The sequence below is a fragment of the Falco peregrinus genome, chromosome 3, assembly GCF_023634155.1.
Source record: "Falco peregrinus isolate bFalPer1 chromosome 3, bFalPer1.pri, whole genome shotgun sequence".
Classification (NCBI taxonomy): domain Eukaryota; kingdom Metazoa; phylum Chordata; class Aves; order Falconiformes; family Falconidae; genus Falco; species Falco peregrinus.
In genome coordinates this window covers 8058810-8130898 of record NC_073723.1, presented here as the reverse complement: position 1 = coordinate 8130898, position 72089 = coordinate 8058810, and the positions used below count along the sequence as shown (strand labels likewise).

Below are 72089 nucleotides of genomic sequence, written 5' to 3'. Positions count from 1 at the left end.
TTCTTAAAGGGGTATTATTGATGAAGCTGTACTGTGGCAGTTGGACTATGAATATTAGTATTACCGGACCGGTCATAACTGTTGAGATTTTGTTACGTTACTAATGCTGTAATTAGGCTAACCACAGTTTGGGTTTGGTTTTGCCCTGTATATATGGTGGTTTGCCCTTTTGCTTTAGGGTTAACTAAAAAGTTAAGTATTCTGGTTTATATTCTAATGAAATCTGACTTTCAAATGTACTCATTATAAGAAAATGAGTGACGTGGATCTTTCCAGCCTTTTGAGTCCCATCACTACAATCATGCAAAGATACGATGAGACTTTTCCATTGTTCCACATCAGTATGGGTCCTCTTGAAATATGGTATCCTTTAGAGGAAGGAAAAAATTAAAAATTTACCTAATATTAGAATATTTCAGGGAGATTTTACAGTTTAGTATTTTTTTCCATTCTTCTTTCAAGGAAATACAATACATTAGGGTGTCCTGAAAACCTGTGAATATGCCCTGAAACATTCTGCTGAAGGAGGGGGACTACTTTCAGTATTCTCAAACAAGGAACGGCAGTTATACCTTCTTCTCCCACAATATAAAGTTCCTTTTCCTTTGTTCTGCAGTACTATGAGAAGTGACATTTTAAATCTGTGTGGGACTGCATCTTGTTTCTTTTTGTCTTTGCATCTATGACATTTTATATAGTATATTAACATTTAGGGTACAAGAAAGGTTGCTTTTTCTGGCACGCTTTTTTGTCTTTCTACTTTTTCTTTTTATAAATACTGGCTTAATACGAAAATAGGAAAAGGATTTAGTTAACAGATAGAAAGTGCAATTTTTTCATCAATTTCATGATCAGCTTATTTTTTATCAATTTATATAGTCAGTGTTTACACAACACATTTTATGTGTATATACACAGAGTGAACCTACCTACTGTGGTTAAGCAAGGGAACAAAGAGCTCACCAAAACGTGGCATTAAATATTCCATGCAGAGATAATGATTTTTGTATTAGAATGTAGTAGGGGGAAAGGCAAATGGTTTTCAAATTTCTTTTTAAAAAACGGATAAAACCTTTTGGGGAATTGCTTGAATATTATTTCTTTTTCTAACAATTATGGCCTCAACCTTTTGAAGCAGTCTGATGATCCTCGAAGGAATTTTTCTCAGATTAGGATTTCCAGTAGAGCGTATCTACTTAATACTCTTCAAAAATAAGCTTTGGTAGGCAATCTGATACTGTGAAAAATTCATTTAGAGGACTTGCCTATAGTTAAGCCTAAGTTTTTGATGGAAAAATCCATTTATAAGATGTGTAGGAACTAAAAAAATAAATAAATGTCTTGAGGAACCTGGAATCTGCCTGAATATTGGAGCAGGGAGGATTTGTATGTGTCTATACCATCATATTTCAGTTTATCGTTTCTTTTTCATTATTGTGACTTTTTTTCTCAAATAGCATATTGTTCAGATATTGTTGGGGGTTTTTTTGTGTTTTGAGAAATGTTTCCCTGTATGCATTCTTGAACTCATTAATCTGAACCTTTAGGTGAGTTCATGGCAGTGTAGCCTTTGGGAGAACAGTTTAAAGTGTGTTAGAATCCTCAGTATTTATAATAACTTGATGTGAGTGTCCTTCATTACTCCACAAATCCTTGTCAGAGTAGTTCTAGAAGTGTTCCTCAGTTCTGATCAAAACAGTGACTAAGCTTAAGTTCAGGAGTGAAAACAATGTATTTCCTATTACAGCAGCTAAAGAAAAAATATCTCATAATCATAACTGTTTTCTAATTGGACACCTTCATGGGTGGTTTCAACTGGGATAGAGTTAATTTTCTTCTTAGTAGGTGCTGCAGTGCTGTGCTTTGGATTTGGTGTGATAATAATGTTGATAACATACGTGTTGCTGGTTAACGTTTATACTCAGTCAAGGACATTTCAGTTTCTCAGGCCCTGACAGCAAGAAGGCTGGAGGGGCATGAGAAACTGGGAGGGGACACAGTTGGGACAGGTGACCCAAACTGGTCAAAATAAACTGGGAGGAGTTAGCTGCTGCCTCCTGATCACTGCTCAGGGACTGGCTGGGCATTGGTCAGTGGGTGGTGAGCAATTGTACTGTGCATCACTTTTTTCCCCTTCCTTTGGATTTTATTTCTCTCGCCTTCTCTCTCCTTTTCACCATCATCATCATCATCATCATCAACATCATCATAATAGATCTTATCTCAACACTTGAGTTTTACCATTTTCCTGACTTTCTTCCCCATCCTTCTGGGGCATGGTGGGGGATGAGTGTGAGAGCAGCTATACGGTACTTAGTTGCTGTCTGGGGTTAAACCACAACAGAAGGTTTCTTAGTGACTGTATGAAGGTCATGACTAATTTCAAGCTTGGAGAAGTGACTTTATAGATATTCTTCTGTGGAAAGTGAGGTGAATTGCTTTCTTTAGAAAGGGATACTTCAAAAACTTGAACAAGAGTCACCTGATCTAGGTTTCCTAGGTAAAGGTGACTTTCCAGTGGTACTGAAAATGTGAGGAGAGACAGTGGAGTAACGTACAGCCTCTTTACTGTTAGACTAACCCCCTAAAAATTGGCCCAAACCCAAATTTTAGGAAGAGGGCACAAAACCGAGTTTTCCATTGCAGTTTGTCTGCATAAGAAGGATCTTGTAGTCAAGCCTACTTTGCATGAATGTTTCTGTTCATGTTGCCATTAGTTTTCATGGCACAGTTGTTCCCATTCAACAATTTTTGTAAGTGATCTAAATTTGTCTACAATGATTCAACAATGAAGTTCTTCCAGGTGGAACAGGCAATAGTTGTCGTAAACTTTCAGACTTAGCTTTTTATGACCCATAATGTCAAATTCATATTTTCTTGCTACTGCCTTAATGATCTAGAATTTCAAGAAGAAATGGGAACCATTCAGATCCTGTATAGATAAATGGTATTCTGCTGACCTCTAATGGAAAAGACAAATCTGAAACTACCTCGTAGCCAGCTGCATGTTCATAGCATGAACAAGAACACATAGCAATAGCACTGTGATAATACTGTCATCCTGTTAAAAGCATCTATGTGAGAGGATGTAAAGAAAATTATTGAAAAATAATATGTCAAGAACCGACTTGTTTTGCAAACTCCAACCTGTTTTGCATTGAAAAAACTGTGCCTGCTGTTAAAACTTGGATATTTTAAGCAGAAATGGAGAGTGATGCTTGTGAATCTGGATGTTGTGCTAGAAAGCCCTGCACCTTGTGAGTTATCGCAATGTGGAGTTAAACACAAAAGAATATAAAAAGAATAAGCAAGAGGTTCTATATAAGGGTTCTTCAACATTTGGTGTAGAGAAATAATATTCACCTTTGACTTGTCTTTAATTCATAGGTCTAGAAAATAGTACCAAAGGTAATAACATGCATGGAGTACTAGTTTTCACTTTTTAGATTATTTTTTTTTTTTTCTAGCTCAAAAGTCAATAACGTATGATAGAGAGAAACCTTATGGTAAGTCAGCTCCATGTGTATGATATTTTAGAAACACAGAATAGCTGAGGCATCAGAAGGCACTTCTGGAGATTCTCTAGTTGTGCAGGTTGACCCTGGCTGGCAGCTAAGCCCCTCCTCAGTTCATTCACTCCCAACAAGACGGGTGAGAGAATCAAAAGGGCAAAAAAGAGAAAGCTTGTGGGTTGAGATAAAGACAGTTTAACAGGTGAAGAAAAAAAGGGAAAATAAAAAGTGATGCAAAGGTAATCACCAACTCCCACTAGCAGACTGATGCACAGCCAGTCTCTAAAGAAGTAATGGCTACCTTGGAAAAACAACCCCTACCCCTAGTTTTATTACTGAGTGTGATGTTATGATGTTATAACGTGTGGAATATCTTTTTCTTCAATTTAAATCTGCTGTCATGGGTGTGTCCCCTCCCAGCCTTTTACTTACCTCCAGCCTACTCACTGTGGGAGGGGAGAGGGCAGAGTAAGAAACAGAAGTCATCTCAATACTGTGCAAGTACTGTTCAGCGACAGCTAAAATATTGCAGTGTTATCAACACTGTTTTGATCACAGCTCTAAACCCAGCACTGTAGGGGTTGCTATTAAGAAAATAACTCCATCCCAACCAGTACACTAGCTGAACCCCCCTGCTCAGAGCAAGGGAGCCCAGATCTAGACACAGCCCTGCAAATGTGTCTTACCAGGGTTGAGCAGAGGTGAAGAATCACCTCCCTTGACCTTATGGCAGCAACACTCTTGCTTCAGTCCAGGATGCTGTTGGTTGCCTTTGCTGCTTGGATGCATTATTGGCTCATGGTCAGCTTGTTTTCCAGGACCCCAGGTCCTCTTCTGCAAAGCTGCTAATCGGTATATCAGCTTTTCTTTTTAATTGAGTACAGCTTACCTGCTTTATACCAATTGTTTTCGGACTGATAACCTAATATAACTCCATAAGCCTGAATTTCTTGTTAAACTTCCAGTAGCTTTTTAATTTATTGGGCAGTTCCAATAATACTTCTAGTCTTTTGCCAAACATCACATGTACTGGTTGACTACGCACATAGCTCTGAATGAGCCAGAGTGTGAGTATCTTGTCCAGTGTAAAGGAACCCTTCCTTAAAGGTGTTTCTGTGAGGAGCGCTGTCTATTATGCTGCAAAGGAAGGCAGGCACTAGTGACACAGAGGGAGATGCCAAGTTTGGGAAGATTATGTGCTGGGAGACACAGTACATGAGTCAGTTTGAAAACATGCTTCAGGAGTTAACTCTGCTCGTAGAACAATTTGCTAAGCTTGTCGTGTATATAAACATTCATTTAATTGAAACAGTGCTCTGCTTTCACTGTAAAGAGTGGAAATGCTTAATTTACTCCAGAAGATGGTGCTCTCTGCATTTGTTTTAGAATTTATTGTGACAGAAACAATTTATGTCCAATTCAGCCTTTGCTGAGTTGCAAATTATTGAGGATATCATTGTAATACCTATTAATGCAGCCCTGCTCCCGAGGATTTCACATTTACAAATAATTTGCATAATATTTTCACATGAGAGATTAGAAGATGCACAATTCTTTAGCAATCTTACATTAATATGACCTGATATGTTAAAGCAATTCCAGTTATTATTTTACCACTAGAACATACATATTAGATAAAAAAAAAAAAGGCAAATCAACGTTTTATTCAATGCAGTAACTGCAAACCTATCTTTTTAACAAGAATATCTGTAAATTCTATTGTTGTGATGATTCTGCGTGGAAAACATGGGGTCTTTGCTATAAATATTTATGTATGGTTATAGAAAGATGCACAAAATATGCATATGACTATTGCTTCTGATGTAATGTATGAAATACAATGTTAAAATCAGTGTGAGAAATTATGTATTGCAGTTCTGAAGTACAACCTCAAATCTGTTACAAACTTCGTATTGTAGTGTTATGCTTCTGCATTTGTAATTGATTTGCTATTCCTGTACAGTTAATTAAAAGCAGCAGAATTTTCCAGCTTTTTGTCTTTCTTTTCCTCCTGTTTTCAGGGAAGATGCTAATAAAGCTTGTAAACTTTCTGAGATAAGCATACATTTTATGTGCATATTACAGTCTGTGAAATGTTGCAGCTAATTCACTTTTGTGCAGGGTCTCAGAACAGATTACAAGTTGAGTTGGAAAGATGCATCAAATTGCTGCGTACTTGTAGTAGGTAACCACAACTGTTCCTGATCAACCTCTCAGGTACAGGTATCACATGTTTCCTATTTCACACTATTTTGACCATTTTAATACAGCTAATGAAGTTGTTTCATGTCTGAGATTTGGATGAGAAAGCAGAAAGATGTGGGAAGAGTAGTCAGAAAACCTGAGGAAGAAACACAGAAAATAGAAAGAGGAATGTGTGTATTATAGACTAGAATTAGAGAATGGCTGAAATTGGAAGGTAACCCCTCAGTCATCTAGTTCATCCAACTAGTCAGAGCAAGTTTGATTCTAATATTGGATCTGGCTTTGTAGTTCAGTCATATGGCTCAGGCTTCATGCAGATTTCCCTGGGCAACCTGTTCAGGTGTTTGACATACGTGAATTCATTTTTTCCAAATATCTAACTGGAATATCCCTTGTTGCAGTTTGCACCTACTGTCCTCCTTTTATTGTGTACCACCAAGAAAATGCTACTCCCAACTTCTCTGCAACCATACGTTGAGTAGTTGAAGACAGCAGTAAGGTCCTCCTTTAACCTTTCTTTAGACTGAACAAATCCAGCTCTCTCAATCAGTACTTGCATGTGTCATATTTCAGCCCTCTAATCACTTTGGTGACTACTGTCTAATAGGAACAACTGAACTGTGAACCTCCCAAGATTCTCATTTGATGTTCCACATCTCTTGTATTACTCTCGTGTTATTGTTCTGCAATAAACAGTTTATTTTTACTTTTAATATGTGTGAAATATTGCTCTGCCCCATGTGTGAAAATCCTCTCCCTGACTGTGTTGACCATAGCACTGTTTACTTGAGCTCTTGAGTGTTAAGATAAAAATCCAACCTAATATTGCTTGCTAGAAGTCTCTCTAGGAGTTGGGTTGCATGAAATTATAATATGCTTTATCACTACCAAAAGACATTTTTAGTTACTGCTTTAAAATTAAAGAAGACAGCATGCACATTAAAAAAAAAGTCTCCCTAATTAACATATGAAAATGAAATTTATAATTTTCCTTGTATAAATTTGTGTTTATAGATATATATATAGAATCATCTATATTGATTTGTTTAGTAAGAATATTTTGAAGTTATCCTGGGTAGTCCAGGCTAACAGCTATAATCTGATACAACACTATTTTGTTGAAGTGGGTATAAATAAATAGTCAAACACTAAACACTTAGGTTCTGGTCTTACAGGTAGGATATGCTTATCACTGTTGAATAATGGTAACAGTGCCTTTCATAAAGGCTTAGTACATACAAGAAATTAATTTTTGTCCCTATTTTAGGATTATTTCTTTTGAGGTTGTGACCATAAATTAGAAATTCAAAATTTAGAAATTCTGAACATTTTTGCACCAGAATGTGTGCTATGCAATTTCCAGTGACTCAGAGTGCCGTCTGGGTGGAGAAACAGCAGTGAACTTAAAAGTTTTGTTCTCCAAGTCACCTGTTAGTGATTATGCTGGAGCTTCATAAACTGTCTCCAAAATAGTTCTCTTTAAAAACAAGGTAAAGCATGATATAAGTTCAGCCACAGGCTCTAATGGAAACTCGCAGTGCCCTGCTTCTTAACTACCTGTAGGTGTATTGTCTTTAAAAGCTTTCCAAGTTTTCAACAGATTAAAAACATCTCTTTCCAACCTGCCTTTTTTTTTTTTTTTCTTATTATCTTTTTTTTGTTTTCCCCCAGTTTTTTTGTGTTTCCCAAAGTTCAGATGTATTACATCAGACTCATGGTCAAGGTTAACCTGACCTCTCATCGCTCTGAAGATTTTGGGCAGACTAACATGTCATAGTGTATATAATAAAAGGCCAGATAAAGACAATCTTCAGAAAAGAGTTTCATTATTCTTTTACACTATAGGAGTTTGAAGAATTAGGAATGGAGTGAGCAGGTTGTAGGAGTTATGCATGGCATTTGAGAAGCTGGAGAAAAACAATGCTGAGAACTCTAGTTCATAGTAGAAACTCAGAAGATTTCAGATGGGTTGAATGAATTGTTTGAACAAATTGTTGGAATGAATTTGGAACCACTTTGCCTTTAGACCTCTTTCACATCTGCTAATTCTCATTGTGTTGTGGCAGTGCTCTCGTTGTTACTTTAGGAAGTCACCTTCTTTGTGGAAAAAGTGATTTCCAAAGCAGTCTACAGTATGCCATTCCATGTTCCAGCAACCTAAAAAACCTCAGAGATCTGTGTTAAATCAGAATGATCAAACGTCACAGAGTTAAATGTTGAGCCATCTTCCAGGTTAAACTAATTGTTCTGATTTTTCTTCCCCACACTAATTTAATTGATAATTATTAAGTATTTTCTGGTTTGCACTTGAATCTTCTTCCTTTTTACCTAGAATAATTTTTGTAAAATATATTTTTCTCCACCAGGGTGACCTTATTTGAAAAATTAATCTTTTGGTTAGTTCTAATGAAATATTTTATTAAGCTTAAGTGTGGAAGAGCTTTGCAAATCTTAGACTTATCAGTAATAATTCAGAATTTATAACATATCAGAAGGAAAGGTGTCAGAACATCCCTTCTGTTTATTTTGACAGTAACTAGGAAAATGTATTTTATTTTACACAGGAAAAATTTTTCCCAGTTTGGAATTAAAAATTGTATCTGTGACTCTTAATTATTCTAACTAAAAAAAAAATATCTTGATAAACAAATGAATCATAAATATAAATAGTTATTACAGCACTAAACATTTCCTTAGTGTGATTAGCAATAAACCTAGGAACTGGCATAATCTATCTACAGGCATAATCTATCTAGTATATCTTTTTATTTAATGAAAGGAAGCCTGATAATATAATAAGAATTGAATAAGCTCTCTAATTGCTAAGAATAAATTTCTGTAATGGATGTAGAAAGCTGATTTTGGATACTAAAAATAAATTAATGAAATGTTTATATGTTATTGAGTGTAACAATGACTCACTTATCTGAGTAATTAAAATGAATAGTCTGCATTTTGGAGAATTAGAAAAAAAAGCCACATTGTACTAGATATAACAAAGATAATTCATGAATCTCATCTGGTCTCCCACAGTAACCTAAACACCTCAGATTTTTCCAGATAAGTACAGTTTAACTGTGAAAAAGCAGAGACAAATGTTAATAAAATATTATAATCTGAAAAGTACATTTGGGAACTACTGAGTTCTGACTTTGGAAACTTCAGTACTGTGAATGTTCAAAAAATCTTTCTGTGGATTGCTTAGATAAATAAATACCTCAGAAACTCCACCTGGTGTTAGCAAAATTACCTAGGAAAATCTATTTTCTTATATAAAATAACAATGAGATTAAATTAGGTATTGTTTAAATCATTTTTTAATGCCTTTTTTGCTATTCAGTTTACCTGTATCTGTAGATAGACAGAATAGAAGGTCAAATCAGTCAGAGGAACTATTGAATGCATCTTCATTTTACTCAACACTTTAGTGAATAGAGAAGTATTTTGGAAAAGCACTAGAAACTGATTCAATATGCTGCATTTTAAATCTGATTAAAAAGCTTTTAAATAGCTACCAGATACTGTGAAAGAGTACCACAGAAATTTCTCATAATGGTTTGATGAACAAATATTGACATTTAATTTTCTTCTCTTGTAGCTCTACTATCCAAGTCTTGGACACCCAGTAATATTCTTACTAAGTTTGCTCATTTTTACTTCAGAGATTAATCAGCTGGTCTAAGCATTATGCAAATGGAGCCAGGTAATAGCTTCCAAAATAGCATGTTTACAAAGAGCTGCCAGTCTATTACGTTACCATTAAGGTTATATAACTGATTGCCCTAACAATACCATCTAGCATTTGGTAACTTAGATTTTTTCTGAACTTAAATTTTTAGTGAAATAAGTCGTTCTACAAACTGTAAAACTGGAAACCAAATCTTTCTGGAAGTTGTTGCTGTGCTTTTTCTGGTGGTATGAAAATATTCTTATTTTGTCTTTGTATAAATCTGCAGACACAAAAAAAGAATGTAAAACTCTCTCCAACCTCACATCCTATTTCCTAGTTATTTTTTTGAAAATTAGTTAGTTTTTACATGAACCAGTCCAAAACTTTTACTGAAACTAAGCTATATCATCAGCTTAGGGATGAGATGATAGATTGCTGCAGGTAATTTGAACAAGTCTGCTCTGAGGGTGATCCATTAAAGCTTCTCTCTGGGACTGGGCTTCTCATCTGACATTCCTATGACCTTCTCATTCCTTCTTGGGGAATCCTGTTTCTTAAGTTTCCACCATTAAAATGGAGATAATTGTAGATTAAAAAACTTTGGAATAGACCTTTACATATCCAATTGTCTGGCCTCTGGACTTTCTGTATCTTTCTTGAAAGATGATTCTTGAGACATCTTGTTGTCTAATACAATATTTTACTTATGCTAATATGATATAGTTCAATATCTTGTTTTATGTTCATTTTGAGTGATTCATTACAAGCTTTTTTTTTTGCAAAAAAATATCAACTTCACGCTGTTGCTAAGTAATGATTATTCTTTGCTCATCTCTACATATAGTTACATCTTATTTTAAACAGTATTTCGTCTTTCAAATGGTGCTGCATTTTGATTCTTTCTTCTAAATCCATTAAGTTCTTCCATCTGCAAATGCAAATATTTTCTGCACCTCTCTCCTTTTCATTAATACATTGAATAGCAGTAATTACAAGACCTATGCTGGCAGAAACTTACTGGATACAACCTTCCAAGTTAACAAAGAATATTGTTCAGTGTTTTGAGTGTTTTCATAATTAATTCTGTGCCCACTTTTTAAGTATTTTCACCTAAAAAACATCACCCTAAAATCCTTGAGAGATTCTCATAAGACAAGATCAAAATCTTTCTCATATTTGAAATGCATTGCACCTATTTCTTCCCAGACTATCAAGTATTATTATTGCAGTAGCTTCATAGGAATTTAATTTGTTAAGCTGTCTGGTTTATAGTTTCTTGTGTCCTTTTCTCCTTCTCCTCCTTCAAAGGTAGAGTAAATATTTGTCTTCTTCCAGGCTTACTCTTTGTTGGTTCTAAAGCTCAGCTGTTAATGGCTCTGAGACATTTTTATAGGTTTGCAAAGTGATTTTTAGCAATTTACATGACTTCCAGCCAATTTGAGAAAAATTACCTTATCAAAGTAGTCTATACACCATTCTTTTAATATGCTAGTTTATATTCTTACTTCTTTATTCCTGCCTCTTGTTCTGTATGTCTGTGATTTAGATTCAGTCACAGATTGGGTCTGATGTAATAGAGGGTGTTTTTAAATATATTTTCTGTAAACAATGAATGAGGCATATTACAGAGTCAAGCCTATGGTCACAGTTTCCCAAAATTGAAGACTTGATTTTACAAGATTTTTAAGTAAACCCCCTTCTATTGCAAGACTTTTGGTCCTGCCCTTTTGCTCCAGCTTTTGCACAGATCTTTCCAGATTTTTACTCTCCCATTCTGAGCTATAGTTAAAAATTTCAGTCTGAGCCCTTTTCTTTCTTTCTCTGAGACAGCTGCTTATGCCACACCATGGAATTCTCTCTCCTGCAATTTATGTATTTCTTAAGTGGAAATAAATTTGACTCTGTCTTTCCCTTGGAATCTAGTTTTCTCCTGCTAATTCTTTGAAATACAGAAGGCTGAAGAAGTCTAGACAATACTGGAGAACTCATTTTTTACTTACAAATACTGCTGAACAAGTCTCTCTTTGGATGAACACCTTTCAGCTGACTGTTTTTTTCTGGTAGATGAGTGCAAATCCAATTCTTCCATCTCCAGAAGCCAAATGTATGTTTCTAAGGCCTTTTGATTCTGTTTGTTGACTAATTTTCTTCCCAGGAGCTTCCGCATGGGGGAAAAAAGAGAGGGTGGAATCAGCAATTTACTGACAAATCACTATCCGTCCTTAATTTGGGCAAGGTAAAACTTCAGCTGGTCATCAGGAAAAAAAGTCTTTCAGCTGTGTTGATAATGATATTTTTTATGTAATTAGCCTTTTCCATAACCAAAAGAAAAGAGACATACTAAGTGCTTCAAAAATTTTCAGATAATTTCTCATCAGTTTTCTGTTACCATTGAATATTTACTTTTTTTTTTTCACTGGCTTTCTTCTTGCTGCTGAGGAATTTTAAAATATTTTGTTACCCTATGGATCTTTTGAGGAGCACAAAAGATTAATAGTATGACCTTATCTTATAGTGTTATGTGAAAATAGATGTATTGTAAATGAAGAATTCTCATGGTACAGTAAAAAAACTATACAAGTATTGAGAAGTTATTTTATTCTTTTCATGTTCAGTGAAATGCTTCAAATAAGACTTGAAGATGGATGTTGAATGTGGAAGATAGAAAGAAGCTCTATGTGCGCTGAACAAGGCAGGAACCTTGAAAAAACCTCAAACACAAACTGTCAACCAGTCAGGTAATAAAGACTATAGAAAAATGTGTATGCAGTAAGAATAAATTAAGGAAGCACACTAGGAGGATTTCTGAAATTTTGAGTGCTTGGCTTTGAAGCTTTCCAATGTGTTTTACAAGTTAGCATACTGACATGTTGTGGACTTTTCATTTATATTTGAAACAATTCTGATGCTGTAAATGCCTGGCTGGCTCCTGATTTCAGCATAATTTTTTCCATTATTATAGCTTTTGATTTCAATACAGATGAGTTACAAGCCAATTACCTTGACAAAGAAGTAAAATAAAGTGCTATGCCTCATGAAAAAGGAAAATAGGAGACTGCTGGGATGTTAAAATGGTAACTTGCACTAGAAAGATATTTTATTTTTCTGAAGAGATATTAAAACAAGATAATTTGCTCTAAAAATTTTAATTTCTGCAAATCCCTTCTTTATAGCTGTTCTTTGAATACTCTGATATCTTCTGGAAGAAGCAAGATTGTAATTTTTCTTAACTCTGATCGTATTATTTTATCTTGTGTAGTAAAATATGTCCTATCTTATTACACTTTCATAGGTGGCAATGTACTTTCCAGTGCTTATCATATCAACCAATTCTCAAATATAATTAGGAGTATTACAAGTTTGTTTCTGCCTAAAAAGTCTTAGTTTTGAAAGAAGTATAAAGAAATAAAAATAAGGAAACCCTCCAAATGTTATGGTTTAATTTTAAGCTTAAAAGAAGTTTAAAAATTGGTACAGGTCTAGTCCAATATTTTTCTTGTAGTATGTTAATACACCAAATGAGCAAGTAGAACTGGTTAAGTCATCAAGGGGCCATTTCTCCTGAGTCTTTAAACATAAACGTACAATATTTGGCTCAAAGAAAGATTGAAAGAAATAATGCTGCTCAGCTTATAGATTTCCTATCTTTCTTTTATTTCTTGGTGCACTAAAAGTCTTGAATTGATATGAGTGCAGAATGGTTTGTTGCCTTTTAAATAAAACATCTTTTTCGTCATCTCTTATTGTCAGCTTTCTGACATGAAAACTGTGTTATTTTATTTATTATATATGTATTATATTATATATCATATAATATATTATATATATTATATATTTTATATTTATATATATATTTTATATATATATAAAATTAAGGGTGTTTTGCAAGTTCAGATGGAGAAAAGCAAAGTAACCAGCTTAACAAAGGTGAATATAAATGTCAGAAATAAAAGACAGTTTTCCCGGTCGTCACTTTTACATATTGTCCAATGTATCAGTGGTTTCCTCTTAAATGCAGATAACTTCTCTGAACACTTATATTGCTCTGAGGTGGGAGCTGGATTGATACAAAGGCACACAGGGTTCTGCTGCAAGTGTTCTGCAGTTACGTGGAGACCTACCAGGTTTTGGAGTGGGATCCAGGTTTTCTTGATGCTTAGCTTTTGTATCATCATTGCTGTACCATATTTTATTATATATTTCACAAAAAAACCCTGCAAAGTACAGACAGCACATATTGTTCATGTTCACAGATATGCCTGTAAAAGCACTGGATTCAACGACAAATTTATGTGTAAGGATGGTGTCCAAACATCTACGAAGGAAATCAAGATAAATAATGCATTAATGAGGTAAGCAGCAAGGCTGTAGTAATGCTTCCCTGAATTACATTTCTTTTCTACTGGTTAAACTGGTGCAGTGGAAAGAGAATGCATTCTGTACATTCTTTTTTTTTTTTGGTGGAGAGTAAGTAATCTCTTTTCTGTAGATAAAAGGACTATATTTACTCAGTGGATGGAATGACATTTTAATTTGTGGCATCATTGTATGTGCTTGTTACTCTCATTTCATTGTGCTTTCTATTCTTTGCTTTGCACCGCTCATGCTATATATTTTTGACTTAAAAAAGCAGGCTTTCTGTGCTAGCAGCACAGGGGAAGTATAAACACAGCCTCAGCAGTTAGGCTTAGAACAACAAGGAAGGATTCAGTAACGAGGTTTTGCTAAAATTATTATAAACCAGAGGTTGGATCATCACTAACATAATGTTTCAGTCTTTTGAGTGACAAACAGTCCAGGGCAAACTGGCAGCATTAATTGACAAGTAAAGTAGGTAAGATTTACCAATTCATCACTGGGAGTTACTGCCTTGTTACTTTATTCAAAACTCAAAGAAATTATTTCAATTTGAAAAGGAATGTTGTTTCCCTTGTCTGAAGCATTGTGCCTTCAGTGTTGAGTATTTTAAATAATATTGGTCAGTTTTCAATTAACATGAAATAGTATTTTTTTTAAAATCTTCCTTCAATAACAGCAAACAATGACAAACTTACTGAAATAAGGCAAGTACGCTTCTATTAGTAATTTTTTAGGTGGCTCCAAATCACTAACTCGTTTATTTTCTGTCATGTTTTTAAACACCAGTCAAAACATAACAATGATAGTTTGAGGTAATTGGCAGCAGAAAACTAGTCTCTCTGCCATTTAATAACTACAATTGTTAAAGATGAATGTTCAGTGATACCTGAAGCTAAAAAAATTTGGGATGGGATTTAGTTCAAAATACAGAGGCACAAAGATGGATGTCTGAGTTCAGTGTAACTTGCAGCAGTATTCAGCTGTCGCTTGCTGGCTAAGGTTTTGGAGTGGGTGTAATCTCAATCTGTATAATTTGCTGTCTTCAATATTGCAGACACATAAAATTTTACTTGATTTTTAAAATTGTTTTCTAGAATTTATGGAGTAACTCAGGTTTACTTGGTACCTGTCTGTTTTTATTTGTGGTTTAAGGGTTATTTTTAATCAAGCCTGTAATGCTTACATCACGGCCATAGCAGGAAGCCTGATTCAGTCCAGGTCTTTCCTGGAATATTGGCCTTAAGGTACAGAAGTGAATGTGCTTTACAGTAAATTCACCTGTATACAGGTGAATAAAAAGCTTATAAATCTATGGCTCTCTGCCAGTGAAACCACTAATTTCACAAAGGTGTAAGCAGGATTTCCTGGGGGAAAGTGGACTCTATAAACCTTTCTTTAAATATAAGGAGACTTCATGGAAATTTAGGTTGAAACACTTTTCTGGCTTAGGTAAAGGTCCTGCATGTTTGCTGGAACTTGTACTATAAGAAAACCGTTGGAGCTGCTATTAAATTCAATTTCATTCCTGATCCTTGCTTGAGCCCTTTCTCACCCTAAGCACTGCTTCGGTCCTTGCAGGCCTGCTATTCATCCACTATTATCAGAAAATAAAGCAGGCTCTTTAACACATCATAGTCTTGTAACGTGTTTCTAACACACTATATTTGCTGTTGTATGAATCAAAGGGCAGGTGACAGCCAGCTTCAGTAGTTCTGTAGAACTGGGAAGGAGAACAAAGTTGTACAGGTGATTTTATAACCATTTCATCATTGCATTCAGTAGCTTTGTATTTTGAGCATTTGTGAAATTTTATTGTAAGTGTATTGGAAAGTTGTCAAGAAAAGCTTTCTGTAGTCTGACTCCTTTTAATAGTCTCTTCAATGTAATGTTGTGTATATCATCCATCTTGAAACAGGTAAACAACATATTGAGTTTTAATTTAGAGACAGCATATCTTCCCAAATCATAATTAACTAGTTATCTCAGAGCAGTAATGTGCACAATCATTTTTTTGATAGTCTTGACAATAAGACCCCAGCCTTGTTGATAACTTCATTATGTTGTGTAATCAGTAGCTTTTCCTTACAATCTGAGTTAAATATATTTAGGGGTGGGAGCTGGGATATTGTTGTTGGTGGTGGTTTTGAATGTTTGAAGTATACTTTATATTTCCTGAAATATTTTAAGTAAAGTATTATTTTGAATTATTTTGCGATCTGTGATAGGAACATAAATGTATGTGCAGTCTAAAAAGGCATCTCACAATTGAGAATGTAAGAACAGATCATTGGAGAAAAAGCCTCTTCTTCAACACTTAATAAGAAATAAATGCAAACTGAAGTTATGACACATAGTGTGGAAATAATTTTAGAGGCTTATAAAACAGTAAACCATTAAGTTTCTATTTACAAATCTATTCCTTTATCTGTGCAAAAAATGCTTATATTCTGTTTTCCTTTTTATACAAGTTTTATTAAATATCAAGTATTTAAATACTGATTATTAGCATTTGAGTAAAGATGAGGAAGTCAGTGCGTGTTTTAGTACCTGATTAAGAAACAAGAACAGCCAAAAGAAAAAGCAGATCAGTCTTTTGACTTTACAGACTAGTAGTGAAACAGCGTGTATTTTTTTGTATAAAAGACTTATTGAGGAATTAGGTTTACATTCCGTCTTTGGGTTTTGGTTTTTTTCTAAGGAGTGGTGACAGATTCTTTTGCCATTTGGGAAAAATTCTGCTACATTCAAGTTTCTGCAATATGAGAATTGTACAAGTTATATTAGAATGACAGAGAAGGTTGTAGAGGAGTATTGCTATAAAAAGGCTTAAAAGTAAATTAAATAGTCAAACTATGTCTTTTTTTAAAAATGGATTTAAAATCTATATGCGTGTAGGAAGAAGACAGGATTGTTATTGATCATGAGTAAATCAGCTATTACAAAAGGTTATGGGAGATTAGGGAAGCTGTACAGATAAAAATACAGATAGGCACTTCAGATAACCTCCATACCTAGTGGGTAAATATTACCTCACTGTGCGATGGAAAGGCAAAAATTTTTCAACAGTACAAAATACTTAACTAGAAAAGAGCCACCCTGAGACAGTAGCCATAATGAATTCTTAGGAAGAACGTAATTGAAAAGATACCCTTCAAAATGTAGGTGTCATGTCTAAACAAAAGAAACAGAAAAGACATAAACTTCAAAAAGAAGTATAATCAAGGGAAAAAAAGAAAACAACCTAAAGAGCTTGTTGTCAGAGGCATAAAAGCTAAAAATAAAGGTTTCTTCAAACACATCATAGAAATGTAAGTAGGATATGGTAAAAAAAAGACTCTTGAGACTACGACAGAAAAGATAAATTCTTTTTGCCATTGTTTACCACAAACAATCTCAAGATTATCAGAGTAGAGATAGTTCTAATGGCAAAAGATATCATATATGATTTTAAGAAGAAGACTTTATAACAAAATTATGAATATTATAAAATGATAAAAGTAGGTGTACTTACTAGAACTGATTGCTTTCTACACAGGATAAATAGAAACTTCTATGTGGCTTAGATAAATGGACGGTGAGGTGGATTGAGAGCTGGCTGAATGGCAGAGCTCAGAGGGCTGTGATCAGCCGTGCAGAGTGTAACTAGAGGCCTGTAGCTGTCGGTGTTCCCCAGGGGTCAGTACTGGGTCCAGTCTGGTTCAATTTACTCATCAGTGACCTGGATGAAGGGACAGAGTGTACCCTCAGCAGGTTTGCTGATGATACGAAACTGGCAGGAGTGGCGGCTGTGCTGCTATTCAGCAAGAGCTGGGCAGGCTGGAGAGTTGGGCAGAGAGGAACCTAATGAAGTTCAACCAAGGCAAGTGTAAGGTCCTGCACCTAGGGAGAAATAAGCCCATGCATCAGCACAGGCTGGGGGTTGACCTGTTGGAAGGCAGCTCTGCAGAGAAGGAACTGGGAGTTCTGGTGGACAGCAAGTTGCCCATGGACCAGCAGTGTGCCCCGGTGGCCAAGAAGGCCAATGGTATCCTGGGGGCATTAGGAGGAGTGTGGCCAGCAGGTCCAGGGAGGTTATCCTGCCCCTCTGCTCTGCCCTGGTGAGGCCACATCTGGAGTGCTGTGTCCAGTTCTGGGCTCCCCGGTTCAAGAGAGACAGGGAACTACTGGAGAGGGTCCAGCAGAGGGCTGCAAAGATGATGAGGGGACTGGAGCATCTCCCTTGTGAGGGAAGGCTAAGAAAGGCCTGTTTAGCCTGAAGAAGGCTGAGAGGGGATCTTATCCATGATTGCAAGTATCTTATGGGTGAGTGTCAAGAGGATGGGGCCAGACTCTTTTCAGTGGTGCCCAGAGACAGGACAAGGGGAACAGGCACAAATTGCAACACAGGAAGTTCCATGTGAATATGAGGAAAAGCTACTTTACTTTGAGGGTGACAGAGCCCTGGAAGAGGCTGCCCAGAGAGGTTGTGGAGTCTCCTTCTCTGGAGACATTCAAAACCCATCTGGATGCAACTGTGCAACCTGCTGTATGTGAACCTGCTTTAGCAAGGGGTTGGACTTAGATGATCTCCAGAGGCCTCTTCCAACCCTGACCATGCTGTGATTCTGTGGTTCTGTGAAACTTCAATAAAGAATACAGCTGTTTGACCCAATGTGTAATACCGTATTTGTTAAGAGTCAGCAAATTGCAATCACAAATCTGGCACTGTCATTGGAAATCAATTAGATACTGATAAGATTGTTTAATAGTAGGTATATGAATTTTTCAACTAGCTTTACTCAAGGAGCCTTACATGTGTCTCTTACCCTATGTCAACCTCTTTTTCTTAGGAGAGTATGTTGTCTCATGGATTAATAACATAATGAAAGATAAGTGAAAAAAATGGTAAGAATATATGGTCCCTTTCCACAAGAGATGTAGGGTACCTTTGTGTAGCAGAAGAAATTGTGAAGTTGAACATATTCATAAATGATCTGAAATTTAGAGCTGAAATAGAATATTATAGAAAGTGTCATGATACCAAGTGACTGGATATACGAAATAATAGGTGGAATTCAGATTTGTTAACTACATTTTAAAGTACATGGATAAAAAATTTCTAACATTGTGCACATTGATGGCTATCATTATTTAGGAAAGAAATCTGGAAACCACTGTTGACCATAGTCCAAAAACTTTGCTGTTTGCAGTGATGAAAAAGACGGAGTATTATGAATATTAAGGGAAAAGTTGGATAACAAACCAAAACCAGATTCTGACTGTATCATGCCAGAAAGTAAGTGCAATTGATAAGGGAAAGCTTAGACAAAACTTTTTTTAGACAATGGAGTTTATCAGAAGAATGGACAGCTTTCATATAAGAGTTTAAGGATTCTTTAGTATGGAAAAAGATGAATTAAGGGACAGTATACTGGGGATCAATAAAGTCATAAATGATGTAAACAGTGAACAGTCGTGTAGGTTTTATATCTGTCTTTTTTGATATTAAAAATTAATTTATTAAAAAGCATAAAGCTTGATACCTAAAGCCAATTGAGATCACCTAGAATAACAAGCCTCATTGTGTCATATGTACTCAGTAAAATTAATCTGCTCTCTGCATTTGGGTACCATTTGCTATGGCAATTTTGTTGTAAAGATGTAATAATGAGGTTTTGGTTATGTTATACTTTTATTTTTATTTATGCTGTACCTTCATATGATTGTATTTTTTTTAGACTTTGATTTAAGAGTATGATAAGACTTCTTATCTGCATTTTCCATGAGTCTTTTCTTTCTCTTTGTGTTTAATGTCTGATTCAGCTTCATTCTTTGACTTATGATACTATGCCTAGTTCTAGTGAAATCTGATATTTTAATCTCATTAACTCTGCCTCATTTATATGGGTTGATATAATCTGTTCTACATGTTCTGGTCATTCTATCATTCTTTGTTCATCACCTCACTGTCAGTCTTGTCTTCATGATTTTCTCCTTATCCTTCTAATCTCTCTTCTTCTTCCCTCCCTGACATTACTTTTCCTATTATTTTCCTGCATTTTCTCTCATTCATTTAATTCTTTAAGACATTAAATATTTAACAAGCTAGGACTGATTCTCATCAGTATATGTAAAGGGTTTATGATCTCTTTTTAAATGATTTAGCCTACTAGTAATGGTCTGGTTTTCAGTCTAAAGTTTGAAATCTTTCAATTTCTATATAAATAAGGACAATGTTAGTCAATGGAACAGTTTCATTGTGAAAAGGAAACAGTCAAGTCTTCGGTAACAAAATCCTTTTGATTGATTTGGCCTAAACCACTGCAGTGAAGTTCTTTTAAATTTTAATGTAGAAAATTTGGTAAGTACCTTGTTAATTAAACAAGCAAAAGCTTTGTTCTATAGAGTGTACAGGGAATATAATTGCTGCAAGTCACTTTAACAATCTTTAAGATATTCATATTATGTTATGTTATGTTATGTTACGTTATGTTACGTTATGTTACGTTATGTTACGTTATGTTACGTTATGTTACGTTATGTTACGTTATGTTACGTTATGTTATGTTACGTTATGTTACGTTATGTTACGTTATGTTACGTTATGTTACGTTATGTTACGTTATGTTACGTTACGTTACGTTACGTTATGTTATGTTATGTTATGTTATGTTATGTTATGGGGGTTTTTTTGTTGTTTTTGTTTTTTGGGGTTTTTTTTTTGCAATGAGCACAACTGTACAGCTTGAAAACTGAATTTATATACTCAGGAAACAGGATTTGTAGAAGTCATAAGAAATTTTATTTTAGACAGTTACCTTGACTTCAGCAGGCTCCTACAGATGAAAAAGAAGATAAAGTTTTATGCCTGTTTTTGCCTCAAGTGAGTCAACCTTTCTGAAAAAAATAGAGAAATCTGTAAGAAAATAAAAATTTGTTTTGTCTTTTGATAACAAAAGATGGAAAGCTAGAACTTGAAGACAAACTTATGATGAACCTTTCAGTAGGAGAAATACTCAGTTACTGTCATTAAAAGGGTCCCCTAAGAAAAGGTATGTGACTCAATGCTGAAAAGTCATTGTGATGAGCTTTAGTATATTTAAAATTATTTATCAAAGCTGTTGCTTCACAATAGAGTAGCCTAAGACTGCATAGCCTTGTGACTTATTCTTAGGGACAAATTTTGTTTTGACATACTTTTATTATTATTATTCTATTGAAAATAAGTTACCCTAATTGCTTACACAACCAATAGTAGAATTTTACTTTTTTCCTCAAAATGCAAAAGTACGTAATGAGATTTTTTTGGCATATGGTTTTGAAATGCATTTTAAAAAAATTATATATCTCTTTCTCAAGATCATCTAAGAAAAGATCATTGATAATATCTTAATTATATAATATCTTAATTACGGCACTGGTTCTTAGAGAAGTCCACAGTATTTTTTTCTTTTAAAGGAAAATCTTTCAAAACCAGTATTGAATGCTAATAACGCCTTGAAAATAACTTTCATCAATCTATCTATTCAAGAGAATTTAAAGTTGGTTTGGTTTTTTTTTCTGGTGTTGTTTTTAATACACTTGTTAGCTGGCTGAGATGGCAAGATTGTGTCCAGTATAGAGCAATAAAAACTTACAGAAAAATGAAATATCTTATTTTTAATGAAAGAATTAGCAAGTGGTTGGGAGTTTTATTTGCTCCAATGGTAACGGAATAGGCTTTCCTAAATGGGAAAAACCCAACCTTTTTTTAAGTGGTAACATGGGAATTGGTAATAGTTTTTGTGGATATGCACTGACCAAGCTGAGATGGTACACTGTACTTTCCTGTTTTTTTTTTTGTAAGGAGTGTTTTGGGATCCAAAAATAAGGAGCTGTGGTTTATTCACTAAGAAACATATCTGGAAGTTCAGCAGGGACTCATAGTTTTGGTTTTATCCCTGCCATATTTGTAAGTACGCAGAAAAATGTTGTAATACTGTAGATAGTATATGTTATGTTTTGCCAGTTATAGTGAACATCAGTATTATATATAACATTTAAAAAACCTTATTCTTATCCCATTCCTTTCACATCATATTAATAGACTACAATTTTGAGTAGATTTAACAATAAAACATATAATATCTTGCCAATGCAGAGCTCATTCCTTTTTATTAGGTGTATGCAGTATTGCATTTCTTATGAAAGCATGCTGATGAATTATAAAGCTTTTCTGTGCTTATACTTTCTCATGTGTGTATACGTTGTTTTTTGGTTTTCACATTACAGAGTTACAAGTTTGGTAAGTTTTGGGGCTAAGAATCAGCAGAGAGTACAGTTGGGGAAAAAATTAATTTCAGGAAGGCAATTAAAAGAAGAACCTGTGTGTGAGGATGGTTAGGTTTGGCTGCCAAAAGTTTAGAGAATCTCTAAGGTTAAGAATGAAAAGGAGCTAACAGTTACTGGAAAACAATATCGGACTTCCAAGTCTTCAGTGTTTTAGCCTATGATGATTCTTTCCAGCTACAGCTTGCTGCTTCTCCTATGAATGATAGCAGCTGGCTTGCAAGGAAGAGAAAGGGATTTTTTTGTCAGCCAGGTGCAGGCATTGTTTTTGTAGTGAATATTTGTCTTGCTCAGAGGTTAAATACCAACCGAAAGACTGTGTGACACACTGGTCCATATACTATACATGTTCCACTATGGAGATATTACCAGTCAGATAATACTGCTTCCACTACCATTACAATACAGCATCCATACCACTTAACTTCTTAAATAGTATTACTCAGCCATACTGCAGATATGTAAGCTGTCAGGTTGCCTATAGCCACATCACTATCAAGCTACAGCCAAGTAACTGTTTCCTTATTATGAATGGTATTTTATTGTACATGTCAAATCTTTCAAAGTCCATTTCAGAATTAAGAAAAAAATGCAGGAATATGGTTTAATTTTCAGGTATAAGATATATGATTCTTGGAAACAGAAAACAATATTACTAGCCTACATAAGTAAAAGTGAAGTAAATCTGCACATATCTAGGAGTGTACAATGCCAGTTCTGAAAGAGCAATTTAACTAAAATGAGACAAAACCTTTTTAAAATGATCTCCGGTCTTATTTTTAGTGATAAGACTATAGCAATTAAAATGAGGATATTCCTAAGGGTTTTAATTATATGCAGGATATTTTGTCCTAAAGGTTCAAATTGTCGAGAATCAGATAGAATAAATTGATGAGCAAATCTTGTGACTGTCTTGGAATGGAGAGGGGAAAAAGTACGCATAATGACTAAATGATGGCATACTACTACAGCTGAAATGCAGAAATTTAGTACTGCAAACTATGTCTGTTGTTGCATGGGTACAGTATAAGTTTTTGTGAATAGCCTAGGTCGTCCTTGTAGGGTCTTGTATCTTTTGGAATTACTGTTGTATGTCCTCTGATCTGCTGTTGTGTTAGTTTAAGCCAGAGGCATTTCAGGGATATATGCTGTAGCTTTCTTACTATTACTTTGAAAGGATTTCATGATTCTCTGAAATTATAGATGGCATTTGTACAGAATTCATTTGATAAAAGAAGGGTTGGTTTGAGAACCTTGTGGTAGTGGAAGTCCGTAAACAGTTCTGGCTGTAGGATGTCATTTGGAAGGATAAGTGGGAAGAGGGAGCTTTGATTGACTCGTGCCTTGGACCTCCTTGATCTCTCTCCATTTACCTGTGGGACAACCTGCCTTGGGTTTACAACTGCATTTTATGGAGGATTTAGGAAGATATTTGAGGAAGGTTTGTTCTCTTTTCTGCTTTTCTGGTAATGAAGCAGAACAATTTGACGATTTTTTTTTGATAAATAGCTGAAAATGTAAAAACTCTATAGGCTGGATTCTTACAGGACAGCCCAAAACCACTGAATGTAAGCACATCCAAGAATGACAGTGGCAATCTCTTCTTTATTCCTTCCTTACAATAGGAAGGTCTATTGTACATCTGCTTTTTTTTTTCTCTTTTCTGGGTTTTGTTAAGATGATGACAAGCAAGCTTAAATATTGTATTTTCCAATATAAAGTATTCTACTTAAAAGATCTAAAAAGTTATTTTGAGCAAAATCAGCATTTGTCCCATGTGCCGAAAGAGAAAGAAATGTTTTACCTATCTTCAACTGTTCATTCCACTTTCCATGATGTTTTTAAACTGATTGTCATGGCTTTGGGCAAAGTTTCTTTGTGGAAAGCTAGGCCTTTTTCATAAACCAGTTCTTCCTTGTTTTATCAATACTTATTTGCTGTGGTAGGGGTGAGGGATATCACATCCTTTGACCTAGGATGTGATATGGGGCATCATATGTTCTTTGAGGTGGTTTAGAAGCGATTAAATTCGTAGGCATTTGAAAATAACTTTTGGATGCTCTCTGCAAGATGTGTCACAGAGATGTTGAACCTAGTGAGATAATTCGGATTCCTCTGTAGTAGTTAGCAATGAACCACAGTGAAGTCTGTATCCTTCTGTTAGACGGTTACTCAGCATACCCTTGCTGAGTAGTGAGATTCTGAAGTAAAACTAATTATTCCAGCTAATTAGTGCTAGGAAGACCTAACACAAACCTGCATGAAAATTTTGTGAGTGTGTCTGGGGTTGTACTTGTTTATTTAATTCTCCCAGGGTGTTGTCTGCTATGTTTTTTTTTGAAAGGGTCGCAGCTGGAGGTGGGTAGGAGGAGGCAGGCTGCCTCTTTGCCTTGTCTCAACTGCTGTCTTGTGACTCAGCCTGAAAACTGAGGAGAAGACACAAGTGGGGGCTGCTGAGCTGTTTTCAGGGAAACCAAATGCTCCAGGGACAGGGAAGGTCAATGACTTGGTAAGTAGCAACACCACAGCGTAAATATAAACTAAGAGACTTGCAAAGAAGTACAGGGAGTAGAGCAATTTCATCATGGATGGAACTAAAAAGGAAGACATCTTGCCTGAGGTCACACCAAGTTCAACAATATAAATAATGCTATTTGACACATCAATGAAGAGAAACAGTTATACTTCTGACTTTGAGCTTCATTCGGAGGGACCTCAATATCAAAGTCCTGAATCAAACTTGTTTCCTGAAGTCCTGAGAGTAGCTCAAAACTGAGAGTTCTTTAGGTCCATCATGAATAAAACCCTCTGAATGACCCTTTGGGTGAATTGAAAGCGGATTAATTTGAAGCTTTCTCATCTATCAATAATCTGTCTAATCTGTCTAATCTCTCTAATCTGACATTAAACCTGATCTGCAAGTGGCAGATTTTTTTTGCATAAAGTAAAAGTTAAAGCAAGCATTTTTGATTCAGATACAAGTTTTCTCCTCAGTGAATGACACAGAATTTGAGGTTTAGTTTCAGTCTGTGTTAGGATAGTTGCAATAGCATAAATGAAATTTATTCTAGTTTAAGGAGGATTTTAGGTACTACATACTGGTCTGTACTCATCTGTTTTACGAGCAAGCAAAATTACATTTCAGAAAAATGTGTGCATAACTTAGAAAAGAAAAAAAAAAATCCTATAAGGATTTCCAAGTTGTGTATATACAAATGGATTTAGATGACCTCAAGTAGTGTATTTGAAATTGACTGATTTTTAGCAACTTAGTACAAAAAATGGAACCCTGAAAATCATGACTTCTTATGTGATAGAACTGAGTACATTCACAAAAGCCATGCAAGCAAGGAGGTAAGGGTTATTTTTCAGTTATAATATGCAAATACAACGTTGGATATAAAAGCTGTCAGCTAGTTAACTCTTTCAAAATGCTTTGCTAACAGCATAAATCTACAAAATAATAACAGGCAACTGTGCAATTTCTTTCTCAGATTATTGTGTAAAAAGATGCTTTCATGGTTCAGCATATGAATGTGTCCTCAGAAAGTGCTACAAGCAATGTAATTTGATCAAATATTCATAATTCTTTTTTTCTGAGCAGCTGCCTATTTTAAGAACCCATGTTAATACATTCCACTGATTAGTGGCATCTAGTAAAAGATGCCTTTCAGGGTAGGCTCTTTTTATTTTTTCTTCTAGCCATATATTTATTTCATAAAATGAAGAAAAGCAGAGGTAAAGATTATAGACACAAATTTACATGAGTGGATGAAAGAGTACCTTTAACCTGAAGCCCATCTGGGAAAATGAGCGGCTTGACATCTGGTTAGTAGGGCTGATCATATAGAGCAGGCAAGGTAATATTTGTTCAAATGGAAATTACATTTGTCCCTTTAAATTTTGATTAATCAATGTGATCATAAGAATGTACTCTTGATCTCCAAATTCCTTGCTGAATAACTGTTCATACATAATGATGCAAATATTCAATGGCAGTATGGATTTGTACAGAGATTTTGCAAGAGCCAAGGGCTTTCTGGGTAAGAATAAATATAAGAAGAAAAAGTAGCTCTCTGTAGTGAAGAGACAGTGATGGGAAAACTAAGGGGTTTTTTAACAACCCTGTAAGGTGTAGAATATATTAATAAATTGCAGATTATTCAAAGATTGATATGAAAGAATTGAAAAATATATTTCAAAGCAAAAACCCCCATTTATTCATTTATTTCCCTAGATCTCTGAATTTGTGTATATCCTGTGAAGATCTCTATTCTTAGAAGATATTACAGTGAGTTGTATTTGTGTAAAGTAAAATATAGCAGTCAATTTTTCTTTGCTGATGTATTTAATGGGAAATACATGTTCATGTCCAGTTTCTTGCCAATTGTTATTCTGTTTTCCTTCTATTTGTGCTATTAATTAATTAATAATTCAGGAAAAAAACACCCTTAATTCTTCCTAAATACTTACTTCCTCCAAATAAAGTAGCATACATATTTCACTGATAAATATCATTATTTCTTTATTTCTACATTTATTATAGTTCTTAAAGTATATCTTCTTTGACATAGTGCATACCTCGTCCATAAATTCCAGATAGTTTCTATATTTGATATGCATATGCCCCTACTACTTTCACATGAAAATATAAATATAAATATAAAAAAATGCAGCAGATGCTACCCTTTCCCTGCTATAGTTGTAGCAACAAAAGGGAATATTGTAACAGTGGTTTCAGTACTCAGCCTATGTGTGGTTGTTTGCTCCTGGATATTACATGATCCTTTCTCCCTTGCCTTCCTAATTTGTTGTTAACACTCCAGCAATTCTTTTGCTCATTCTCATCCTACATGCAATGAAAACCAATCCTTTTGTTAGTTATCAACTCAGCAAGAAAAATTAGTGATCTTTGGGCAGTTACAGCAGAACTGCCATGCATATTTCATTCAATAAAGACAGCCCAATTCCAAAATGTTGTGAAAACTCATACTCAAACCTCATGCCCATACTTCAGTTCTGCTAAGGCCAACACATTAATTATTTGTGTTCTCTAAATTATTTGTGTGACAGAAGGAAGCTATGTACTGTGGTCATAACAAGTGCTGCCTGATGCATCTTTAATATTACTGTCTCTCTTCAGAGTTCGCCATATCTTTCTGTTCATAGCTGGGCTTGTGTATACTCAGGTGAAAAGAAGCATGAAGATTTACAAGATGCATAAGCAAATCCAAGGCTTGAGCATTCAAGTATGCAAGATGCATGTAAACTTACAATAGGTTCAAATATTAGTACATCTGGAAGAAGCAGAGTGACTTCAGTGAGACTATTTTTACTCATTCTACCATTAGTGACAATTCCTTCTAATTGGAGCAGTCTGCAGATTTTGTTAAAAGCTTGTTACATTTTTCTGTGCTTTTAAGAAGTTCCAGAAAAATAGATTTGGCAACATTCTCAATATTACTTTCCCAAACACCAATTTGTTGTTGCAAACTTACTTCGGTTTGATTTACTAGTGTAATTCATTTATCGGTTTTGTGTTCATGACATTTATAATTCACAGTTGTTGGCATTTACAGCAAGTTGGCAGATCTCATCACAATATTACATCAAAGTCAATTTGAATTAATTCATTAATTAAAAAGTCTATTGTAATTTGATTTCTTTTCAACAATTGCTGGTAACAGTGTCTGCTGCCAGCTAATCTTGGTTATTTAAAACAATGACAAAAAGAAAACATTATGGCTAGCTGAGTAGAATTGCATTGCTTAGGGCTTACAGTTAAAAATATGAGCATTTGCAATTAGCTTTGATATGATGTTCAGATCGCATTTCCTTGATAAGGAAAAAAAAAGGCATCAGGTAGGCTGTTACTCAATATGCAGGTGATAGCAATAGTTCTTTAGGTATTCAGGTTCTGCATTAGGATTTATATAATGTGATCTTTGATTATATATGTACAAATCAGGCATGCTGAAGGCTCAAGACTGTCATGTCCGGAACAAATCTCAAGAAAGCTAGAAAAAAATGCAGTTTTGATTTAGCAGAATAAAATATTCAAATCATAAAACCTATATGTCTTTGAATATTTTTAATGTTTAAAATTCTGATGAGTGTTACATTTTCCTTTGCCAATTAGCAGTTTCTTTGTTTCAGAAAAGCCTGTTCTTTTTCTTTCCTTCCCTTTAGGATGTAGTTTTCTCCAATCAGAGAGTTAGGATGTTTATTTATTCAAGAACAAAAATATATTCTCCAGACATACACAGAATTACAAGTTCTCTGGAATAATATACATGCAGGGCTGAATTCTGCTCATAATAAATTAGTGTAATTTAGGAATGACTTAATAAGAATAAATGATATTCAAATAGTAAGCAGCAGAATTTTTAGTAGCATTACCCTCTCCTCCACTGCCTATGAACCCCAAAACAAAGTAAAAGACATGAATAATTTTATTGGGAGAAGTTTCTGTTTATCGAAAAACATATTTTACACTGTAAAAACATTAACTTTTAGGTGTTTGTATAATTACATGGTGCCTGCCAGTACTGTCTTAGGTGCAGACACCATTACCCACAATTTACTTTTTGTAAAGTCCTGGAAAACAAATTCTTTTGTCTGAATTTGCTTTGACTATACAAACTGCCATCACTTTAAAAAAAAAAATAATAATATGCCAGCAAGCCAAAATGTTATATATGAAAAATATTTCAAGTTTAGCTTTAAGATGAAGAAAATTAAACTCAAATTTTATTTACCATCTATATACTAAAGAGTTTTTGCTTTGTAAAACATTCATGCTGTACCAACTTTTTTCCTTTTCTTTACACAGAATTCAACATTACCAAACACAAACATTTTTGCAAGGTTCTTTCACTGTCTTCCTCTGGTCAAAATAGATCATGAGTTCCTCTTGGCAGAGTATACAGAGGTTTCAGTTATTCCACAGAAGAGCTCCTGCACACTCTGTATTGAAACATTCCCACATTTAACAATTGAAGACTCATTTTGCTTAATCAGACTCTTGAGGCAAATGGTCTGATTTCTTTTTCTACTAATCTACATTTTATGCTCTTCTTATCTCTATTTGTCCATACTGAATTCTGAAGTTATTCTGAAATGAATTCTAAAATTAACTTCAGTTCTAGGAATAGATTAATAATAATATAATTTAGCTTATATGCAAATTATAAGTTAAATGCAGGGCTTTGACTAATATTCCCAGATTTTGCTGCCTAAGTTGTCTCACCTGCATTTAAAGTTGACTCCAAGTTTTGTCTCACACAGAGGGAAGGGCAACTTGATTTCATGTTCAGGATCAAACTCTTTTTCACTTGATAAAATGATAATAAAATGAGAAAAACACAAAGAAAAAAAATCTTTATTGTAGTGTAACTGGCCCTGGCGAGCTATCCCTCTTTTACTGAGGCATGGAACAGAGTTACCAAGGGAGAGTCTTATCTTACAATATCTCACATACCTTACAATGACTGCCAGTTTTGAGTAATTTTCTGCATTTTGTTGCTGTCATGTAAAATTAGAATGACCTGAAGTTTAATTAAACCTTGTAAGCAGTACCTATCTGCCCAATACAGGATGAGTACTCACTGTTCTGAGAGAAAATTCGTAGATCTTTTATCTTTTCACATTACTGCAAATCTGGATTTTATAATGATTTTTTTCTCCAATCTCCGCCCCCCCTCCCCGATTGTTATATATATTAGAAAAGATATATATGTTTTATATGCATATGTACATATGTCTCCCTGCCCCCCAAATCATCTACATATTTAATTTTGATTACATAATTCTCTTAGTATAAAATATCTAGTGTGATGTTGTGGAATGGCATGGCTTAGATCTGACAAATGCATCTATTTGCTACAAGAGAAACAAAGATGTGAAACAGTAGTAACAAATCTAAAGTTTCCATGCACAATTTCCTGTAACCAATTACTAAAAAATATTGTCTATCAACACTTTGTTTCCAGCAGATGACCTTCAACTTACCTCCAACAGCTCGAGCAGGTGCAGATATGTATTAATAAAAATACTATACCTTCACAAACATTATTCTTCCTTTTGAAATAATAAACCAAATGTAATGTTCCTTGGTTTACAGGACTGACTAGGACAGCAATAGCTGCAGTAGATCGTCATGGATCAGATGCACCTTTTGCCACTGTGCTGACTTGATATGTGAAATCTTGGTATGATATTGAGAAATGTCCCATAAAGTAATTCAGGCTTATTGTTGGACAGAAGGCATTGAAATGGCTTGTGTTGCAATTGGGAGTTGCTGTATTAAGCTCTAATTTGTGGTTTATTCTAGAGGAAAATATTCAGTTAAGATAATTAATACATAATACTTTATTTTTTGTTTTCTTTGGTAGATTATCACAGATGTATATTATACTTCATTTCTGTTTACATATACATTTAGAGAGAGTAGCTGATATCTGATATCATTGTAAGTTTGGAGATCTTTGGATGCATTATTTTAAACAAAAAATATAGGCCAATGTTGTTCTTTCCATACTGGCTGAATTTAGTTATTTCATTAGAAAACATTTTATATATGTAGATGCATAAACTTTCTATGTGAGGTGAAATCCAGAGACTGATTAAGTGGTTGCAAAAACCTTCAGTAGTGGACACTTGCCTATCTATCAGATAAGGGAAAGCTTTTCTTTCAGCTACTTCTGCTTGTTTGTATTAGATAAAGAGTTTACATTCTCACTGTCGTCTAAATAAAAGACATCCATAAAATGCAGTTTATTCGACTCACCTTTGTCAGATATCTCATCATATTTATTTGCAGAAGTTAAGAGAGAATTTGCCCTTTGCTAGTTTTAGCTTGCATCAATTGAGACTTTTAATTTAATTTTCAGTAACCCTCTTTGTATCAAAGATGAATGTATGCTGTTTACACTGTTTAAGATCAATTTTACATGAACTATACTCCGGTGATGCATATGATGGGAGCATGATGTTTCTTTTCTGGACTCATTTTTCATCTTGTTTTTCAAGTTAATGTTCTTCTATTTATTCTCCACCACCATTTTCTTGGTTCCAGTTTGTGTCCCATGACATTCAGCAATGAAAACTCAGATGCCAAAATTAACATAGAAAAGAAACTTGTTAAGCACATTATTACACTGAATTTCAAAAAGGAAGTAAGATATGAAGAATGGTGAACAGAAATGTATTTTTCCTGCACTAACAATGGCAAGTGAGCAGGATAAACACAGCTTCTAAACCTCATCTGAACGTTTGAGAATGCAGAATGCAGGCTGTTACTGACTTCCCCGCCCCCCCCCCCCCCCCCCCCCCTTACAGAAAGTTTAAACTTTGCAAGTACAAAAACTTAAGTACACTTGCCTTGAGATTGTACCTTTTATCTGTTTCTTGGGAGACAGGGCAGAAAGCTCTGTGCCTCTTGTAGCAATGTCTGAGGGTGACAAAAATTGGAGCTGAAGGTACAAACGAGCTACCTTAAAAATCATAAACCATTTTCAGGTCCTTTCTGAGGATAGCCAGAGGGAAGACTGCTACAGAGACTTAATCTTAGTGCTTGTAATAGCCAAATGGCACATAAAGGAACATAAGATGGAACATGGGGTAAATGCTACTAGTAAAACAGAGAAGACCACATTTTCTGACTGTGCAGACCGCCATGGTGGATATTGTTTTTCTGGAGGGCACAGTTTGACTCAACAGCAGGAGGACAACTCATGATTGTTCCCCCTTCCTTCACTCTTTGAAAACAAGGGATTAATTTTGGAATTTTATATTTGGGCTTACTACATTTGCTACATTTCGGGATGCTAATGTGAGTTTTCACGTTAGATTTAGGGAGCTCAGTACCCATCTTGTTCACTCCAGGTATTTCAGGTCCTTGGAATCCCCTAGCTAACCACTTCTTTTAGTAGTGCTAGTCATTGCTTATCTGTTAAGACTGATTACACTCCTTAGTTCATGCTGGTAGTGTACTGTTATGTAGGGCCATCTTTATCACTTGTTTGTACTTGTTCTCTTAGGACTGTATTTCCTCTCCCATAACCAATGTGATCATATGTTACCAGCTCAAAGATATAGCAGTTGCAGGGTATGATTATATTCTTCAGCATACTCGTGATACTGTCAGTGTTTACCTTTTAAGTTCATTTTTTCTTTGTTTGGTTTTGTTTATAGCATGTAATTTTCTAAAACTAGCTTGGATTTTTGTTTAGGACAGAAAGAAAACTTCTACTCAGCTCACTGTTGTCTCTAGTGTGTGATTTATAACTTTCTTTCCATAACTATTCAACAGTTTTATCACAACACATTTCCCTAAGTCTCTCAAAGATAAGAATGAAGGAAAGTTTTGCGAAGTTTTGCTTTATTTATGTGAGATAAGAAAATCTTTTGGTATTTAAATGTTACTTACTGCACTGTTGCTTATTTTCAGTTTTAATCTATTGCTCCTTAGTAGTTTTTGCCTGCAGTGTTTTATGTATGCCTTCATGTGCACACAGCTCTGCAAAGATCCTAATGAGTTGAAATATATGTCTAACCATAAATCTCTTGACATATTGGGGGTTGGGGAGAAGCCAATGAAAAACCTACTGTTTCAATTGACTTGTAGTCTGACTCTTTAATCTGTTTGCTTACATAATTGTACAGCTATGAAGAGGCTCAATTGTATCAAGTTTCCATGGAGATACTGACCTGATTGTCCTCTTGAGCAGTTCTAGGAAGCTTCAATATTATTCCTGAGAGATATCCAGCAGTTGCAACTCCTACTTCACAGTATCAAAATTTAAGTAATACACTGTCTAAATAAGGAAAGGGGAAATAAAGCATTAATGATAGAAAAGATTAAAAAGTCCTAGTATGCAACTAGGATTGTATATGTGCAACCTGATACAAATCCAGAATATAAAAGGAAAATGAACGCTAATATAATTGTTTGAAGTTTTGAGATCTCCTCTAGCAAACTAACACATGTAGCTCAATCAAGCATTATTTGTAGAGCAATTATCATGTCAGAGTAATTAAAAGAAATCTTCAAATTAAGGCTTCTACTTCTTTCAACAGAAGAATTAAATCTTTCAACATTCATAAAGTGACAGTTATATTCACATACCTTTCAAGGGCATCTTTTATTTGGAGATATGAAAGGATTATAAAATACAAGGATTTAAAATAAATTAGGAGATGCTACAACAATTGTTGAATCAGAAAAAAGAGAGAAACAGTTGAAGATAAGTACTATTGAACATAGAGCACTAAGAATTGTTGACTAAGGATGTGAGATTTTTTTAAAGGAAAGATTGGTGAACTGAGGTCCCAGAAGTCAAGTGTGGAAAAGACAAGGAAAACACTTTTTAAAAGAGGGTATGAATGAGATCTACACACTGTTTTAAACAGTATGGATGGTGAATGGATGTGAATTTGCTTTCTCCATTTTGTTCTCTGAGACTTCTCTTGAGGAAGACTAACACCTTCCCACCAGTAATAACGGCTATTTTCTTACAATCTGCGTGTTGATTTTCTGTCTTTTCCCTTCTCCTCTTTCATTTTTCTTCCAGTTTTATAGCCTTTGGAGTGACCATGTTGCTGAATAAGAAAAAGTAATGACTTTAATATCTGACAGTTTCATTTTAGGCAAATACAGCAGAATTTGAATAGGAGCAAACCAATGGTGTTATCTATAACAAAAAGCTTTTTTGAAATCTCTAATCCCCTTATGAAAGTTACTCTATTCTTGAAGATTTAATTTTGGTATGCTTGTTAAGTCTATGATTATGGGAATATACCCATGAAAATTTCACTTCAGAATATTCTAGGGCTAAAACATATCTACTGTATTAAATAACCTGCATCATCTTGAACTAATTATAGGACTACCTAATGGCCTCATTTTAGCTGAACTGGTTTCAAATCTGATTATAACTTTGACAGAAATTTAACCAGTTTGCAGAGGTTATAGAATATACTATCTGAAATGAAGTAGTATAATTAATCTTAAATTTTACGTAGCTTATGCTTTCTATCAACTCTCCTTGTATCTCCATCCTACACAGTGTTCTGATCACCAGTCAGATAAAACCAACATTTTGTTTCATGAATTTGATCAAGAAGTTTGTATGGAATTCAGACCCACAGTGTTCAAGTCTATCTGACACAATATGTCCTTCCAGATGAGAAATCTACTTGTATCACAGGTGTATGTAATCCTGTCACTGATTTATGGGTGCAGCTTTCCCCAGAGCAATTGATTTGTGCACTTAACTGCTTTATACATCAAATATGCATCTGACATACTGCATTTTAGAAGGGGTCCACAAGTCCTCCAAAAGGTTCTTGTGATTTTTTATTTTTGCAAGTTTGCAGTATTTTCATTGTTATGTGAGTAGTGCAATTTGGTCATTTTCTGTCTTTCAAAAAAAAAAAAAAAGAAAGAAAAAAGGAAAAAAACCAGACTCTCCCTCCCCCCCCCCCCCCCCTCTTTCAAATTAGCAAGAAGACATTGAACAGTATATACAGTGATAGTGGAAGTGTGAAGATGAGTAGTTGCATCTGAGTTGAAGGATGCAGGCTTCACATTTTATTTTGAAGGCAGGCTAAGCTAGGACTGTTCTTTGTGCTGGGTTCCGATTTTTAAGCATAGTTCTCATGAAAACTCTGTTTCCCCCAGATGACATTAAATGTTTGCCCTTATATTCTATTTCTCAATGGAGCAAAGAAATTGCAAGAGGAAGAGAAAGAATCTTTCAAATAGTGAAGATCCAAAGCATGTAGTGCTTTGAAAATCAACACAGCAACCTTGACCATCAGATCTTTGTGTGAGGGACTAGTGCAAACAGTTCCGTAGGGAACAAAAAGTGCTGGACAATGACTTCTGAACCAGATATACCATATATTCCTTTTTATAACATGATATTTGGATAACCTGCACAAAAATGGACTCAAACAAATGGGCAGAAAGCATGAGGGAAACTCAGAAACAGAAGCAATTTAATGAGGAAAAGGAGAAAATTGACTATTGGGCAAGATGGAGAGTTGGGGTAAGATTCCTTTGCCTACATATGTGTAACACTGCTACTTGATCAGAGAATTAAAGCAGTAAAAGATAACATAAACTCACATTAAAAATAGCATACTGAAATTACAAGAAAACCTTTTTCTTCACTTTGTCAAACTTGTTTTCTGTGCAAAAGGAACTGAAACATTTTGATCATTGTTGCTGCATTTGTTACGACAGGGTGTCACTATCAAATTTCAATTCAAAGTTGTTTTCCACTGCACTATTTGGAAAGTGTTATACTGAGATATGGTCACTTACGTGAACAGCTGTTGCAGGCTTACATGTGTGATAAAGTTCTTGGTTTTGTGCTAAGCAAGCAAATGCAAAAAACTTACCATTGCATCTGGCACCACATGTCACCCCTGGTGCCTCAAAAGTGAAACTACAAAGAATGCCTGTGGAAAGTTTATAAACTTTCCTCTTTTCACCAATAAATAGTCCTACCTCTAAGAAATAAAATAACTCAATAGAATAATATGAGGAAGCAAGTTGTAATTTCTTCTTTACAGTGCTGATTACTCACCAGTACTGCTAGTCTGTTACTTCTTGAAAGCATTAAATTTTTCTTAAAAATCATGAAGTTGTTTAGCATATCAGTGCTTTATGATTCTTATACATCAAAGATGTTAATCTCTGTGAGTAGATTCTTATGTGTTCTATTAGCTGGACTTTAACAGATTTCATTAGAGATGAATTTTCATCTTCATCATTAGTAGTGTATCTGCAGCAAACACAGCAGAGAAAAAGCATTATAAATAAACCTCTGAATATTAGAGAAAAATGGCATTGGAAACCATAAACTTCCTTGAGTGCTTTTAAAATGCAAGTATTTTACACATATTATTGTTAATTCTTCATAGTCTATCATAAATCTGTTTCTAGAACATGAGTTAGATATTTGGTCACAAACTGTGATCAAATATAATACAGCACATCATGTACAGTTGAAAAAAACACAATAATGCAATAGTAGGTTAGTTAGACATTAATATTCATAAAGATGTATCTCCCTATTAAATTTTCATAAGGAAAAGAAGCTGACATTTTTTAAACTCTTAATTGATTTCATTAATGTCAATGCTCTTTTTTGATTATCTTTTCACAGTATTTTATTTCATTTATTAATATTTATTAGGGCAGGGTTGTGTTTCACATTAAGTGTTTATGTTAGAATATTTGAAGAGATGTTAAGTATTGTTACATAATAAATTTAAAAATTCAGACATTTTTTTAAAATGTTTATTAAATCAAGTTTGAATTGTTAGCTTTTCCAATTGAATGGAAATGGAAAAAAATAATACCAACATGTTTAATTGTAATTTGAAGTGAAGTTCAACATTACAATTAAGTTCCCATCAGTAATTAGCATTGTGTTCTGAGCTGTTATGAATCAGATACTTTTGAATATTAAATCTAATTTCTGATATGTGGTGGATCATCACCTTTGCTTGCTTGCTTGTTTGTTGTATTGTGTTCATTGTTACAACTTTACCAATCTTGTCTTTTGATTTTTATAAATCATCCATTTATCTGTAGTGTATGAATGGGGTTGATGAATATGAAGGGCATGTAATGCAAGAAAGATGTATTTTTCTGAATCTTTGACATTTATAATTGACCCTCACTATGAATATTTTTTTAATTTTTAAATATATGCATGCTTTTTGCTATAAATAGAACTTAATTGCACTTATTAATCAGATACTATACTAAATAAATTTAAAAATTTTAATTAGTACAACATTTACACATGTATATTTTTAAAAAGGCATGAGAACTTGTGCAATAGAAAACTCAAGAAAATGTAAGCAGTATCATACACAGAGAGTCAAGAGGTAGAAATCTTTTCAATAGGTATTTTGCTTGGTATTAACATGCATATTTCATTTACTTAGCTCACTCTTACAGCATCTGTCAAAACTTATACATTTGAAAGCATCCATCTAGAGAGAAGTATGTGACTATGTAATTGCCTGTCAGGCTGAGTAATTTGTGTAATGGCCAGGACTAAAAGATTCTTAATTAATTGTTTTGAAGATTAGCAGAATCTGTTATGTGTAACAAAATGCATGTTTGGGGCCAGACATCATCTCAACATCAATGTGAATTTCTAACATCTATAAAAAGTAGCATCAAAAAGTTCATACCTAAAATTCAAGTTCTGAAATGATATCTACCTTGATCAAATATCTCCAGATGAAGAGAACAAAAGATCGCCTGTCAGATTAAAAAAAAAAAAAGAAAAAAAAAGAAAAAAAGAAAAAAAAAGACTGTGTTCTTTTCATGTTTGTCATTATCCGCATTACTGATTCTTTTGGCTCTTGTTGCAGGAGAAGCATGAATTCTTGGTGGACCAGTTGTTTCTGATGCAGGATCCAGGATCAAGCCTTGCCTCAGAGCAGGTGTTGGGCCAGTTGCTGAGCCCTTTGCCAGCTCAGTTGCAGGTATGTTAGACAAAACCGGTTGGTGCCACAGAGGGAAAGCAGGAGCTCCCTTCTTGGATGTTCTGGCAGGGCTGCTAGGTTAGGCTGTCTCTGCTGGCATACATTCTCGCAACTTTTATTCATTATCAAGAAGGAGGAAAAAAATCAAGGAAGATATTTTTTTTTTCATGTCTAATCCTCTACTAAAATGAAGAAGCAGTGATGTACAAATATTTTTATGCTGTTAATAGATATCTTGTGATGTGTATTACTGAAAACTTGACTTAACATGCTACCAAAGCAAGAACTTTTAATATGCAGTTTAAAAGCAACACATTTGGCTAGGGATGTGCTGTTAATTTCAAAATGTTGATTGCAATATTTCTCAGAGATATTCTGGGAAAAAAAGAGTCTTATATTTCTTTGTGCTCGTAAGCTAACTCTGCAGTGTACAAGGCTGTTGTCCTAGGAACTGGATGATGCAATTACCATGTGTGGCAAGCTGTCAACACTCAGGCATTTTATATTGGCATGCAATCTTGGCTGTATGAATTTATTTTCAAAGTCTGCATCTAAGGATGTCTATTTGATTGTGGATTGAGGAGGAAAAGATTTGAGTTTAGCAGGAACTTCAGAAAAGGCGTGAAATTTTTTTTAAACAGAAATAATTTTACATGCAAGTGTTTGTGGGGACAGGAGTTAGGATTAAGTAAAAGAGACGAGAGACGAATGGATTAGAGGTGTTGAAGACACCTTGGTTTATCAGCTGGAGGAAAGGAGGATTTAAGAACATAAGAACAATGACAGAAGCATGCTAGACAGAGACAGAGAGAGAGAGAAGGATCAGGAATAAGGATCTGTCATTCAAGTTCTTCTCTCTATGTTCCTCCTCATGGGAACTAAGTAATGGAAGATTTTGTCCCACTGGGGGAAGGGAAAGATTGATGCTTGTGCTTCATACTGTATGAGAAAACGTAGATGTTCAGGCAGTATTCCCTCATTATGGGGTGCAAAGATCTGAACTCATAATCTCTTTTATGTTGGGATGTTTTGGTTGTGTGAGCTTGTTTTTCTGGCCCTCATGTGATCCACCATTTAGGAAAACTTTTCTGTTTTAAGTTAATAATCATGCTAGAAGGCATATCTGAATACTGATGTTAGCCTTGCATTATGTGGATTAAGTAGACAATTGCAGATTCCTTGCCCTTGCAACAAGCATTGCATTACAAGGATGAACACAAACCAAAAGGGCAAAATATATTGATTGTGTAATCATTAGTGGCCATAATAACTTCCTTATGTAAGGCAGTTCATGCGTCCAATAGTGACATGAGAAGACGTTACTAAAATTAAATCTAAAGAAATTCTAGGTTCCGATATCTTTGCTGAGAAAAGAAGATCATATATCTAGAAAAATAACAGGTTCCTATAACAAAAGGAAGGAAATATAGACAGGAAAATTCAGACGGCAAATAGTAGTTAAAAAGGCCAGGTTGGATGCACAGGGTCAGATTGCAAGACAATGTGTGAAGACAGAGAGGAAGGACTTAAAATCTTCAACAGGAGAGTAACATCAAGCAAAAAAAAAATATTTAAGGGAAAAGAAAGGGAATTCCAAAGAAGTTTTGCAATGATAGTGTAAAGAATGAAGAATAAAAATGTACTTGTATTAGAAAATTATTGGAGTAATGAAAAAGCAGAAAAGCAAAATATGGGACAGACAATAAAACAGTATTCTTTTCAGTTACTAGACACAGGAAAACTGTATCAGCTGTTAACTGTTGTTGAATTTGCCTTAATATTTCCTTGGAATGCAAATAGGAAAAAAAAATACCTACATACAGAAAGGAGTCATGTGAGGCTGAATCGTGGAGTACCTTCGTCATTAGTATATGAAAAAAGAAGGTCAATGGTGCACACTGCATTAGGAACACAGTATTGAAGTAAGTCTTTGGAGCAGACAGAATATGCTAGTGGAAGACTAGAGGTGGTGAAGGAAGACAGAATGCTGTGGTCTTTTCACCTAGCTCCCCCCCTCCCTGGTTCTGTTGACCACTCTCTACTCTGTGGTTCAAAGACCTTTAATTTAACATGTTTCAAACCAAACCATACCAAACCTAAATGTCTCAGCTTAGTCTTACCATTTGCAGTTGACATGTATTCTCGTAGTGTGTGGAGGCAAATGCCTGCATCCAAAAAATATGGCTATCCCATATTCAGACCTTGAGTTTTGATCCACAGCTACATCACTGATGTAGTAAATAATAATAAAAAAAGTGGAAACATATGTGGTATGTTATTTAAGAGCAATCTCTTTCAGATTATGTATCTGTAAGCAAAAACAACAGTATCAGTTGTATCCTTACTTTGAATACAGAACTTTAGTGCAAAGGTTTTGTGTCTTATTGGGGTATTCTGAGGATAAAGGTGTGAAACAAAATAGGTGTCTATATCCAGATCTCTTTAGTCTTCCAATGCTTTATGGTGTAGTATTTTATCTTACTGTTAATTATTAATGAATGCAGCTTAGGTTTAGCAACAGGAAGTTTTTGGGAGCCTTCTCAACTTAAAAACACTGAAAGAAGTATCTTGCTATTTCTGTATTTCACACAGTATTTTATTTCTGTATCTAGAAAAGTTTCCTCTCTGATAGTTATTGAAAGGTGATACATATATCAAAGACATTGTATTCACATGCTTGGTAGTTAATCAAAAGTGTTATGTAACAACATGACATACTACCACAATTTAGAATTCTTTGGCATATTCATACTGCATAAACTGCTAATTTCTAAGCAAATAGCTGCATTCTGAATTATTTAGAACATTTGTTCTTTAGCTAGTTGACAGTTAATTGATGTTTTGAGAGACAGTCAGCTAAACAGTATGTGAATGGATTCAGACCTTACTTCTCATGGAGACAAGAGGCAGTTTACGAGCTACTTCCACCAAGGCAGCTACATTCCTCTCTTGCCAGAGACTGGAGGCTTGAGAAGTTGCTGCTTTAAGTGCAAAAACATTAACAACAGTCCACAAGACTTTGAACAAACCTATCATATCTATTAAATCCTGGGGAGCAAGAGTAGTTACTACCTTATAGCATGCTGAGAAACAGAAAACCAGTTTTTGAAGCGAGAAGCCAGAAAAAAGAAAAAAAGAAAGGATGCAGGAGACCTGGATGATTTTTTATTCTGAATGTTCTTCAGGATCATCAAAGAGCATGGAATGCTTGTTGTAAAACTCACGTACAGAAATAAATTATGAATATGCACAGCACAATATAGAAGGTTACTTCAGCATTTAGAAAAGCCTACAAGGTCCACCTATTTTGAATATGCAAATACATTTTCATGCAAAGGTTTCCAAATTACTTCAACAGCAACACCAAGACAGCACCATTTAAGATGTTTCAGCATTGCTGTCAAAATGGTAATCTGTTTAGAAAAATTCTTCAATCCAAGGAACAGTACAATCATTTTAAACTAAAATCATATTTGGTGAACTAAACTCAGTATCCTCTATTAGTCTATGGTTTAACATCAGGGGCTTAAGGAAGATCAGAACAAGGGTAAACATGTAGAGCTACTTACCCCAAATGTTCTCCTTTCTATTAGGAACTTGTAGTTCTTCCTTCAGGGATGGTATCTTGCTTGTGAGGAATTACTGAAGTATTCAGAGGGCAGCACACCTATTTATGAAATACCTTGTTTTACCCAGTCTTATCTAGCTCTCTTCAAAGCTCAGATGCATGTATATTAATGGCTTTGGACCAAATGATACAGCACACAAGAACAGCAACTTGCAGATTCTTAACTTTATTTGGGGCTGGTGAATTTTGTACTTCTAGTGTGGCTTGGTTTTTTTTTGCCTTTTTTTTTTTTTTTACTATTATTATTATTATTGTTATATTATTATTGTTATTATTATTATTATTATTATTTAATCTTTGAAAACGTTTTGGTAATTTGAAATACCTTGCCCAGCTTAGAACAGTGCCTTCCCTTTTACATAACTGTAATTGTTGTTTTCTGTATTTCAATACTGGTTTTGACCACAGTACTCATCTGACTGTTAGATTTTATTCTCTTGGGACTTTATACTGCCTGTTATCCTGTCACTCATTGTTACATGTATTGCATGGGATAGCAAGATTTATTGAAGAAACACTGAAAAAGTAGAATCTGACTTATGTGGGACTTGTCAAAGAGAAAATATAGTGCTTAATGTTTGTAGGTGTGCATTTGACTTCATGGGATACTGCGAAGCTACAGTAGTGCATTGTGCAGCATTTATGTCACGTCAAAATTTGCTCTGTATCGGAGAAGAGTGCGATCGTTTTCCTCTAGATGGCAGGTTTTGGCAAGCTTTGCTGTAGACGTATGGCTAAATAGTCTTTCAGGATAAATTACCAAGTTTAGGCACTAGCTTAATCCTACTACCTTATTTCAGTACCCCACGGGGGTGGAGAGTGTGTGTGTGTGGGGTGGGTGGTGTGTGGTGTGTGTGTGGGGGTGTGCGCGCACGCGTGCATGTCTGTGGGTGTGTGTGTATACAAAAATCCTGTGTGGTTAGGAACTGGTGTTTGGACCCCACCAGTTCCCTTTACTTTCTGGACCCCAATCTCCACATTTGGCCAGTAGATACAGTAGGAATTAAACCTCTTGCTGGCAAAGATCTTAAAAGCCTCTTCTAAACCATTATTGATTTAAATAGATCAGGAACATCTGGTTTTATTTGAAAATGAGTATATAACTTCCAGTCACAGGAAAAGTCAGAGGAAATCCTAGTTTTCTATCATTTTCTGAAACTGTTTAGCTGTTTGTTAACCTTTGAAAGATAGTTACACCATATATTACAATCTTCAAATAATACAATTTGTTGTGATTGCATCCCAAATGATGACAGGGTGAAACAGGGTGAAACAACTGTTTTGGAGATGTCAGTTATCACTTATGAATTGTCACATCTTTCAAATACAAAATTCTAACTTTTAGGTATTTTTCTAGTCAAAACATATATTTGTATGTAATGGGGGAAAAAAAGCTACTTGATTTCTTAAGCGATGTGGTATTTTTAATAAAATGAAAACGTATTATAAGTGTGCTCCTTCACTTGCCTCATTTATTGCGCATAACTAGGTTTAAGTAAAAGTGTGTGTGTGTGTCTGTGTGTCTCTGTGTGTGTGTGTGTAAAAAACAATATATAAGGCAAAGTTCAGGATACAGAACATATTCTCCTTTCTAAAGGAGAATAAAATAAACCCTGACGTTCAGTATTATCTTCTTTTGAAACTTCTGTAGCATTGTTTTATAACTCACTCTTTATACATTGTTTGTGAATGTGAAACGATGGTGGTAATTTAAGTAATATATTGCCAGCATTTCAAATTCAGTATTAGGCACTATTCATTCCATGCACATTGATGAAAATTCAATCACACAGTTTGCAATACTCTTTGAATTAGACATAATACTCATATCAGCTTTTCAAACAGGGCAGCCAGTGAACATATTTTGTAGAATCTCTTCAGTTGCAGAAATGCATCATGACTGAAAGTTTTCTAGAATGGATGATGACTACTGTACTTGCACCCATTTCATGCAGAAATATCCCATGTAAACTCTTGTACTTGTGTGTGTCATAATTTTCCATTCACTGCCAATAACCAAACTCACAGTTCCTGTAATCACTAAAGTCTGGATCTTTGACACAGTACAGAAACCTAATGATGTTGTGAACTGGCTCTCGAAGAATAACTGCTAGGATTCTGAAGATTATATTTTGAAGTATAAACAGGCTTTTGGGCAGTAAGACTGTGCTCAAGAAGAATTGCAGACTGCCCTTTATAGGGCAGAGAAATGAAGAAACAGCAAAATCTTCAGAGAAAATACTTAATGGTTTTCAGGCAACAAAATATTTCCACAGTATCATTATACCGTTCAGTTCTTAGTTTGTGTGTTGCCTCCACATGTGAAACTGCCTTTTCTCAATGTTAGTTTTTAGTAGTGTTCTCTGTTTTTTGCGGTTTTTGCTCTGAACCAGTTTTCCATAAATACAAATACCAAAAAGTACAGTGTTGACAATGATGTGGAAATCGACAGATTGGTGGTTAATAGTAGCTTTTTTGCTCCCTCTAGAATGTTGAAAAATTAAAAAGTTGTAAAAACAAAATTAAATCCTCATGGTTTCTCCAGCAAAATTTTCTTCTCAGATAAGATTTCTAGGTGTGATGGCAATGCCCAAATGAGGGGAAAAAGTAAAACAACTGTAAACAATGCAATATCTGTCATTTTGTTGAGTGAAAGTTCTCTCTTGAAGATTGCTTCTATATGCTGTCCTATAGCGCAAGATAAGTTTAAGTACTTTGGCTTACACAAACAAGCACTAACCTAAGAATACAGAGAAAAAGAGGAGTTACGTCTCGTTTACTGGTGTGAAACGTGCAGCCTCCCTGTCACTGCAAGCATGTCTTTGATCTCTCTTTCCTGTCAGAATTATTTCTGACCCTGAGGGTAAAGGAAATAATTTTTTAGAATAACTAGGTGTATGCCAAGAAACACTCAAATATTCAACAAGACAGACTGGCTACATTTGTGTATTGGATATGTGTAGAGGGTTTATTTTTAGTTTAAAATATATCTTCTTTGAGGATAGATTTATTTACTGAACTCTGCTTTGTGAAGGGATATATTCAAACAATGATTCTAAAAAGATATTTAAATAATTAAAATTTCATCACTGTCCTGTAGGTAAGTAGTATTTCTGAATACTTGAGGGCATGGAGTAATCTGCAGGTTTTAACAGCTTCCACTTTGTAATTCTTCTGTGCCACCAAGGAGCAATACTTTTGCCTACATTCATGATGGCAATACTTCAGTGCCTCATAAAAGGTATTACCTGTTGTTATCATTGTGTTACCTGTCATGTGCCTATCACAAATTTATAAACCCTAATCCAAGATATCCCTTCTAATAACAACTTCTGAGCTCCACCTGTTCATCAAAGAAAAAGGCTGCTAGAGGTGCCACCTGCATACGCTACCCTTACTGTGGCAGCTTATCTAGTGATATTTGAGAAATCTCCACTCACTTTGAGGCAGAGTGATTGTTCCCCAGCAACCAGGATTTTGTTCATTTATTTTAAGGAGTCATGTCTCATGGTAACTAAATTAAAAAAAAAAAAAAAAAAAAAAAAATTACATGTGAAAGAAGCCAACCATTCTACTGTAAATACTGGGTCAGTTTATGAAACATATTAAAATCATACACTTTTTTTTTTTCCAAGAAAAGTGCTATAAATGGTTTTATATTTTGTGCACATAGGAAAATGAGTGTCTTCCAGAAAACTCCATGTACAAAAATTGCATCAGCAAGTTCATAGGAGTTGCTGCACTGTACTAAAAAAAGGTAGGTGCTTAATAATAAAGAAGTCAATAGGGAAATTAATGCTAAACTGTTAATTTGCAATATTATTGTTCCTTTGCACTTTCTGGCTTTATTTTAGTTTAATTGAGAGGTTCACAGTGCTTTCAGGGACTTGGCCACTCTACAAGGAGAACCAGGAATTAAGGCATGGGAGGGGGGTGAGGGAAGAACATTCTGGGAGACAGTGCTCGTGGAATTGAAAAGCGCCTGTTGTGCTGCAGCTCTGGAAGAAATGATATGTTTGTCCTCAAAGCTTCGTGGAAATTACATTGTTGTCATTGCAAAAACACTCCAGCTGTGAGAAGTCTGCATAAGTAGAGGATAAATGAATGGGTTTTCTTGTTGTTGTTTTGTAAGCACTATTAATATGCTGATGGTTTGATTTATTACTTTTTATAATTTATTTTTTAACAAATCAAAATTATGCTTTTGATGACAACTGTTCCTGCTACCTAGGTCTCTTACAAACCCTTTTGCAACAGAAAAAGGAGTCTCATCAGTCACTTATATAGGTGTTTGTAAATAAAGACAAGATTTAGGCAGACATAGGAAGATAGTGTGCCACTGCATCATTTCTGTCCAATCTGCTGTGTTTTGGAGCCCGTATTGTTTTACCTTTTACTGAATTAACATGATGTCTGCCAAGCAGTCAAGATATGTGATGGTTAGCCATCTTTTTTTATATATATGCAAAGGTTAGCTATTTGTGTTGGGCGTTAGGATTGAACCTGAAGGCACAGAGGCTGTAGAGGACTTTCTAAGAGCAAAATGTTGCCTAGAATTACATTTAATAAATATATTAAATGAATATGTCTCATCTACAAGTAGGGCAGGAAGGAGGATCCAGGAACCTACAGGCCTGTCAGCCTGACCTCGGTGCCAGGGAAGTTTATGTATCACATCATCTTGAGTGCCACCATGTAGCACATGCAGGACTACTGGGGGATCAGGCCCAGGCAGCATGGCTTTATGAAAGGCAGATCCTGCTTGATGAACCTTATCTCCTTCTACAACAAGATGACCTGCCTAGTGGATGAGATGACCTGCCTAGTGGATGAGGGAAAGACTATGGAAGTTGTCTACCTGCACTTTAGTAAAGCCTTTGACAATATCTCCCTCATCGGTCTCCTGGAGAAACAGGCTGCTCATGATCGGGATGGGTGTACTCTATGCTGGACTCCACAGCTGAGCCCAAAGACTCATAGTAAAAGGAGTTACATCTGACTTGGGACTGGTCACAAGTGGTGTTCCCCAGGGTTCAGTACTGGGGCCAGTTCTGTTTAGTATCTTTATTGACACTCTGGATCAGTTTGTACTCTCAGTAAGTTTGCAGACAACGACAAGTTGGGCAGAAGTGTTGATGTTCTTGAGGGCAGGAAGGCTTTACAGAGGGATCTGGACAGGCTGGATCAACGGGCTGAGGCCAGCTGTACGAGGTTCAACAAGAAGTGTTGGGTCCTGCACTTGGGTCACAGCAACCCCAATACAATGCTACAGGCTTGGGGAAGCGTGGCTCGGAAGCTGCCTGATGGAAAAGGACTTCAGGGTCTTGGATGATGGCCAGCTTGAGCATGAGCCAGTGGTGTGCCCAGGTGGCCAAAAAGGCCAATAGCATCCTGGCTTGTATCTGAAATAGCGTGGCCAGCAGGACAAGTGAACGGATTGTTCCCCTGTACTCGGCATTGATGGGGCTGCATCTCAAATGCTGGGCCCCTCACTTCAGGAGAGTGATATTGATATTTTAGGTGCTAAAGCGTGTCCAGAAAAGGGCAAAAAAGCTGGTGAAGGGTCTAGAATACATCTTATGAGGAGAAGCTGAGGGAACTGGGGTTACTTAGTCTGGAGAAAACAAGTCTTATTGCTCTCTACAATTACCCGAAAGGAGGTTGTAGACAGGTGGGGGTAGGTCTCTTCTTCCAGATAACAAGCAACAGAATGAGAGGAAAGAGCCTCAAGTTGTACCACGAGAGTTTTAGATGGGATATTAGGAAAAGTTTCTGCACTAAAAGGGTGGTCAAACATTGGAACAGGCTGCCCAGGGAGATGGTGGAATTACCATCCCTGGAGGTATTTAAAATATGCATAGATGCGGTGCTTAGCAACATTGTTTAGTGGTGGACTTGGCAGTCCCGGGTTAATGGTTGAACTCTACGATTTCAGAGGTCTTTTCCAACCTAAATGATTCTATGATTTCTCACAGATGGCCTTATGTAGAGTTGTATCCAAGGTGCAGTTTAGTTGCTGGCGTGATAGGTTGAGCAGAAATGCACAGTAGGTCCAAATAATAGGTGAAGATGCCTTTATGTATTTGTCTTTCTAGTGAGCTTAGACAACTTGGGTGTAATTAGGGGTATTGAGATTTTGCCATCCCAATGTAAGACATCTGATTTTTTAGTCGGTTTTAAAGGAATCTTTAATAAGCATGAGTGATTTCAGCTTACATTTTTTTTGCCTCATCCCAAAGTTAGTACTTTGACATTGTGAGAAAGTATCTGCTACCAAAAAAATTATTAAGTTACTCCTTGCGAAGAGAACTGCTGTTAAGAATGTTTAGATGTCCTTCTAGTTAGTGCTGTTAAAGGCTGAAAAAGGGCATAGTCAATGGACTGTAACTTTTTTCTTGATTTAGAAATCTACATATGCTTGTCTTATTTGGCATAATAATCAAACTAATAAAGTTTCCAGCTCTGAAGATGATTCTAGTTCACTGCACTGGAATGGCTGAATCCATAAGCTACCCAGTAAAACTAAATCATTAAGTAGAAACTAAAATGAAATATGTTTATAAAGCTATTTTCAGGTATTATCTAAGAGATGCATATCATCATACCACATCATTTTATTTTCTCAGCAAATTGTTTTTAGGGGATATGTGCAGCAGAGTACTTATAAAATTCAATGCAATTCAATGTAATGAAGAAATTTGCATTTGAAGCACAGTCACTTACAAATGTTATGGGACAAGCAGCATTCTATTAGATGGCATTTCAAATGTTTCTGAACAGCAGCTGAGGAGGATATTTCCTGATGTGGCTCTATTACTGCAGCAAATTTTCTCTTCATCTGTAACTACTTCTTAAAAATAGAAAAGGCAAAACGGAAACTTCAGTTACCGGAGAATACAAAGGACCTCAATTCATCTTTTGAGAGAAGTAATGAGCAGAAGGCAGCAGTTAGTCATCCACTGAAGCTTTCCAGTGGAGACACTCTGATAATTTGATTGCTCATTTTGAAACAGAAGTTCTCTCTGTCCCCAGAAGGTTTTTCTTTTTATTGGCAGCTCTGATAAGTAGTTTGTTTCATGAAAAAAAGGTAACAAATAATGCCTTATAAAATTTTCTCTGTCAGACTCTCTCTTTTCGTACCCTCCTTCTCTTGTTTCTTCCAGATTTTTATTGGAAAAAGACCCAGTACTCTGCCTGGACAATAACCTGAGGACTCAGGCTGTATGTGTGACTAGTTCATAGAATTCTGTAATAAGTCATCCCTAGGCTACCAAAATGCCAGTGGAACTTTCCTGTTTTCATTTTTGTAGTCTCCAGCTTTAATAGCCTCTATAGTTTATGGCCATACACATGAACATCTTTAACTTTATTCTTGATTTTGTTTTCTCTGATCTATCCTGAGTTGTTTTGTGTCCCAGAGCCACCTTCCAATGGTGTACTGTGGCATTCTGCCACGCTGCATATCTCTAGCAGTTACCTTTGCTACTAGTAGAAAACTACTCTGCTTATGTTTTGAAATACAGTAGAAAAGTATGTTTTTCTAGAAAAGTCTCAGTAGTACATTGAGGCACAAGTGTTGATAAACCTTCTTATATCCATCAGAAAAAAACGTGGCATTTTTGATGTGGAGTTGAGCAGAGAGCTGGGCAGCAGACTCAGTGTAAATGTACAATGTAGAAAATGATTATTTCACCTCTGTAATGATAGCCATCTATCTACAGCTGTCTCCTTATTGATGTTTTTAAGACTCAGTTTAGGAATTTGTTTGCTTTGTCCACCATTTGGATTTTAAACTTCCCCCTGTTAACTATTAAAAATGAAAACTAAAATTTTAACTGCATGCCCATAAAAAGTACATAGAACACTTATTCTTAATTCCTGCTGAACATCTCCCTGTTTCTACAATTTACATAATGGATCCTGAAAGACAAAAGGGGGGAATTATACTTTAGAAATTGTGGTTATTCAGTATATTAAAGGATCAAGATATCTCACAGGGTATGGAATGATCAGTCCAAAATTGTTTGGTCCTTCTGAATTTCATCATCTCAGAAGAATTATAAATCAAAGGCATGTAGCTATAAATGTACCCTGTGGAAGGATATAGACTCCTCAACAGTATGCTTCATCAGCTTATTTGGCATTGTGGCTTAGGTGGAGTGACATCACATAATTTGTGATGACTTTACCCTGACATCTTCCCATCTCAAAGGATTAATGGACCAAAGTCACAGAAATGTCATCAGTGATAAATTCAAGCTAGACTTTAATCTTCCTCACTTGATGTAACATCAAAGAGGAATAACACAGCCAGCAAGATACTTTAGACAACTTATTAAAAAAAAAGATACACAACTGACAGATTGAGTGAAAATTGTATTGATAATTTAAGGTGTGTTTTCCTTCAGAGTTTGCAAGGTCTTCACATATAAAGGCTCAAGTTAACTGGAGTTTCAGAAAAGATGCAAACTTCTGTAATTCTGCAGTGAGTGTATTTCCTGTCTTTCTAGCATATTAATGTTAATTGTTAAAAGGGCTCTATTCAGTACCTAATTTGAATAATAAAAATACAGTTATTATTGAAAACAATGCTGCTGACTGCTTGTCCTTGAGACTGGGACTCTAAAGTTATACATAAGGCCTATACACTTTGTCCTATAAACTTCAGGTATTTGCTTTAAGTGCCTAAAACAGAGGTGAGGTTGCCCTTGGGTCCTACCATAATCAATGGATAAAGACAGGAAATTCCAAAGAATGAATCACTTTACAGCTAGGTTCTAGTGATATTTTAATGCAATGTAATACTTGGATTTTATTCCTCTCTTTCCATATTAAAAATCTGACCTTTTAAAAAATAGGAAACACAGTCTGCATGTATTGGACAAATTCTGTTTTGATCTGTGATGTTGACTTTCAGCCTTCATGAAAACCTACCTGGACACAGCTAGGATTTTTTTTTTAACGCCTTGCAGTCATCTGGAGTATTTCTGGTTTAATTGTCTTTATTGCCTCATTTCAATGACAACTGATCTCAAATCCAGTAACAACTAATGTATTGAATTTAATGTCAGTAGAGAAGCTGGTGATCAGACGGTGAAAAATTGGGACTAAATATTGGTGGAACATTGTCTTAAAAAATACAACCTTTTTACAACTTTTTTCTCAAAAGCTGATCTCTCCAAAACAGATAGAATTACAGTATATCCAGAGCATGGTGTGCTCAAGAAGAATGTATTTTCTTTCTATTGACTAAGTCTTTGATCTTTCTTTGTTACAGAAAGTGACAAATCTACAATATTTCAGATTTGGGGTTTGTGGGTTATTTTGGTTTTGGTCTGGTAGTTTGTTGTTTTTTTTTTCCTTGGGTTTTTTTTGGTGTGTTTTGTTTTGTTTAAAATATAAATACTCATCCAATGTAAAGTAATATATTGTTATTTCATACAAAAGTCACAAAAGGCCTTTACTTGCTATAAACTTTTGGCCAGTTCTAAATTTGGCTCAATTCAAATCCATGAATTCAAAGTGAAAGGCTCCAGATCCCATTACTAAACTTGTCATCCATGTATCCATGTGGTTCTCTTCAATGTATGGTTTTCTTCTTCCACTGTAGAAGTTTTTTTGCTAAACTGACCTCTATTTCAATACAAAGAAATGGTTAGATCCAAGTTTTAATATCAATATCCCATTTTTTATTTCACTAACACAGTTGCAATTACGTCTTTTTTCAAAAACTAGTCTCTGCCAGATAGTTTTTTATTATTTTTTCTTATGCTAGAAATATCACCTTTTTCAGATTTAAAACTGTTAATTGAGACATCTCAGAACATAAAGCAAAAAGCTTATGGAAACCTTCAATGTTTCTCTGATTTCTTCTTTAATTTAAGCACAAGTTTGACTGGATTAGAATGCAAAGGCACAACTGCATCATAATTTTTTGGGACTTTGTTTTTTTAAAATACACAGTAATAGAAGAAAGTTTGATTGATATATCAAGAAGCAGTTCCTTTAAAAGCAAAGCCATCTCTGTTTCTATGTAAGTAATGAAAGGCCTGAAAGGTTATTTCAGTAGAAGAAATAGATTTTGAGTTGCTGGCTAGAAACATGTCCTTTAGAATATATTTTTTTATATTTCATCAGAGACACTATAATTAACCTTAGAGCAACGGATGAAACCCACTGTCAGCAATTGACAAAATAACTTTGTCTTCTAATGGCTACTAGTCATATAGTGTTATTTCAATAACACTTTCCTTCATGTAAAAGCTGTATCAGAACTCTTCACCACCACCACAGATAGAATTCTGTCCCCTCTTCTCTATACAAATACCCTCTTCTGTTGTTTAAGAAATGTGACCTGTGCACTGAAGTTAAAGCAATAACATAGTAAAAAGGAAGAACAGCAAATAGTTCAATCACATGAGGAAAGTAGCACCAGTGTCAGATACCTGTGAGTTTTACATAGCAAAGGAATAGGGGGAAGTTTTTATTTTTCTAATCTACTTAAAAACTTGGTAGAGCAGAAGAAAAGGAAAAAAAGATTCTGGTTTAAATATTTGGTGGTGTAGTGTATCATCCTTAAAAATAAAAAAAAAAGATGTTATCCTATGCTGCATGATTTATGTCTGCAACAATTTGCTGATGTTGAAAGGAAGAATATACATGTATCTCAGTAAAAGGAGTCTTATAAAAGAGTAAACATATTCAAGAGGAAATCATAACATACTTCTTCATACAGTTGCTACAGGTTAGTCTACAATGCTAAATATTCATAGAATTATAGAATGGGTTGGGTTGGAAGGGATCTTAAATATCACCTGGTTCCAACTCCCCTGCCATAAGCAGGGACACCTTCCACCAGACCAGGTTGCTCAAAGCCCCACCCAGCCTGGCCTTGAGCACTGCCAGGGATGGGACATCCACAGCTTCTCTGGACAACACCTTCCGGTGTCTCACCACCCTCATAGTGAATAATTTCTTCCTTATGCTTAACCTAAATCTACCCTTTCTCAGTTTAAACCCATTCCCCCTTGTCCTATCACTACATGTCCTTGTAAAAAGTCCCTCTCCAGCCTTTTGGTGGGCAAATAAATTTTACAGCTTTTTCTAAGGAAGGTGCTTAACATGACTAGCTTTATTGCATAATGATGTATTTGCATATAATTCCATATTTGGAATACTTCCTTTGCAAGCGTAATGTAAGGTAATTCTTTCTTTTAAAATATTGTAGTGACTCGTTTTGATGGTTTCCTTTACTGTTAACAAATACAACAGTTTCTTGTTTTGATATAAAGCCCAATTTCATTAGGTCAATATGTTTCATTGTAGAAAATTTATTTTGCTTCTTTCTGTCTGCTAACAAAAGCTTAGGCTGAGAACAGCAAAGGGAATTAGTCTAGAAGATCATTTTGGGATTAGAAAAATGCACAATTATATTTGAAAATGCTGAGATTTAGAAGGAATTAATAATTTCCCCTGATCAATGACATTTTTTTTAAAAAAAATGTTTGTTGATTTTTTTCCCATGATAAAAAAAAAAAAAAGAGTGAGCTGTGAATGCTCTTTCATGTCTTTGAAATACTGTTAGTTAGCTTTTATTAGTTTTTAGATATTATTTTTTTAACAATCCAGTGTAAAACTGCCAAGAAGATGGCCATAATAAAAATAATAAATTCAATAGCCAATGACATATTCTTGTCCTTCCTTTCAAATCATGTATTTTAAGTACTTCCTGCTTCATATTGTACTTGGTACATCTTGCTATCAGTTCACTACAACAGTCCTCCTGAACTGATTGTATTTACCCTATTTTAATTCTGCTCACCATCTTACCCTCACAATTGTAATCTCCCCTAACCCGAGCTGTTCAAAAACTGTGCATCCTAACTTGTAATGAATCTCTTCTTTAAGTAAATAGGTTTTCTGTTCAGCCTCTGCTTTCCACAATTCCAGTAATTTCTTTTCATGCCCTAGCATATTTTATGACTTCTTGGCAATGTTTATTTGAACATGGGTGTCTCCTAAGCATTTCTTCCATCCCTGATCCTTCTTGGATTCTCTGCTCCTGGGCTAAATCTCTGCATGGTCACAGCAGTTGCCTCATTACCTCATCTCAGTTTGACAGATGCTGTTTTCTTTGTTTTTGTCTACCGTGGTTCTTCAGTTCCCATAGAAACCTGTTTAGATGCACGGCCCATCCAGCTTGGTATTTTAGCTCTCTGTTGTCTGGAGACAGGACTAGTACCCCCAGATGGAATGACTGACCAGGTCTGGCTCCCTCAGCCTAAGCACGGGGAAGAAGTGTGCCTACCCTGTGAATCTGCACTCTCTGAGTGGTTGAGTCCAAACTAATCAAGGAATCATTAGGTACTGTGATGCTCGTTACAGACCTTCATTTCTTAGGTGCAAGCCAAATTACAGTTCCTGTAAACACTAAAAATATGTAGTGCTTCCAGGGCTTTTAAGTTTTGACTGCAGCTGCAGCAATAATATCTCCTCATTTCACGTCTTTATAGGGTTGCTTTACAACCACTATGAATAGAAACAGCTTTTCTGAAAACAGGGAGAATTTTCTTACAAATGGGTGATTTTAGGTCTTTCTTGCCTGTGAGAACTTCCTATTTGTCTCAGCTGAGAAGGAATCTGCCGATCTTTTTTAATGTGACAAGAGACAAGAACTGTAGAGGAACATCAAGTCTGCTAGGCAAAGAGATGTAAGGTGCTATCTGTGTCTCTGCCAAGCTTTTGGTTTGTCAGAATCACACCCAACTATATCAAAATAAAATAAAACATTTAAGAACCTAGAAGTGTAAATTAGAGCATAACATTTTTAATGGTTAGTAGTTTTTCTGTCTCAGCTGATGCACCTGCACATTGAACTATATGTTTCGGCACCAAATCCCACATGCCTTCTTCACATGACTACCCTGTGGACCTGCACCTATGAATAAAATTATAACACTTGTTTATCTGATTTTGAGGTTCTTGAGATTTTAATGCTATGTAAATCCTATTCAGATGTATGGTGCTATACAGTAGTAATAATTGTTGTTCAGGAAATTATTTTCAACTATTTTGTCCAGTTTTCAGATGAGATACTTTTCTTCTTACTAGCTGGTGCAGTGCTGTGTTTTGGATTTAGTGTGAGAACAATGTTGATAGGACACTGATGGTTGTGGTTGTTGCTGGGTGATGTTTATACTAGGTCAAGGACTTTTCAGTTTTTCAGGCATTGCCAGTGAGAGGGCTGGAGGGACATGGGAAATGGGGAGGGGACACAGCCAGGACAGGTGACCCGAACTGGCCAAAGGGATATTCCATGCTATGTGACATCATGCTGATTATGTAAACTGGGGGAAAAAGAAGGAAGTGGGGGATGTTTGACGTTATGGCATTTATCTTCCTGAGTAACTGTTACGTGTAATGGATCCCTGCTGTCCTGGGGATGGCTGAGCATGTGCCTGTCCATGGAAAGTGGTGAACGAATTCCTTGTTGTCTTTGCTTGTGTGCACGGCTTTTGCTTTCCCTATTAAACTATCTTTATCTCAACCCAGGAGTTTTCTCACTTTTCCTCTTCCGAACCTCTCCCCCATCCCACTGTGGGGGACTTGAGCGAGTGGCTGCATGGTGCTTAGTCACCAGCCCAGGTTAAACCATGACATTTTGTTAAACTGTTATTGAAATATGATAATTACAAGATGGGGAAAAAAGAATTGTATCTAGAATAGTCTAAAAAACATTTTTCATCTGCTTGCTGCTCCATCTCTGGATAGATTTTTCTATTTCTCAACACACTGTGAAATGCGGTCCTGAGTACTGATAAGCAGTAATGCGTTAGCAGTAAATTTAAGACACAGTAAAATACATTTTCAATGACTGGTGCTCGATAAGGCAGAATACTTGTTCCTATTAGAGGCACCTATACCATTTTTTGGTCAAGGTCTTTCAAAGGAATGTTAGGATGTAGAATACACAATTTGGGTGTACACGCAAAAGTCCCAATGAATAAAATAATCTTGTAGTTTCCTTTGTTGCCTGTGTTTCAGAGACCTATATATGAAAAATAAATTGTATTAATGTCTTGTTTCATTTGACCTAACTGCAGCTGTCACGTGAAAATTTCTGTCACTTGTGATTCAGTCTTTGTAATGAAATTTAGTTGTTTTTATAAATCCATAGATCTCCTGAAAAGAGAAAATAGGTGATGCAAATTCAATGATGGAAAATAGAAAACACAATACAGTACAAAGGATTAGATGCCTAAATCTCTGAATGAACATCTGCAGATCCTGAAAACTTGTTTATAACAGCTGATTCATGTTCAGAGCATCTGAAGGAGAAAATTATTATTTCTTGGTTTTATCTCCTTTAAAGCACAAGGCAAAACAGTTTTGGTTTGAGGGTTTTTTTTTCTGTTGGACTCTTTGCAGTGTTATTGAAGTGTTTGCTACTTAGCATTTGTCAGTCTTTTTCTTAATTTAATTTTAAATGTTTCTTTTTCTCTTAAAAAGTAAATAGGGGAAACTATTGAATTGATGAGAACCATCCTGCATTAGAGCATAGATACAATTATACAAAAGTAAGATGAAGGTACGCCCTCTTTTCAGAGGTAAATTTGCTGGCCATGAACTGAACTGGTAAAAAGAACAGAAAGATGTTAAGTTTCAGTACCTAAGTACCTTAAATGTTTGGGATTTTTCATTTGGTTGGGGGTTTTGCCACTCATTTAAAGAGGTGCATTTTATCCTCTCTTTCGACAGGATGCAGTCACCAGCCAGCTTGCCACCTTTCTAGCTTAGGTCTTTCCTAAGAATTATTTAACGTTTGTGCAGCAAGAGAAAAAATTCCTCTAATCTTTCATTGAAAAAAAAAAAAAAAGCATGAGGGGTGCATATGTAGAGAAGCAGAGGGAGGAGATGAAAGGGAGAAAGGGAGATATTTGAGGAAAATAGTAAGAGTGAGAATTTTTGAGTAGAAAGAAAAGAGAAAATAAGGCTAGGTGGGGAAAGAAAATGCCAGGTTTTAGAGAGAGGAAGCAGAGAGTAAAAATAATTGAGAGAGAGGAAACTGAAATTTAGGAGGAGTGGATAAGCAGAAGTGTGTCAGAGCAGTGGAAACATGCATGGAAGTGGAGGAGCCTAGGAGAAATATCTGGAGTTAAGAAGGTATTAGTGGTGCTGGGACACAGCATGAGTCTGTCAGATTGCACAGTAGGAGAGAAACAAAAGAAAGTGTATTTGTACTTGAGCTGAAAAATCTAATGCATGAGCTTTTAGATATATGAGGAAATCTCTTACACAACGTAGTAAGCAAAATTGTTCTATCCTGCCACATTTTATTAGAGATCTAGTGAGCACTTTCATCAGCATTGTGATACTCCCACTCTTATCAAAGAAGTAAAGGGATAGCACCCTCTCTTGAACAATGTGCTGTAGGGTTGTAAAGAAGTTCAAGACAATCAATAAAAACAAAGAGGGTTATTTTGTGAATGTTAAAGTAATTCTAAATTATAGTCTGGTCTATCAAAATGCATTGAATCACCTGCCCATCACCTGTCCACCAGTTCAAAAAATAAATGTCAGAGTAGCATTTGGCCTTCTTGCAGTTAGATGTCAATGATGTCAGAATGTATACAGGATGAAAAAACATTTTAATTAAATATGCAAAGAGATTATACAGAGAAAATAGCTACCTATTGAATCCAGTAATATAGTCCTCATACTTTTTATGAGGAATATTCCCTGAAGTAGTATAACAGCTTGGGCAGCATCTGCATTTGTTAGAATTTCAATCAATGTTATACAATATTCTTTGCTAGCAATTTTTATTGCCATATATTTGGTTGCTTTACTTAAAATTCATAGATGTTGCCTAAGTGATAAAACATCTGAGAATTGTCAGATATGTTCTTTTATCTTCTTATAATAATCATGATGGAATGTGTTATACTTTCCAGCTCTTGTTTAATAGAATGCCAATTACATTGGAATTGTTCTTGAATATTCCAAAGAAAATAAAATTTCATTCTAATGGGCTCAGATATTCAAATGTATTTTGATGAGTGAAGAGTATACTGATGGAAATTGCACAGTCTGATTAGTTCATGCAGATGCCATATCCAGTCTGCATGGTATGTACTGGTAAGTGACTATTACTTGCTACTACTGCTTTAATTCATGGATAAGAAAAAAACATCCAATATCAATTCATCATATAATAATTCACCATGTACAGTATGTTTCCTTTATCTGTCCAAAGACAAAGATTTTCTTAGGGTACATATAATCTAGTAAGACTTTAAACAGCAAAAGTTTCCAGGATAAATATTGATTTTTAACTCTTCTGGACCAAGTGGAAATAAAAATTTAACTGTTTATCTGACAGCTAAACAGGCTAATACTGATTTTAAAAAAATGTGTGAGTATAGAACTTAAAATGACTACTTCAGTATCATCTTACTGAAAGCAAAATAAAATGGAAGGTCTAGTTTAGGGTAAGAGACAGCTTCCAATGAATAAAAATTTTTAAACTGTATGTTTTGCCACCTCATCTGTAAAGATGATTTCCTAGTAGTAATTAGGTACATGCAACCCACCATAACTACTTTCACTCACTGAAAATGCACTCAGAATTTTACATCTCAAGTTTACTGGATTTATGTGGTGTTTCTCTTTTTAAATCAAAGTTGGTAAAAGAGTATGCAACTTCACTTTAAAGATTTTTCAGGTACCTGGGCCATTGCAGCTTAAATCTGACACATACATCCCAGAAGTACTCTCGAAAAGGCTTTTCTAAAATGTCTCTTCTGGTGTAGTTTAAAAAAGTCCTCAGAGCTTAAGTGTTCTTCCTCCAGCTGTAACTTGTCTTTATTATTGTATCATTTTATGCATTATCATTTTTAGAAAAAAAAAAGCAGCAGCTATGGTATGTCCTACTGTGCTATAAGGCACAAATTGACAAGCTTGATGGCAGTGAAGCACTTACAAACATCTTTGAAGCTGGAAATTTGAATCAAAAATAAATGATTACTTGATACAACATTTAAGCTTGTACTTATGTTCCCTTGTTGCAGGCAGGAAGAAAGGAAGAAGTAAAGATTTTGTCCTCATCTTCCAATTACATGATACAGATGCTGAAGACAGCCCTTTGAGACATATTAATCATCTGTTGAATTGCTACTTAGCTAAAGGCTCAAATGATATTTTGCAAACTAATACTCTGGGTTTTAGGTGTTTTTTTGTAACTAGTATAATGATTTAAAGGTCAGTTCATATGAGATGTGTCATTTTCATTTGATTTAATGACTCTTGATACTCAAAAGCTTTACCTCCGGCATATTTAAGAGAAAATAATGTTTTCAGTATCTACTAGTAGAGTTAATCTATTTACTAGAACAGTTACTACTCATTTTTCTCTGAATCCTCTTTTCAGCAAGAATGTGGTCATTACAATGTTTACTGCAAACTGACAATCTACTAAACTATTTTTACTCCTTCAACTGAGGTATGAGCAAAATATACCATTCACAAACCTGTGCTCACTCAGTTTGCAGTCTGTTAGCTCTCAGCAGAACCTAATGATACTTCAGTCTCATGGTTGCTAATGAAATGGTCTGATTTCTGCATTGGAGAAGCTTGGTGCAACGCTGATATCCTTTATCCCCTCTAACTTCTATATGCAGTGTATTTTTATAGAATAAAACCCCAACCCAATAAAAATAAAGCGAGCTGCTTGCTCACTTCCCTTGTGGTGGGATGGGGAAGAGAATCAGAATAAAAGTGAGAAAATTTGTGGGATGAAATAAAGATTAACAAGGAAGCAAAAGCCACGCACGCAAGCAAAGCAAAATAAGTAATTAATTCACTGCTCTCCAACAGCAGGCAGGTGTTCAGCCATCTCCAGGAAAGCAGGGCTCCATCACATAACAGTTACCTGGGAGGACAAATGCCGTAACTCTGAATGTCCCCTCTTCCTCCTTCTTCCCCGACTTTTTATTGCTGAGTGTGGTCTCATGGTGTGGGGTATCACTGTAGTCAGTTGGGGTGAGGTGTCCTGGCTGTGTCCCCCCCCAACTGCCTGTGCACCTCCAGCCCTCTCGCTGGCAGAGTGATGTGGGAGACAAAAAAAGGCCTTGATTCTCTGTAAGCACTGTTTGGCAATAAAATAAAACATCAGTGCTGTTTCCAGGACAAATCCAAAGCACAGGACCACGGTGAGCTACTATGAAGAAAATTAACCCTATCCCAGCCAAACCCAGTACAATCTTGCATTTAAATTTTGCATTTGGAACATAGAAAAATTCCAAGCTTTACTACTGGACACACTTCCTGTGAAGCCTTGTAAAAACTACTTCAAGGACAGTGTTAAAAAGAATGGAAAAATACATGTATCATTCATCTTTGAAACTCATTTCTTCATCATACTACTTGACACATGAACAGAAATTATTGAAGAAAATACATTACCAAGGCTGTATTTAACAAGAGGCAGTAGTTCCACAAAAGATTTCAAATCAGCGTTTCTGCCAGAATGTAGCTGATGGCTTTGAAGTGAAACCCCTTATTTTTACTTGCAGTTACTGGAGATGGCTTTCTGCAATAGCCCAACTATATATACTCCAGTAGGGTGATATGCATTTGCCAGACATTTTAGATGAGCAACACTCACATAATTTTACATCAAGGTGTTGGTCATCTCAACTTGGATTTTTTCAATGCTCAGTTTAACAGTGTAGTCTCAGAAAATTTCACTGAAAAAACCTGAGGAGATAGTGAATTGCTTGTGTGGAGGAGTGATGGGCAGCTGTGAGTGAAAGGCACTATGAAGTTCTTAAGCTACCTTCATAGTCAAATACATCATGGCTTGTAAATAAACTCTGGATGAATCCAAAGACCCCAGAAAATCTTCCACATAAAAAAATCAGTCACCTGAACATATAAGGAATGGAACACATCTAGGAAATCATTTACAGCTTTTATATTATTTAGCTATAACAAGTCCATTAAGAAGTTTGCTTAATTTGTTGCATTAGAATGGATTAACAATAGATACCAATAGATTAATGATCACAGATGGATCTCCAGTCTCCATGAGAGTGACTGACCATATGCAAACTTTCAAAAATAAAGTAAATTTCTAAGTTTTTAAATGTGTCTGTTAGTTCTTTTTCCCAATTGGACATGTTGGGTTGTATTGTAAACACTGAAATGCAAACCCGTATTTTAAGGGCAAGTATGAGAATACTGATAGGTAGAGAATGACTGAATGATTATTATTTTGTGGGTGAACATTTCATATTATTACCCCTAAATAGTAAAAATATATCCTTTAATAGGTAAGTGAGCTTTGACTACAATAGTGGTTTTGTGAAGCAAAGGGTGTACTACTTAATGGCAAATTCTTATTAGTTCCTCATCAAGAAATATATGCCAATAGTATGAAATGAATTCTACTTACTCAATATTGTCATCATCTCTGTGGTCTACAAAAGAGTTAGCTAAATGTGCGCAATGCAGACTGACTTCAAAAGAGACAATTGTCCTGCTTCTTTCCTCCTTTTTAAATACACACAGATCTATTACCAGGAATACTTAATTTTTCTGGTTAGTTGTAGAATGAATTAATCCAATAGGTCATCTCATTGGTAACACTGAATTGTCTTTTGAACAGTTCTACCTGCTTTTTATGGATCCTCTTCAATAAAGTTGAACGTTGCTTTTTTGTGAGCTGTCATTAAGTTTGAGACCAGTAACTTTCTCTATTTACTCCCAAAAGCTGTAATATAGAGGAAAACAAAGTTTAGTTTTCTTTGAGATATTTTCATATTCCCTTCCTTAAAATATTTTCCAAATGACTTAAGACCAATTGTATTCTTGCTTCTAAAGTGAAATTATGAGGAATTAAATCCTCACGCACCTCCGGCCATCAGTGGTGCTGGTAACGCCTCTGTGATACCATATTTAACAAAGGTAGAAAGTGTTGTACAACAACTGGGAGTCAATAGTGAGAACATGTGAGAGAAGCAACTATGCAGACACCAAAGTTAGTGAAGGAGGTGGTGGTGGAGGTGCTCCAGGCACCAGAGCAGACATTTCTCTGCAGTCTGTGGAGAAGACCATGATGATGCAGCTTGTTCCTGTGCAGCCCAAGGAGGACCACAGTGGAGTAGATATCCACTCTGCAGCTTGTAGAGGACCACACACCACAGTAGGTGGGTATACCCAGAAGGGACCTACAGCCCATGGAAAGCCCAAGCTGGAGCAAGTTCCTGGCAGGTGCTGTGGCCCATGGAGAGGAGCCCAAGCAGGAGTAAGTTTTCTGGCAGCAGCTGTGGCTTGTGGGGGACCATGCTCAAGCAGTCTGTTCCTGAAGGACTATACCCCATAGAAAGGTTTTATATTGGAACACTTCTTGAAGAACTACAACCTCTGGGAAGGACCCACATTGGAGAAAACCATGAAGGACAGCATCCCATGGGATGGACCCCATGCTAGATCAGAGGAATGGCTTTTCATTGTATTTTCTCCCCTTGACCTGTTGAGGAAGGGGAATGACAGAGCAACTTAGTGGGCACCTGGCGGCCAGCCAAAGTCAACCCACAACATACTTAAAAAACATATTTTCTTACAGAACTATGGAAGTAGAAGGCAATTCCTGGATTTAAAAAAATCCAGTGTTTTATCATTACAAACATACATGATTTTACCAAGCATTGCTTTAACATCACTTCCTTTTTCTGTTCCTGCTGATAAAGCAGTACGTCCTGGACATTTCTGTCAGTCAGCCTAATTCCTGTCTTCAATATATCCATGTCAGTTCTTGTGCTAACATCTGTCCTAAAGTTTTAATAGAGTTTGCCTCTTCCTAATGACTACAGCCTGATAACTTTTAGGAAAGCAGCCAGATCTTTTGTTGGACTTAGTTTTCTTAGATCAAAACTATTCCTCTCTTCTCTTTAATAAGATGTTAATTTTCAACAGTCTTGTCAGTATCCCATCTTTGTGTCTGTTCCAGCCTGAGGATTTTTTTTCCTCATTACAGGTGAAATATGCATGATGATTTAGGTAAGGTATGAGCATCACTCCTTTTCACTGGAAATCCCTAACCTGTAATCACACAGCTGTACTACATTGATAAGCATGTCACATGATCAAGTATTCTCATGGCCAATCCCATTGGTTTTGTAGTTTCCAAGAGATTAACTACCAAACAAGAATTTCCTGGTTTTTCCTAACTATGTGGTCTGATGTGCACAACACTGTCAAGGATTTAGGCTGCCATTCTCAACCTATATGAGCAATGGTGAAATGTAGGAGAGACACACACCTGTGTTCACTTTTAATCCATAATATAATAATGTGAACCAATTACAAACTATTATTGTTCTTACTGATCTTGTGATGGAAGTTCAGTTACTCTTCACATGGTGGGGAAAATACAATTATTTTCCCTGTTCTGTTAGATTTTTAAGTCTTCTGATAGTTTGGTAACTCAGATTAAGGTCTGCCATGACAGAATACAAGGTCTTCACTTCTAAAAAGTTTCAAAGTCTGTTTTTATTCTTCCAGGGTTCTTGTTATTGGTATGTTTAAATAAAACCGTAATGGAAAAAAGATAGCATGGTTTAAATAATAGATCTATTAAAGGTAATGCTGAATCCTAAGACCTAATTATTTGCTTACCTGTTAGGAAATATTTAATGAATTAGATTTATGAATGTTTAAATTGCTGGAGTAAAGAAACATTTTTTTACTGAAATAAACTTGAAAAGTTGATATTTTAAATTAAATATGAGGTGAAAATATGAATATTAAGTAAGAGCAATGAATAGTAACTATTTATTTGACTGCATGATTGGCCAGCTGCTATAACTACAGCTCCCTGTGTTACCAGTTTTGTATTTTGTTCTGTCACTTACAGTAAGCGTAACATACATAATAATGCAAATGACTACACAATGCAACGGGTTGCCACAGCTTTCTTTTATATATGCAATTGTCACAGCACTATCCAAACTAGCTGGCTGCAACAAGGCTTTTACCATCCCATACCAGATTAACTTTAATAAGTAGTTCCCGCACCTTGCCCCACCACAGCCACTAATCCCCCATAAGGTTTCAAAAGTTCATTTACTGCCCATGCTGTTTCTTCATCCTCTTCAGGCCAGTCCGCCCTGCTTCTTGCCTCTGGATTCTTCCTTCTTTGGGCTTCTCTCCCAGCCAGCCTCTCCTCATCCAGGCCCCCTGCTTCTCCTGAGGCCTATGCTTGTCTCTCCTACATCTAGGGCACTCCCTCTCCTTCTTCTAGATCTCACTTCATCTAGAGCTTCTCTTCATACAGCCCATCCTTCCATACCCCTTAGAGCTATTTAACCACTTAGCAGGAACCAGCCACAGCTGCATCTTATCCACATCAGCCAACCCACCACCCTTGAAGCCAGCCCACAGCTGTATATTACCAATGTTAATTAACCTGCCTTCATTCCTCTATAAGTCCTCTACATATAATGTAAATAAATAAATATATATATAGCATAAATATATAGTGTTTCAAGATCTGGAGTAGTTGATAGTCATGACAGATTAGAAATTCTAAGTTCATATAATTGATACGGTATTTATCTATATTTTATGTATTTATTATAGAAAATTGGTGTTTAATTTGAAGCAGAAGTGAATCTTGGTATCTTGGGCCATGTAATGTCTATGCAGAAGCTGCTATTACTCTCATACTCAGAAATCTGAACTATATGAATATGCAACTATAAACCTGATATAAATGCTGACTGTTGTTACTAAATGAAGTCCAGTGTATTTTAATTCTGATTTAAAATTAATAAAACCCCCTCTTTAGATTTTATAGTACATTGGTATATTGAATTTTATTTCATGAATCCTAGGTTTTATAATTTTTTCATATCTTTGTAGGTTTATTGAGATAGAATGTAAAAGATGTGCAAATGTCTCTGGAACATATTTTTCTAGGTTTCCATATCCTATCAGATTGGTTTCATGCAGCTTTCTTTGGCCTACTGGTTGTACTCACCCTTGTTCCTTTTTATAGTTCAGCCATTTCAAATCAATTTTGGAGTTGATTGACCACGGGATGTAATTCCACATTCATTCAGGCTTTTATAGGTATGTGTATTTAAGCCGGCTGTATAGCAATAAACCATTGGCTCAAATCACTAGAGTTAGTCACCTATAACAAGCTTTTACAATAGCACTATTGCACAGCTACAGAAATCCATAAATATCTGTTCTTAGTCACTTTGAGAACTGGACATCTCATGCTGTATAAAAAATTCATTCTTCTTTCGTACAATATCATTACTCCGTGTAGCTGTTTACTGTTAGCCAGAAATTCTTATTGAGCAACACTGAATTAAAATTACTTATTTGTTACGGCACTGATTACAGTATTCTAACCTCTGTCCTGCTTTTATTGTTTTTTATGCCCTCAGAGTTCTGGATGAAGCTTACTCCACCTGAGGGGAGATAGCATATCTGTTCTTTAAATTGAATGCAGTGCAAGAAAAAAAGACTTCTGAGTAATGTTAAGGCATTTTCTCTTTGGATCAGTCTTAGGAGGTGCTAAAATATACCATATAATATAAAGAGAGCATGTAATCAACATTGTAGTTTTTTCCATACGATAAATCACAAAAGAACACTTCAGGCTAAAGCCTCGTTTTAAATGATTCTGCTTTTACAACTGAATTTACATGTAACAAAATACTCTGTTGTTAGCTGATGGATCTACACAAGCTAAATTTTCTGCTGATAAGAAAATGTTGCTAAATATTATGTTTAGTAAGTATTGTTGAAATAAGAGTAATAGATATTAATATGTTGAGATCTTGTAGGTAATCTAGGTTTCAACTTTGCAGTGATACGGTGGGAAATAAATCTAGTCAACTCTATTTTATTTAGTCAGAGTTGTTTTGATTAGCACATTATTGAAAGCAAACCCAAAATCAACTTGGCCAACCATATGGCAATCTAAGCATTCAAATAAGTAAAATGACCAAGAAGCATAAGTTAAAAGTGTTATTCAGTATGACTGTAATGAATAGTTGTTGCCTCACTGTTTTCTAGTGTTTTTTTCTGCTTAATAGGAACAACTAACAGATTTAAAAGACAGCTTTAAGAACAGATATACAGAGGAAGATTTGTTTGGTTTTGCCATGTTATTTAGAGCAAATCTTTTATAAGCTACAAAGAAAAAGAACAGGAAGAGTACAACAGTGACTTTTGATAATGTTACCTCTAGGTAAAAACAAATACCATGAATTGCTGAAATTCAGTATGGAAACCTCAACTCTGACATCAGAAAAAAAAAATCACAGGGTTAGTTGAAGAACCCTGCAACAGGAATATGAATAATTTCCAATATTTGTCAGGAATAAATGGAGTTATAGAAGAATATAATGGAATGGCAAAACCCTAAACCAATGCATTGGGAAAATGAAATTCACACAGCAACATTGGTACCTGCTTCAAAATAACATTAAGTGTAGAAAAGAGAATATTTCAATACTTTAAATTGAAATATGATAAACACTATAGGAAGAAAAATTGCAGAGACATGGACAGATGTCAGAAGCTTTTCCTAGGGGCAGTTTGCATAAAGATTTTAGAGCATGGTTTCACAATGTTTGATCTGATAAAACTGGAAGCTTTGAAAGTCTTGAGGAACATTACCGTTTAATACTCTTTCTTAATAACAATTTTAAGTACATTTCAGCATGTAGTCTGAACACTACTATTGTCTGTTCCCATCTTAAGTGCTTGAGGCAAACTTATTTTAAAAGTCAAAAGTGTATCTCAGAGATCATTTTGCAAAACCAAATAAAGAAATCTTAAAATCCTTTGAGACAGTATGTAGTTGGAATGTGCAGAAAAAAAATTAATATTATAAATTTGTTATGTACTTCAAGTTAGTGATAGGTAAGCATTCTTTTTTTGGTTGCATTGAAAGACTAACATTAGACAGTGGGATTTGGCAGAAAAGTCAACATCTTTGTGGAGTTTAGCCACATTCTGTACATTTTTATTTTTTATATCTATCTGCCATGTGACTCTAATTCCTATGCACTGTCATTATTAATGTTATCTTTCCTGAAAGATTACTTACTCCTGCTACTCTACCCCTGCTTTGGATTGAAATGTAAATGAACCATGTACTTGTCTTTAGTTTCAAGTTCACTAGTCAAACTTGAGATAGACTGTAAATAAAAGTAAATAAATCTCCTTGCACTGTTCAATGTAGTGATCAAAAGACTTATAATGATATATATACATGCATATGTGCTGCTTGCCATGCCCACTTCAGTCATCTCATTCTTTGGTCTATTGGATATGTCCCTGATAATTAAGGCATGACAGATTTTAAAACTGAATGTAAAATGCAATGTAGGAAATCATGCTTTTTGACCTAATAATTTTACATGCTAGTCTATAACTTTAAATGTTTTTGTTGTGTGGCAAATGGAGGTAAATGAGCAATTTAACAATACATTAAAGTATTTTGTGTATTATGGTTTACTTCCTCTGTAAATTAAAATGTCAGAAATTTTTCTATTCCTCATGTTCAAAAGTCACTAGGGATTTATTTTAGCTCTTATTTAAAAAGCTGGAAATCAACAATATATTTTTGAAAGAGAAGAGATATCAGGATGCAATGAAATGCCTTTTTAAGCTATCTCAACAGTTTCATGGATTCAGCAGATCTTCAGTCTTCTACGTCTTTCCTGTTATATTTTATATCTTTATTGATATCAGTTGAATATATGTTGAAAACTGCATAATTCTGTTTATTAATTCTGATTGAAATTACTAATGATTTGTATGGATCTATACCAGGTTCTTATCTGCAGTTCAAACATAGAGTCTTTTCCTTCTTTGCTGCATTTTTCAGCCCAGACTTCAGAAGTGGCTGAGAAAGGGGATTGTTCAGAGCTAGCAAAAGAGGGCTATTGCTTTAAAGGCTCCATTGCTGCCCTGTAATTTCTTTTACCAACAAGCTAGCTTTATTTAAGGAAAAACTGGTTTGTCAGTTTTTGTCAGAGACTATTGACAATTTGATTAATTCCAGTAATGATTCCAATCAGATTTCCCATCAAGAAGAACAAGAAGAAAGGCAAAAAGGAATGAAGTCCAGCCTTTTGATTTTCAGTTGTGTTCAGCAGTTAAGGCTGAGGAAGCCATTTGCATCCAGAACCTGCGATGGGGGAGGGATCCCTAGAACAGTCACAACACCAATGCGTACACTATTGAGCTTGATGGCCTTTGTCATGAAAGGGTCTTGCATTTTTGTCATCAGGCAAGAGTATAAACACCTTGCATGCCTTAGTAGCAACCCATCAAATGGCTACTGCGAGATACTCAACCGTATTGATTCTGTTAGTCTTGTACCTTTACTCATTAGGTTTTCAGGTAACCCTAGGTGGATGTTTGGTTTGGATGAGTGACAGTGGTGCTATGCATGTTGAAAGTCTGTTATAATTACATCTGGTTTAAGCTGTCTTATGCTGCTGCCTTCTTTCTTTTAATTCCTATAGATGACTTATTTTGCCACACACGCATTTCCTATACCATCTTCCAGCTCCTTTCCCTGTCAGTTCTCCTCCTTATCTCCTTGTTAGACTTTCTGTTAGTTTAGCATCCATAGACCAATATGCACCAAACTCGTCAACTGAGTGCAACAGTCATCTCAATCCTGGAATAATATTCTGAAGGATCATAAATAGTGGTATAGCCAGAAAAAGTGTAATTTGCATTGATTTGTCATATAGTGAGTAGTCAAATTAAGTGTATAAGTGAGCAAGAGATATTTTAGCAGGAAATGCAGCTGACAGGAGGTGAAATAGTCTTTGGAAGGAAGTGGCAATCTTTTACCCACTTATCTCCATTTTTCTATCATCTGCAACTGTAGCATCCAATTTATAGCTGAGGTTACTGCTTGTCATCCCAATTTTACTGTAAAAATAAGTGATTTCCATTTTTTTAGGTGCCATACTTGATTAATATTGGATGCTAATGATTCGTGGACCGTTGGAAATGTGAAACACACTTTTTCTATACTGTTTCACAAGCCCTTTTTTCATTTTAGTGCACAGATGTAGCTTATTGCTTTTATGTACATAAATTGTTCAATTTAAAGAGTCATTTCATACATTCTCAAGGAACAATTGTTAGATATAATGAAAATAGACACTTGCCATTTATGATTGTAGATTTAATAAACAAACCTCGCAAACTGCAGTTGAAGATACAATAAAGGAAAATGCAGAGGAATAAAATAATTAAGTTCTAAACTTTCCTGATTCTAATCTGAGTTTGTGGTGAGTTGCCCCTGGCCAAACACCCACCCTGCCTCTTGCTTACTCCCCTCTCCCATGGGATAGGGGAAAAAAAAAAAAAATCAAAGGAAGGTGATTGGACTCATGGATTCAGATAATGACAGTTTAATAAAGAAAGCAAAAGCTGTGTTTGCAAGCAAAGCAAAATAAAAAAAATATTCACTCCTTCCCATCAGCAGGCTGATGTCCAGCCATTTCCTGAGAAGCAGGGTCTCAGCACCTGTAAATATTGCTTGGGAAAACATCATAGCGCTGTGAATGTTCTCTCTTCCTCCCCCTTTCCCTGGGCTTTTGTTGCTGAGATCATTATATAGTTTAGAACATCCTTTTAGCCAATTTGGATCAGCTGTCCTGGCTGTGATCCCTCCCATTGTCTTGTGCCCCAGTCTGCTTGCTGTGGGGGGAAATGGAAAGACAGAAAGCCTTGACGCTCTGCAAACACTATTGAGCCAAAACAATGGTGTGTTATCAAGATGGTTTTAGCCACAAATGCAAAGTACAGCACTGTATGGGCTGCTAGGAAGAAGCTTCACTCTAACCCAGCCAGACCTAGTACAGAGTAGCTTGTGTTGTTAAAATGCTGTACCTACCTACTTATACTGTTAATTGTTTAGTCTTTCCTTTAAACTCTTTGGTAATTTTATCTAAATTTGTTTTGAAAAAGGGTAACCCCCTTAAAAAACTGACAGCTTTATTTTGCATTAACATTCTCTTATCTGAAACACTATTTTACAATCATCTTCCAAAAGTAGTCTAGTAGACATCAGTATTATTTCACAGAAATGTTTCCTTTACTTCTTTGTTGTCTTCATAAATTTGTGAGTGCAAACTTCTTTCTCTCTGATAAATTAAAGGACTGAATATTGTTCTCATGTTCTGCAGAAGGAGGGAGGTTTCTTAAATTTGTACTTCCACTGTAAGTAAAAAAAAACATACTAAGGAAATGACTTCTATGAAGCAGGATGGTATATTAGAGAGATACTTTCTAATTTTAGCATCATCTGGAGAATCTTTGAATCATCGTACCAAATATAATTTCTACTTTTTAATTAATGATAATTAGCCATAACTAGCTTTTGTGATGCCTATTCACTTTTTTCATCTTTTACTTCCATTAAAGGTACTCCCACTGAAAATGTTTAGGTTTTGCACTGCAGTAGCTTTCAATAACATATCATTGTCCCTCCTTCCCCTTGATGCTTAACAACTTACCAGCACTTTATGGACAAGGCTTCATAAACTGTTAATAAGTGGAACTGATTGGGCAGGAGCAGATACCTGGTGATGGGAGTTTTCAATATCATGTCTGCTGCAAAGAAAACATATAATCTAACTAGTTCCATAGAGTCATTATATAATATTTTCATAAATGCTTATTTTCAGTTGTTTCTTGCTTTAATACTATAGTAATTTTATCACATGATCTTTCAGTTTGCAGTTTACATAAAAATAACTGACTATATATCAGAGAACTGTAAAAAAATAACTATCAGAGAACTGTATAGCTGTTACATGGCATTATGCAATATTAATCAACTTAGACAAACTTAAAGCAATAATTAGGACTGCAATAAAGACATAATAGGTTATATTGCAAAAAGGTGGTGATGACTGGGGTTTTTTTCACCATCACATATTTTCACCATTCTGACTGCCAAGCATGAACTATGGTAACAATGCAGGTTTTGTGAGCTGGATTCTTTTTCTTTCAGTGTATATACACAAATGCATAAACATTATATATATAGCTACACACACAGATATGTATTTATTAGTATATACATATATATGTATATAAAAGAAACAGTAAGATTTTGTTTGGGGTTTTTTGTCACCAATAATTATATATAATAAAGAACAGTTAATTGTGGGAAAAGCAAGTTGTTCTCTTGAAGAGAGGAAAATGGGCTACCAAGAAAATGATTTTTATTTTTTTTTTATTTTAAAGATATTTTAGAGTTAGAGAGTTGGTAGGGATACTAATTAGCTACTTGTTATGTATTTATTAGTTTAAGCAGGATTTTGTTAAAAGGTCAAAAGCACATTTACACTTGAAAATGTGGTTTAGACTGCTGAAAGTACCTCAGCCACCACCGACCACTTTGGTTCAATCACCTTTGGATACTCTCCTACAGTTTTCTGTAGTAGTGGTAAGACTGCACATTACTCAGCAATAATTCAGCAAGTAATTGTATGTTGGATATGTTATACTTTGGTAGAGATTTTGTGCTTTAGGAAGTAGGATCAAAGTTGAAAAATCAGAGCAGGATGATCTCTTGTAGCCTTTGAAACCCACTGTTTCACAGGGATTGTATATTGAAATAGGGCAGATGGGAACATTTCTAGACATATCTTTTGTCCATTATTTTTCTGCACAGCAAGCCAGATGCTGTTGACAACTTGTATGTAAATCATGCTGACAGTTTGTTCAGTCTCTTTCCTGCTGTGACTGAGGTTGTTCTGGTCATACCATCTATCAGACATAGAAGATATTGTGGTCCTGCGAGAGTGGCTCCAACTGTTTAGTTGGCCAATGAGCAATGGTATTCATTACATTAGTGAAAAAGATTCTTTACCTAGAATTTACCTCTATCTTGCAGAAGGAATTTTTACCTCTTTCCTTGATTCTGTCTGAGAATGGACATTAGGTACTAAATGTTAGCAGACTAGAAAAATGCTAAATTGCTTTCTATGATTGTTGTTAGCCTTTTCCCTTTATTGTTTTTAGCGACATTGGCAAATATTTTTCTGACCTTGTTTTATAAAATTTCTTTCATCTCAGGGATGTGACATACAAGGGAGAAATGCGTGTATTGTATAAATGTCAGGCTTTTCAGTTATAAATGCTGCTATAAAATCTTCACATTCATAGGAAGTTGATTTATACCCCATATCAGGCTTGAATCTACATCTTCCTGATTTTTTACCCTAAATGAATCAAAAGATTTTGATATTGTGTTAAGGGGGAGGGAGGAAGAAATGTCTAATGTTACTTTTATTTATACGGTTCTCCAAATAATGCATTAAAACACTGGATTTTAATAGATTATTCCAGAACTGTTGTACAGTGTTTAAAATTACCCTTTATTGTGAAGAAAAACCAGATTGTGTAGAATGATATCCTCCTTAAAGACACTGGAATAATATGAATGTATTATGGGGTAGTAATGCATGTTCTTATGTGGCAATTTAAGAACACCTTGCAGCTTAGTTATGATTTGTTTTAGCATACCAGACATTAACGGGCTGGTGGTGGGACTCCTATGGTCAAATGTTAATGAACACAAGTTTCATAGGATGATCGGTGTAGGACAAGGCCTCAAGGACAAGAGTCCAAGTACTGATAGCCTGATGAATAGACTTGTTAGAACTTACAGGGCACAAGCCCTGGGAGCAAAGGAACAAGCTAACTGCAGACCCCTGAGCTGTTACAGTTGAGGAGGCAACCAGACGGACAGAGAAACAAGTAGCCAGATAAGGGAACGGATGGTGCCGATATGTAATCAAGAAAGCCACGTAGAAAGAAACTCCCT

The 72089-nt window shown here is 35.4% G+C and overlaps 1 long non-coding RNA gene across 1 annotated transcript; it reads left to right on the top strand.

Moving 5' to 3' along the window:
* Positions 1-23346: 23346 nt before the first annotated feature.
* LOC114011797 (uncharacterized) lies at positions 23347-30914 on the top strand. Its single transcript, XR_003553888.2, has 3 exons — positions 23347-24562; positions 26291-26344; positions 30176-30914. It is a non-coding gene; the product is annotated as an uncharacterized LOC114011797 (long non-coding RNA).
* Positions 30915-72089: the final 41175 nt, after the last annotated feature.